The sequence below is a fragment of the Zophobas morio genome, unplaced genomic scaffold (genome assembly GCF_036711695.1).
Source record: "Zophobas morio isolate AGI-343-1 ecotype UQ-CSIRO unplaced genomic scaffold, CSIRO_AGI_Zmor_V1 ptg000157l, whole genome shotgun sequence".
Classification (NCBI taxonomy): Eukaryota; Metazoa; Arthropoda; class Insecta; order Coleoptera; family Tenebrionidae; genus Zophobas; species Zophobas morio.
The window spans coordinates 117,219-185,123 of record NW_026972261.1 but is presented as its reverse complement, the minus strand read 5'-3'; the positions used below and the strand labels follow the sequence as shown (position 1 = coordinate 185,123).

Below are 67,905 nucleotides of genomic sequence, written 5' to 3'. Positions count from 1 at the left end.
TGCATAAGGATATTAGAAAGCAAAAGTTAAGGGAAGGGGAACCAAAAAGAATGCAAATGAATTGGTCGGGGATAATTTTTAGGTTGCTTAAGCTTTCTATCCTTAGTAATTAAAAAGTCAAAAAGTCAGCACATAGTATGACTTGCATAAGCTCCCTTAACCATTTGTTCAATTCCTACTATTGTTTCTAGCTGCAGAGCGTTTTATTGTTTGCATATAAAACTTACTTAATTTAGCGTCTTTGTTAACAAAAATGGTGATACCCACTAACAGAGGACGTTTCTTAAATATAGTGTATTTCCTCTAGGTAATTTCCGAGATTTGTTTATAAAATGGGTTTGAGTAGAAAACTATCAATATGTGATGTGGACGTAAGGTCGAAACGCGTTCTAATACGGTTGTTATTCTAAATTTTTTGTCAAGATCAACTTGATAATTGTTAGTTAGTGTGGATTTCAACGTTCCCCAAGACAAAAGCACTGGCGAAATAACTAATCCACAAAGAATAGTTGCTGCACTACCGACCATTAAATATTGTATTGATAAAAATGCGCGTTCTATAGGTAACAGTTTTTAGAATTATCACTAGTGTAGAGCATAAAACTAAACAATAGTTCTCATGAGCCATCTTGGGCGCCCTGATGGACAGGTTCAGACTCGATATTCTTTAAAAATCGTTGCAGAAAAGTTAAGGGAACTGCTAAAGAAAGAAGTTATATTCCTTTCTGATTGCGTTGGTCCGGAAGTTGAAAAGGTCTACAACTTTGTGGTTGTACCAGCTGGTTTACATATAACAAACCATATCCTTCCCTATTCGAAAAGATCTGTGCTAATCCCAAAGAAGGGGCAATTATTTTATTAGAAAACTTAAGGTTTCATTGTGAAGAAGAAGGAAAGGGAAAATGTAAAGACGAAGCTTGAATCCTATGTAAACCACCGACAATTTTTTTTATAGCTTCTAATGGCTCCACCGTCCGCGCCTCCTCAGAAAAAATAAAAGCCTTCCGAGACTCCCTTACTAAACTTGGCGATATCTATGTCAATGATGCGTTCGGTATAAATTTTTAAACCTGTTTGTCAAAAAAATAACACCTTCTAAGAATAAAATATTATAATTTTTTTCTTAAGGTACTGCGCACAGGGCGCACAGTTCGATGGTGGGAATTAACCTCCCCCTTCGCTGTGCAGGTTTACTGATGAAACGAGAACTGGACTACTTTGCTATGGTTCTGGAGTCTCCCAAACGGCCGTTTTTAGCTATTCTTGGAGGGTGTTTACTTGTAGATCAACTTTAGATTAGTTTTTACCTTAAGGACTACCTTGTTGTTGGCAGGGCAAAGGTCTCTGACAAGATTCAGCTTGTAAAAACAATGCTTGACAAAGTCGATAAACTAATTATTGGAGGTGGGATGGCCTATACTTTTAAAAAAACCTTATATGGCATTTCGGTGGAGCTCTACACTCTTTTAAAATTTTCGTGACTCTCCCTATTGTTCTATAACTTGAGTAGATTGGCGGCTCGTTGTTTGACGAAGACGGCTCTAAAATAGTTGCTGATATTGCGGAAAAGGCAAAAAGCAAAAACGTTGAGCTGATTTTTCCTTGTGACTACGTGACAGCCGACTCCTATTCTCAAGAAGCTACGGTTGGACCCCGTTTAATTTAGTGCCGAGAAAAAAAATGACTACTTTATAATTTGCAGGTCGGATACGCCACTGACGAGGAGGGCATCCCTGGAAAGTGGATGGGGCTAGATTGCGGACCTCGATCCAGCGAACGGTTCACCGCGGCTGTCTTAGAAGCTAAGCAGATCCTGTGGAATGGTCTCAGTTGGCCTGTTTATATTTTCTGAAGGTCTCAGATGAAGTACTTGCAGGCCCCCTTGGCGTTTTTGAATTTAAAAGGTTTGAGAGCGGAACAAAGAGATTGATGCATGACATTGTTAGAGCCACAGAAAATGGATGCATCACCATAGTAGGTAAACACGCCTAGTCACGTAAACAACACCTGCAGCACCTTCACTTGTGATTTGAACGCACAGGTGGCGGCGATACGGCCACGTGCTGTCTGAAGTACAAAACAGAAGATAAGGTATCGCACGTGTCCACAGGTGGTGGGGCGAGCCTGGAGCTTCTCGAGGGGAAGACTCTTCCAGGCGTAGCCGCACTCTCCAGCAAATAAATAAAAAAAAAAGTTTTTGAATTCTCCTTTTGTGCATGAATATTACAGAAGAGGGGGGGAATGGGGGGGGCTCTGCATGTTTTTTATGTATAAGCTGATTAATGCAAGATGTGCGAGCTGTCGACAATGCTGAAGGGGTTTTCGCATGCATGCGGATCGTCCACGTGTTGCTCCCGGCCTTGATGCTGGTGCCTGTGGAGCTGGTGGAACTGTTGCCGCTGTTGCTGCTGCTGCTGGTGAAGTTGCTGGTGAAACTGTTGCTGTTGTTGGAGAAACTGGCATTGTCTCTCCACCGCTTTATAAATTTCTATTATCTAAAAAAAATAAATTATTGTTTAAAATTTATGAATCAAGACTTCCACCTCGAAGACACTAAGCTCAATGACACACTCCTGGCGCCGGTTTCCGAGGTTTGTCTCTAGAATACAAGAGATTCGGAAAGTTTGCGTTAGAGAATTAGCTCCAAGATCGGGAGAGCCGGGCGCAAGCAAACTAAAGTCCAACCGCGAGGAAGAATCTAATAATTTTATAAAAATTCTATTACAAACAATAATTAAAATTTAAACTTTAAGACGTTAGTTTTTGTGTTAGATTAGTAATTCAGTTATTAAAATTAACAAAACCTCCAAGCCGACGTAGAGAATTAACGCCGAACGAAGTGGGCATAAAAGTAGAATTCAAGAGACTAAAAGGGTTAATTTGGAAATCAGAAAGTAATATTATTAGACGGATTTTAAAATCTGCAGCCGTATCCCGACTTAAACGGCAAAAAGAGTTGTAGTTTTTAAAAATACTCTGTTTATAAACATCATTTATAGAATTAACAAAAATAAATGATTTTGAAATTAAGCAACGCCTTCTACCTGGAAGGAAGATCTCATGTTTTCCCGAGTGAGAAGTGTAGTTTTTTCGATTTTGGTTCTCGATGAACTAAAATATTTCAACGAACCTAAATAAAAGTTAATAAAGTAACATAAACAGAAGTTATAACGTAAACAGGATAACTTGCAATAACTTCTGGTGTTATATCAAATTCAGTATTTAGTTTCCTTTCGGAAACGATGTTGAAGATGCATTCTAAGACTTAAAAGTAATTGAAATCATATATTTAAAGCACTGGTAAGCATACCAATGAGATACTCCCATGTAAGCCTGTTTCTTTCTATGCTAAAGTTAAATATAGCAATTTGTTTTCGTACGCTTTGTTTAAGCTCGAGTTGAAAGTTCACAATATCGGGTAAAGAACTGTGAGATGTATTCAATTATAACTCAAATACATATATGTAAATATTTCGTAATATCTAAGCAAAAGACTTATCTGGGAAGGCGGTGGGCGATAGGTAGCGAAGGATTAAACATATTTAACGTCTCACTTTTAAAGATTTATTAATTTAAAAAAAAAATTATTTTTCTACCATAAACTGTATTAAAATACACAAAGCTGCCTTTATATTTTAAAACTTATACTTTTAAATATCTCCGCCAAAAGCAGATATACCAACAGGGCTATTCTAAAAAAATCAAAATGGAAAGAAGAAGCAGAAAACCACTTTACACCGAACAACTTTCTATGATGCGTCCCTTGAAACTTTCAGTTCCCACGCGTTTAGCCCTTTCATTTTTATATACCGGTGCGAGTTGTGAGGAATATTTGCTTAATATATGAGCTATTTATATTAAGTATGAAGTTTTCTGAAGAGAAATACACTTTTTTGAACGAATGTGACTTCCACAAATAATTTATAAAGTCTGTTTATCCTTTGCTTAGATGACTTTCTTGTACTTTATTATAACCTCCCTAAGGCTGAATTTAAAAGTTAGAAAGAAAGTTAGTATTGAATATATAATCAAGAGTGGTTACAAAATTTTATAGCGAGAAATTTATTAATTTTACAGTAAATATCTGTACGCGAATCTATATTGGAGTTTCCAGACCATGTGTTTAGAAAGAGTAACGATGAAAGGAAGATTTGGTCTTGTTTACCTAATGTTTTAGTTTTTGTAGTATTTTTAAGTTAAGCTTACTTGATATCTCGGGTATTACAAATTACCTCTTAATTTGCTTGTGTTAACTTAATAATTTGTGATACTAACGAACTAGCATTGATTAAACGCCTTATCTTAATGGTATGTATTTTTTAGCTGAGCTAAGTATTGCTATTCATAAATTTTAACGTAGTCCTTCTTTCCCCTTGTCTTAACATTGCGTTAGTAGTACATTAAGTATGATATATAAGCATTCTAAATAGTGGCTTGTAAGTTATTTTTTTTCATAATACCTTACGCTTTATAATCTCTATAAGGAGGCTTGTTTATTGTAAAGTTGCTGTTCTAAAGGCTTTTGCGCGTAAATGTTACAACCAATTCGCACAAGGATATAAAAAAAGCTATAGTGGACAATTCTTTCTATTGGTGTTTAAATCCAAAATTTCTTTAAAAAACTAGAGTTAATAAATACTAAGCTAAACTCTGATTCCAATTAACAGATTTCACCAAAACAGCTAAATAAGTTTAAAAATTTTGCTCTAATTAATAAATTTTAAAAAGGGCTATTAACAGCGGTACCAAAATGTTTTATAAAAATGTTAGTAATAAAAGGGTTCGATGTCTTTAATATCAAAATTGCTGCTATAATATAAAAATTGCAAAACCAATTTAAGTCTAGTGCACTTCTGTCCATAATTTTTAAGAACCTGACTGTGTTCTTAAGGATTTGAACACCAAAGAGTCTATTAACCAGCAACCAGCATACTTGGCAAACGATAGACATAACTCATAATAAAAAAATACAAATTAAAAGGAAAGGTAAAGAAATCACAACAGAGGTAGTTTGTTTTCTAAAAATTTCCTACCTATCTTTCCAAAACCGGAAAAAGAAGCACAAAACACAGCCCACCATGTGGAAAATTAAAAGCATGCCTTTTAGAAACATGTGAATTAGCTTCGCACTATTAAAGTATAAAGGAATAAGGGAATGAACTCTATTCTGTTTTCGCTTAGGGAGTTACTCTTAGTATATACTCTGTTCGGCTCTTTATCTTGTTACATATATTAGTGATTTTATTAGTTTTTATTACCTTTTTTTCCCTTATGTGAAATAATTTATCGACTTTATCAATTTTCGGATTTTAAATAATGTTTTGCGCGTTAATAAATTTCTTCTTAAAACTTACTCTGTAGCTCGCGATGTTTAGAAATACTGAAGGGTAATATATATATATTATATATATTTTAATGCTCAACGATGATGTTAACTTTTGGTCCGTGTTTATGACAAACATGATTATCAAAACTTACCATTACTGAATTCTTTTCTATATAAAATAATTTAACTACTAGTTTTTCTTCTTTTATTTATTTTTCTATTTAGGTAAGGCAGTTGAACAAAACTCGGAGTTTTCTCGCTATTGATATTTCGTGATTAGAAACGTTGTTACCTGACGTAGGTTTGTATAACAACGATCGAACATTCTCTCAGTATAATAATTAATAAAACTTTTAAGAATTTAATTATGTTCGTAAGTTTAAGCGTCTTTATAAGTACTAAAATATTAGATTTTTATTATAACTTTAGAGCTCTTGCTGAAATTTATACTCGCCTTTCCATCTTTTTTATGTTTAAAATTAAATTTAAAATAATTTTTATCAAAGTCCCCTTATAATTTTAAACGGCCTTTTTATTAGTGCAGAAAAAAAAATTTACAGCCTCTAGATAGCCCGAGTCATGTAAGGGCGGTTGTCCATTTATATTAGACAGGTCTTTTTACAAAGTGAGGAGCTTCTTCAGGCCCGATTGTATAATATTATTCTCCATTAAGGGAGGCTCTTCCTGTTTTGCATTATTAATTGATTCTTCATTATAACTTTCGTTGTCTGAATTTGGAGAGAATATGCACGATAAAGAATCTTGTTGGCGCCAGGCAGAAATAACAGCCTACGCAAGCCGTGCTGCACCGTTAGTTCCTTTAGCATAATCGCGGTGTTATAGAACTTCACTTTTCCATAAGTGTAGCCGATCTCTTGTATTTCGTCGTAGGAGGAGAATTGCAGGGTAGAAAACTTCTTAACGGGAGGCGCGAGGTACTGGCAGTAGCCGCCCTCGAGAATCTCTTCCATCTGCCGGACGCAGGAGACATAGGACAGACGGCTTAATATTTCCGGCAAATCTGGGATCTGCCACTTTTTATAAAACCGAAGTGTTGCGCAGGGATAATGTTACACACGTTGAGGGCGGCAGCAAAAGGGTTCCATTTGTTCCAAAGAACCCACCAGCCGGACAGATACTCGCCATAGCGGGAAGTCGTGTGCTGGTTGGTCTCTGCTGAGACGTCAATGGCGATGATGATCTGCGCGCCAAAGTCTCGCATCACATCCGCTAAGGGAACAGATGTATTGGCGGGTAAAACAAACACGTGGTTACTAGGGCCACCTGGCAGGTTGTTGGTGTAGCCGCCGTCCACGAGTAGGTGGCCGTCGACAGGGTCGCAGAGTGGAGGGAGGTATCCAGTCAGAGTCATGGACGCCCGAATATACTTCCACTGCTCATTGCAACTACTGAGAAAAAAGTATAAGGAAGCCAATCAACACTAAACCGCTACGCCGTCTCGGTGCATTCGCATCTTCGAGGTCGTGAGATCCGTCGTGATGCAGAAATAAGGAATCCACAAGTCCTCTAGGCAAGTGTCTCCAAACAAGGCGTTCAACGAATCGTTGAAAGCCTTTCCTGGCTCGCAGGAGCACCAGTAATCAGAGAGTTGACGGGTGCCCCCGTTACATAGCACCTGAGAAAAGGGAAGTGTGCGGATAGGTCAAGTCCAGGAGCTTCCGCCAATGGCAGGACATTTTTACCGACCATTCCTGCAAGTTATGTTGAGATACACCAATAGCAGGCGCACGGGAGAAAACACCTTAGCGCGCCGTGACACCTCGTCCACGTGTAATTCCTCAGCATACAAAGCGGAGATTAACGACCCTATGCTAGTTCCACCGACCATGTCAATTGGTATGCCTGCCGGAAGACGACGCCGTTAGCCCGTATAGACGTGGAGGGGCCAACGCCCCAACCTTGTTCCTCGAATGCGCGAATAATGCCTATGTGCCCAATTCCTCGGGCCCCGCCGCCTCCCAGTACCAATCCAATACTCGCATTTGCCAACCGCCTAGCGAGACGGGCAAAGTCGCTGACGATGGGCGGAGGCTTCAAAGAGGAGCAGTTTGAAAGACCCTGAAGGAAGTCAGGGGTACACCTAAGCTGTACACCACTTGAGAAGGAGTCAGCTAAAAAGAAATGGATAGGCGGACGTGGTGATGAGACGTGCACCATTGGCGGAGGTTAAGCCACTTGACGGTGTTACGGGGTCGGCGAGCAAAGTCGTGAAGGAGAACCAGTTCCTTTTGGGCGCGGTTGGTGATGGTTTCCAGGTAACGCTCGACTCTGCCCAATTTCGGGTCGGACGCGCCCAGCCCGACTATCAGAATACAGTCTGCCTGTGGAATAAGTCGGAAGGTAAGTCAGCTGGGTGGGAAGAGATAGAGCCAATACCTGGCGGATGCAAAGCTTGGTCCAATCAGTGACCAGTTTGTCGCACTCATACAATACAAAGCGATTATTTTCTTCTAAGTGGCTTAGCCAGTTAGCCAAATGGTACTCAATAGCCATCGAAAAGATCTACGCACGTCATTGGTTGTAAAGGCCAAAGTCACTGGCGAAACGAGCAAAAAAAGGACCTTGTCTCCAAATCGTTTATAGATCAACTCCTGTGTGAGGTGACGAAATGATCCTCCATGCAGAAAACTTTACAGTCTAAAAAAAAGAAAGGGGGGAAGACAAGGTACCCATTCTCGAAAGGGCGGCTGCAAGGCACCGGCAGAACTGGTTCAGAGGCACAGTGTCGCTGATCGCCACCACTGCAATAGTGGAGAGATTTCGGTGTGCAATGGAGGTTTTGTCCGGAGAGAAGTGAGACGACTATGCCAAAAGCGAAACTTAGAGAAAAAATACTAAAAATAATAATAATAAAAAAGGAAGGGGGAGGGAGCTGCAGACCTGAATACTGTGCAAGAAGCGCATGCTTAGCCGCCTACTGAAGTTGTGGGCCGTTTCAGGATACTCTTTTCGGAGAGACTCGAAAAGACAAGCCTGCAAGGCGCCACTAAGAGTCATACGTTAAGAAAGCAACGGGCAGCCACTCACGTGCAGCTTGACGATCTCCGAATCACGCACCGCATGCACGCTCGTGACCCGATTCGAAGAGGTCAGGAGCTCGAGTTCGCCCACGCTCTCCCCCCGGCCAAACTCGTTGAGGAACTCCGTGTGGCTCCCGCGCTGGATAACCGAGCGGAGGCGGCCATTCAGAACGATGTAGACCGCCTCGCACGCGGTTCCCTGCCGGAAGAGCAGATGGCCTGCCGTCACGTGCACTTCACGGATACCGAAAGCATACCGGCGGACTACCGGCGAGCAGCTAAGCATGAGGTCGTAGGCGAGCGGAAGGACAGCCTGCGAGGTAGATTCGGGTCGGTGAGATTTAGTATGTCTATGCATATCGAAACGAACGTGCGGATGGAGCTTCAAAAGCTTTTCAAAGGAAGTATATGAAAGCTTGGCGACGTGGGCACCCTCTTTACTGCTTTCCAGAATAAACATGTTTTTTTCTCCAGAAAGTAAAGACATGTGCCCTTTTAATCAAGATTATTAATAAGCAGAAGTACAGCAAACAAGTATAGCAATAAACAAACCAAAAGTATTTCCCTGCGAAATTGAGTAGAGGAGATCTTTTCCTTTGTTTTTCAAGCTGGGCAAATAGAGCTTCAACTTGCCACTCAGCACATACAGGAAGTGGAGCTCGGAGGGATACTGCCCAGCAAGTGCCACTAATTTCAAAAAGATTAAAAGTTAAGAATTGATTTTATTAAAAGAAAAAGACCGGCTGATTTTGATTTCAGGCGTTCTATAATTAAATGATCCTTCCAAAAGTCAATGTCGTTTACGTCAAGCAGTTGCGCTAAAGCCGTGGCAGCTTTATTTAGAGCGGAGTGGTCGTTCAAGGCGGCATCCCTGGAAGGGCTGGAGACCTCGCTCTGATGATCGACGGGCGATCCCAACGATCGCGCAGTGACGGCAAAGTCTGCGTCAGGGCAAAGTTGTTGGTGCTGAAAAAGTTCTTTAAACTCTCGTAGTGTTGATTGTATTCGCTCAGCTCAAAAAATTGTAATTAATTAAATTCTAAAAAAGAAAAGAATTAAGAAAATTAAGAAATACCATAGCCAGATGCGGGCGGAACAAATAAATCCTGAGCGAGTCCGAAATATTTATAGAGAACAGGCAAGATCACGCGGTGGAGGCGATTCACATTTGAACGCAGCAGTTCTTGTAGTAGAAAAGGAAACTTCCTGAAACATGGAAGCGCCCGCTATTAGAGTGCACTATTATAAAACTCGCCGAATATTTATAAAAAGTTATACTTTGATAGGAAGTTTAATAAGCAGAGAAGGCTCTAAAGCAACGGCCTCCAAACCATCAAATCTTAACTCCTCGCCACAAAGGACGTCGATAATGCTCAGCAAGCTTTCTATACTTTCTCCAGCACTGACTTTAAACATAGGAACTAGTGGTTCTTTTTCCTCGTTAATGTAAATCTTATGCAATTTTTTAGAAATAATTGGTAAATAAGTTTTATAGGAAAGACCATTAAGGAACCCTTGGAAATCGAATAAACAGAATCATCAAGATCTCCAGAACGAAATAAGTATTCCCCTTTATCCAGAGAAATAGTTTCAACAAATTTGCAAAGTTCCAAAAAAACAAGCTCGTCAAAATGGCCGAAAATTCGGCAAGTCTTTAAACAAGAAAAGATGTCATAAAGCGGACCTTTACCAGCTGTCGCAAAATTATTTTAAATAAAATTATAATATTTTATAGTCTATAACATTTCTCTTCATCTTGAACGTTTAAAGGTGGTAGTTTTCTCTCTATAAGGAGAGGAGCGGTTTCAGAGCGGTCCGGAACTTTTTTTCTTAGGATGCTCTGGAGTTATAAACATACCCCGGCGAGTACGCAAGTATATGGGGGGTTCAAGAAAAAGAATAACCATACCTTCGCAATGGCTAGCAACCGTTCTCTTTTTCTAACTCTTCTTCGCAGAGGAAAACCTTCTCCACTATGGGTAGTCGTAAGACGGAGAGAATGAGGCAACTTATCAACATTTCTTTTACAAACGGAACAGAAAAAGTTATTATTTAAAATGAAATAAAAAATAAGCTTTTAAAAAAGTCACTTGGCAACTTTGTCCAAAGTTTTGCCTGATAACGAAGAATTTAAATCCAAATTAAGCTCATCCTTAGACTGTCTCTGTATTTCCTTTTGGTAATATCGATTCTTATAAAAACCGATCAATGAAAAGAAAGCCCAAGATAGTAGAAAAGCTGCAAAGATCCATAAATACACTTCTACAAATATATTAGTGTAAATCAAATATTAAACATAGCTTCATATAGGAAAGTAGTTACTCAAATGTGTTAAAGCAGTTAATAAATTTAAAAAGTGTTCATAAAACTTTCTCAGAAGATTTGGCCAGATTTGCTTAAAATATAAAAAGCTCTCTTGCAAGGTAACTAAGTAATAATACTCTTCAAGCATTTAAAAGGAAAAATAAGTAAATAAATATTAACAGACGTGGACGTATTACTATAACTGATACTAAAGTAAAAACACCCAATAATGTGACTAATTCGCGCATACCAATCCTAACAATTTCATAGCAAACGTCGTTTTAATTTTAATAAGGGCGGAACACTTTTTATATTATACCCGTTTTTCTTTTTCTGAATGACTAAGTGCATTACATGTAAACAATTTGTATCACTACATTGTTTATAATATATTTAAAGTCTTCCACTTTAATTAAAAAATCTAAAAGTTCACTCTAAGTTTTTTTAAGCCTAAAAAAAAATTATTTTAGTTTTTACTTTGCACAATTCTATACGTTGGTTTAATGATGGGAATATAAAAGTTGGTTTTTTGCAATCTTAAAGTTGTGTAATTCATAAACACAAATGACAAAGTCCTTCATAGTATAAAAAAGTATCATTTTTTTAGTGAGCAATATTAATAAATTTGTGGTAATTAAGGCTTCCTAAAAATGTAAGAAGTTAAAATACAGTGAATTTGTTTTAATATCTGCCCTGCGGTCACTTTGGCAGTTGACTTTAGAGGATTAACCTAAGTATAAATCTTTTTTAAACATTTAAACTATGCCACTAGGTACGGTTATATATATTCCTAGTGCCAGCACAAAACAGGTCTTATCTGTACTGTTTCCTCAAAAAAAACTTGACATATGCAAGTTTTTTACGAAAATAAAGTGAAGAATGCGAAAACATTGCTTCAGCCGCTTCACTACAAGCTACAAAAGGTGTGGTAGTTTGTTTTAGTTACTTATCAGGCTTAACACTTGAAGTTCCAGCGAACGACTATTTAAACACGACCATTTATACTTGTAAGGAGTATTTAAACGCTGCTTTCCTCTCCTACCACAAATTTATGGCATTCATTTTCTATCGATTTATCTTTCATACAAAACAACTAGCAATTAATAAAAAAAAATATTGTCGTAGCGGATAATTTTATCCTATTAATAGTTAGGCACTTACGTGCTCGCCAAGTAAATAATTTTAAAACTAAACAAACCTTGAAACGTATAAACTGGACAAATATAGTTTATTTACTATGATAAAATAAATATCTTAACTAAGTTCCAAAATATAAAAGTAAAGGTTATCCTGTGCTGTAGACAATATTTATGACGCTCGAGAATAGTCTACGACCTGATTGTATTTTTGCATAAGCTGTTTTATCAAAAAGATTTTTAAAATACAGGGGACGCTGTCATACAACCGGGAATAACAATATCGAGCAACCAAACTTTTTTTAAAAACTATAAATATAAAAAGTGTACTTAATTAAATTTTAACTGAGTTTCTCTTGGTAACATAATTGATATAAAAAAAATTATAAGGTTATATGTATTACACCACTTTTCAAAAGTCTCGCCTCATAATTTTTTTCAGTTGATAAAATACAAAGATTTAGGCGTAGGACACTTTTGGTAAGGCAATAAATATTATGCCTAAAAAACTTAAAGTCTACGAATCTTCCCCGCTCCAATAAATTACGGTAAAACGGAAATAATTCGAATCTGGCTGGCTCTGATTCAAGTTGTCTAATAAGGAGCAATGCTAGTGTATAGACTGTTACTTAAACATAATGTTTATATTTCTAACATATTAAATGTACTGGCTTTATCACATATAAATTCAAAAAAAAAAATAATAGATAACTACAAGCTCTAAAAAATATATAATGAGATTATTTTATTTTATTTTTATTAATAACCAAAATTTTCAAGTTTGTTAGATATTTTGTTATTAATAACAGATCTAGAAGCTAATAAACTTTTCCTGTTAGCAAGTTTTTTTTTATAAAACCTAAGACTGTTTCTCTTTCTTTTAATTTCAAATGCTTCAACGGTATCAGCATATTTCCACCCAACTTCCTTAGCTAACAAACCCAGTTGAGTAACTTTTCGGCCAGGTGTATGCCGTAGCACCCGAAGGGCGTCAGGAACAACCATACGCTTTTTTCTACTGTACTCTGGAGGAATTCCTTCGTAGACACGAAGGCGAGCCAGCGCTGAAGCTCCTCTGGCAGTTTTGTGAGGAAGCATTCCACGACAGACGCGAAAAAACATACGAGAAGGAGATCTAGAATAATATAATAATTTTATCCACTCCCCCCAATAAAAAAAAATATGCTTACTGGTAAAAGATTAAATTTACCTGTGATGAAAGGGGCCTCTAGAAGGTTTAGTATTCGTTCGCTTATTCAAATACCGAAGAAAAGCTTGCTTGGTGCGTAACAAAGAACCGGTAACCACTATTCCCTCACACCTAGTAACAACTACTCTCTGTCCCTGTAAGAGCTCCTTCGCAACGATTGACGCAAGACGCCCCAAAATATGATCTCTTGCATCTATAATAACCACCTTAAGGCGTACATTAAAAATTAAAAACGTACAAAAACAATTTTAAAGTAAAATAACGGTGAACGGGTAAAAACTAAACCTCCTCAAAAACCATGCCGAGCGGAGAAACAGAAGCACGATGAGCTAGTGTAAACAGAACGTATATAGCTCTATCAGTGAAAGCCACGTGCTTACTTTTATGTAATTAAAGCAAAATACATAAAAAAGAAACCTTAGTAACGGACTATATTTTTTAGTATATACAGAGCTCTATGTTAAAAAAATACTTTTTTAACTTATTAGCTATATGTCTTCTAATGTTTATTTACATTTTAAAATTAATTTTACTGTAAATACTTCGCTTGTTTACAAGTGATTTTATTGTTTTGTCAATTACTTTTCTTATTTATACAGAATTAAAGTCTATTCTTTTTTGTATCCTTTTTTTCTTTCATATAAATATTAAGTTACTTAACCTTTAATAGTCTTTCCTTTACCGGAGAGGCTCAATATGACCTTATTGCTATTTTATAGGCGTTCAATAATGTACCTATATTGGAGTTAAGCCATCAAAGCAAAACTAAACACGCATAAAGAAAAATGTTTAGAACACATAATTTTTAAGGCGAAAGAGCCAAATGAAATTAAAAAGAAAACAAATTACCCATATCTGCTTTGAATTTTTAATAAATTATGGATCTTTGAAGTATTTATACTTGAAGAATGTGTGGAAATGTTACAAGAACAGTAAGATGCTAAGTATAATAAAAACCACTTTTTAGGTCATGTTACCAATAATTTTTTAGTAACATTGATCTAAATCACTAACAGCAGCACTAGTAATATTATGACAACGTCGGTTCCAGTAACTATAACTTTAATATTAAAAGTATTACAAGCCCCAACCTCGTATTATAATAATAGCGTTTATTTTTACAACTTCAACATAACAATTTTAAATTTGGAGGAGGTAGGGCTAATATATATAATTATAACTTTAAGAATAACCAAGTCTTTTTTTTTTCAAAATAGTTTTGGTAAAACAAATGAATTGGAACCTCCTTACTGTCATGTTATAGAATATCTTTATTACAAGGTGCTAGTGATATAGCACTAGGAGTCGAGATGTAATCTTTATGTAAGACTGTTTACAAAAAACTTTTTTTTTAATAGAATTCGAAAAACTTTGCATATCAAGTTTATTTTAAAAAACAAATTCTTCAAGTTTTTATAGAGATGCTTACTCCGAGTATAAATTTGAGCTACCAAAACAGGAGTTATACTATTTGAGCAATGCTAAGTTTTTTAGTTAGCAGGGTTTATTCCTGTTTCCCCTAAGTTGGGACTACTTTTTTTAAATTTATTTCAGGATTCAACTCAGTTCTTTTTCCTCAACCTCAAGTAAACTGTATCTTTGAAATAGTTGTTTCCACTTAAAAAATAAGTACAGGGAAGTTTTGTTATAGGAAAGCTAATAGCTGAGGTTATTTAAAAGAGTATTTTTCCTCCATTACCTATATAATCATAGGAACAACACGGCTCAGACGTCCATATCCCGATTATTGCAGTTTTAAGACTAACAGGTTGAATCCATAAAGCCATCCCACCGGGACCGAGAGTTTTCAACGTAGCTCAGCGGTTAAGGGCATTGAAACGCATACTCTAGGTTCGCGTTTAGATTCCAGTCGGCGCCAACTCGCACATATCTGGTGGTCTAGCGATTACGTGTACAACTTCCCTGCAAACAAACAAAAATTCTGATTAAAATTTGAGATCTGAGTTAAATACGCGGTCATCAAAGACCGATGAAGAGAGTCGCGTGGGTAGGGATGGAACCTACGGTCTTGAGTATGCGGGTCAATGCTCTTAACCGCTGATTTACGACGACAACTCTCGACTCCGGTATGATGGTTTTACATGTTAACCTTTTAAGAACAGCTTTATTATAAAGAAATTCGACACATGGAAAGTTATAGTTAATGCTGCGAAGAATAAACCCTTTTTTCTGATAAAATAGAGAGAATAAAAAGTCCCTTACCTGTCATACTAGCTCTTACTTTAACCACCTATCTAAAATAAATGACTCCCTACTAACATCTTTTTACTAATTCCTTACTAAGAAAGTGAAGGTTTAGAAGCGTTTTCTACTCTGCGCAAAAAAAAAATAACGCCCTGCTTACATCCAGTATTAGCTAACGCGGAACGCCATCCATAACCTAATATGAATCCTACCTAACAACTTGTTTTGTATGCTTAGGTTCGTCTACAGTAGCAACTTTAAACTGGTCTGGTAAACTTGAGTCTGTTATAAACTTCATTATACTATTAAAAGCAAATTGTTCATAGAATTCAGCACACATTTTACCTAACTTTGATCGAGAGGTACAACTTAGATCCTAACCTTTTTTTTTTAAACTCTACGGAAACCTTTAATTATAATAATAATTATAGCAATAAAAAATTGTATTACTAGTATCAATAATCAAATTAATTAATGTAACATGATATTACTTACATTAGTAACAGTGATACAAAAAAATAAGCAACTAGTAATCGTTCTAGACCCGGGAGGGCCTTTACAGAATAGTTTAATTACGAAAAATTTTTACCCTCGGTAAAATAATTTTTTAATTTTAGAATAGTATTTAGAGGTCACATATTTTTTTTTATTAATGATATTTCTTGGTACTTGACCGGTTAGTTAAGAAAAACAGAATTTACGAATTCTCAACAGGGTGATAGCATATATATTAGCTTTAACTTGTGTTTAAGCAATTTCATACATATATATATCAACAACAATTCTACCCCTAACCCATATTACATATATAGAGCTCATTGTGCGATCGGCGAAAGCGTGCCTCGGCCCAGATTTCGTAACTGACCTCATCTGCTACTACTCAATTGGTGTTCACATTAAGCCGTTTCATAGATGTTCTTAGCATTGCGCCGAGAAATGGTAGCAGTGGCTATACCCGAGATCCTACAAGGTGTTTTTTCGAACAAACCACGGTGGGGCCGTTAAAAGATGTAGCAGCTTGTTTTGTTTAAATTTACATGAGGTAAAAAGGATATTACCGGCAGGGCCCAGGCGCAGTCGGCTGATGCGTATGTCCTAAATGACTGGATAGAAAAAAAACACATGCAAACGGTGCATTATGCTCAACGAGAGTTTTGCTTTTAGCACTAATTAAAGAGTAAAGATTTGAACCGCGATATAGTTTACGTGCGGCTGCCATGAGAGCTTCTTGTGGGCCCCAAGGTGGTTGGCCTGAGGACACCAAGGATTACCTTATTTTCAAAAGGTAGCAGCGGCAGAGGTGTAGTGCACTTCTTCGTCATATAGGCTGCTCTTTTCTGCTTAATAGTAATTTCTCAACGACGATACCACTTGACAAGCGTCATTAGTACAGCAGATGCTGACACAGAAAGGCAGGTGACATTGGAAAGAAGTAAATCGCCGGACCATTTGCTATCCTCTTGTGGGGTTAGTCATGAATTTTAAACCGAAGATATAGCTAACAAGAAACCTCATTTAATTTCCTGTCTTGTCTCTAGCTTTTGAAAGGGATGCATAATTTTTAAGCTAATGAGCGACTATGTTTAAGGGCTACAAAGGCCTATTACATAATATATAATCAAGCCTTTGCTTACAATTTAATTTTTTTAAAAAGAATTTTTTGGACATACTTTCCACTCTTTCCTCCTTCTGCGCTAACTTATTTTTTTGCTGCTTCTAGTTAACTTTTTTCAAAAACTGGCTCATCAATAAGCTATTTTTCAATTCTTTCCTAAACAAAAGTTTTATTTCTGGCTGTTCTTTAATAAGTTACCTGCTTAGTGAAATAATTGACGGTAATTATTCAAAAGATGGTGGAATGTCATCCCTTCTGCTTCACTCACCTTTTACAATTTGTTGTCAATAAACTGCAGATCTACAATCTTTATGTTCTTATGTTGAAAAAGAGATTTTTTTTAAATTTTTTTATGAATTTATTACTTCTTAATTTATACTTCCTTTTGTAATATCCTTGATATTTAAATTTAACTCAAGTTGATTTTTGAAAGGGGTTTAAAAAGGGTTCTAAAATATATATAATTATTATTTTGTATCTTTAAAATACGTCTTATGTCGGACTTTACTAAAAAGCTTTTTTAGGTTTTTTCATTATTAGTTCATAAGTTATAACATCCAGACAACTATTAAAAGTTTAAGTTTACGACTTTAGTACCGTTATAGCTTCGTTTCCTTTTAACTTGTGTATGGGGGCTCGCTTATTTTAGTGATAAATTTTTGTTTTAGGTTGGTTTCTTAATGCCCCCAAGCAAACTTTCTTATTAAACTAACTAAGTTTTACTTCACCATTAAGCAAGCACGATCTATAATGTACTCTTTTAAATGCGTTAAAACTCCACACCTTAACCCCACCACGGTAACACTGGGTCGTGGATGACCCTAGCCCAGTTTGTTAATTTATGCTGTACGCCAGCTAATAAAAATGCCTAGTTTTTAGGTTTTTTGTTAAAGGCAAAACGTTAGAGGCCTCAGAAATTAACAGTTTTTTTTCTCTGATTATTAACTAAAAATGGGAAAAAGTGTTTATTTTAAGCAGTTGCGTTTTCCTAACTTCAATTCTTTCAATGTTAATAAATGTTGTAAAAGTAGCGGAAAAAAAAGGAATGGTAGAATTTTTTACTGATTTTTAGTTATTTGTCTATTACGTTATCCTTTATTAATTCTCTAGACTTGTCACCGAAGTGAGCTCGGTCATACTTGCCGGGAAGTACCTCATCCCGACCAAATCTTAGGAGGCAAATCTCCACTAGCGGGGTTAGTACTGCGGTGGGTGACCCAAGGTTTCTCGCACTTTACACCTCGTCGTGCGTTTGTCATAATTGTTTGGTTATGGACCCCACTCTATAGGTGTAAACTTGATTGTGATTGTTGTAGATTCTAGTCAGCAGGGATTAGAACATAACATAAAAAAATTTGCTCGTCTAAAGTCTGATCATCCTACTACTTATAAGAAAAGTGAAGTATTACAAGATTTGTTAAATGCTCTCCCCAAAAAGTTTTCTAAGCTGAGAAAAAGTGGGGGGGAGGGGTAATCACTCTATTAGGGTAAACTAGTATCATTAACACGTGGTGTGAAGACGGTAGTATCAACAAATGTGACACCTGAGATAATATACCACGTGGTATGAGCACGCGATTTGTTAGAATTAACTCCAACAGTTCCCTTACACTGCACCCTGGGGACTTAGCCTAAGAAAGATAGGCCTCCACAGTAATCGGATAGTAATTATCATAGAACAATTTATTACTTACCTTTTATAACAGTGAAAATTAATGATTGTGTCCTAATGTTGGTGTATCACTAATATGTTCTTGTAGCAAACTTGTGGGAGGACCCGGTCTGATATAACTCCCCTATTTCTTAGTCCTTTCGTACAGTACCCTCCCGAAAGATATATAGGCATACATTTACGCCCGAATCAAGAGTTTGCGATCTACGCTCGACTTACCAGGCACCGCAGACGTCATTTTTAAGTTAGTCCTTCTTTGAGATTTACCTATTGCCCTCATGTTTTCATTTCAAAGCCGTTTGTCTAATGTAATTATAAATTTTTTTATAGATGGAGTCCGTTTGTTAAAATGCACAGCATTAGTTTCCTAAAGTATTAATAGAGGTTTGGAAAGCTTATCACACGTGATCATTATGTTCTATGCTTCTAAAGCATATTTATATGGGTATAAAAGGAAGTTACATCTAAATAACTTTATTGGCAATGTTAAAAAATGTTTTGATGAAGAATTAAATGCGACCAAATCAGTAATCTGTTTAAAGGCTATATATCTATCCCCCTTGCCTTTTTAAGAGAATACTTAAGAAAGTATAGCATTGTGAAATGGTCGTAGAGTCCTAACCCTACTTTTCAGACCACCTTTCGCATGTTACTCTAAGAGTTTAAGTTAAAATTATCTATGAAAGACGCGGTGATGAGAGCGTTGGTTTGTAGCAACCCTCTTATCAGAAGAGGACGGTAAGCCTAAGCTGGTTATTTCAGTATTTGAAGGCTATATTATAGCTGCAATGTAACAAAGGAAGTGAGTCTGCCTAACCCCTGGGTCCTTATCGCTTGAAATTTCAGATAAAATCTAATTCCGAACTATTGAAATTACTTAAAGTTGTATTTAAAAGTTTAATATTTTTAAAGCCTCTTCTAACGGATTACCTTTTTTGCGTAAAAGAATTACTAAAGCTTTTATTTCACCACCTTGGACCACAAAGTTGCCCAGTTTGCTGCGTAAATAATCAAGTAGCAACTTAATTTATAATAATTAAAGCCGGAAGAATTGTTGGTTCCAAGCACTAATGACTTCTGCAGGAAGAAGAAAGTGATCGTGGCGGAAGGTATACCGCAGACGCCAGGTTGGTACAAATGATAAGGTGTTTATCGTCCGTCCCATGATAGACTTATCTTTAATGAGCTTTCCTCTAAGAGAGAATGTCTCTTCTGTATACAACTGTAAGTTATCTTGAATTTAAAATTTATAACAGAGTCGAGATCCAAAATAATAACTTTTAGCTCGTTAGATAACTAGATTATCAATCATGCAAAGTATCCTTACGCTATTTAGCACCTAACGGTAGTCTAAAGGTTTGCAAGTCTAGTTCTGCAAAGGGCAAAAAAAAACTTAACTGACATTTTCTATATTACTAATAATTTTTAATCTTAATTTAAGCTTTTAAGTGAAACTTAAAAGGCGGCTTTATTAATAAGTTTGAAATTGTGCTCGTGCTTATAACATATCCAAAAGTATAACTATGACAAATAAATAAAAAGAGTAAAATACTTCATGCTTAGATCTATCAGTCACATATCCTTCGAGAATACTTATAAAGGTTTTAGAATCGATGCGGCTCGGGGGAAGGGGATCAGCGGCGTGCTGGCTTGATTTGCTAACATCAGGTTTGCTAATATCACCTTCGGAGGTACCCGGAATTCTCGTATATTCATCTAAAGCAAAGCCTTTTAAATGTTCATTGTGAGATAAAAAAATTGTTCTGTTTTCAAACACAATTCCGTAGTAATGAAAAAAAAAGTAACTTATTCTTGTGCACTCATTAAGTTGTGCTTCAAAGTGCACGGAGAGAAGTTTTGTATGAATGTTTACCTCAACTTTACGATCCTCATCTTTAGTCACTTCGAAAGTACCTAAAGGAAAATCAGATCTGGATTGGTTATACACAGCACAACTTTTATCAACCGCTAAAATTTGGCAATTTTTGTCCTTATAAACACACGCGTACATATGATCTTTAACTTGAGTATCCACCGAAACACCGGTGTACTCATCACTTTTATCAACCGCTAAAGTTTGGCAATTTTCGTCCTCATAAACACACGCGTTCATATGATCTTTAACTTGAGTATCCACCGAAACACCGGTGTATTCATCCAAGACAAAATTATCAATATTTTCATGATACTTTAAAAAACTTTCTTTGTTTTTAAAAACTAAAACGTAAAGTTTAAAGAGGCCAAAAAAGACACTCTCATAGGCACGAGAACAACTTTCAAGAGGCACAGTGTTCTTATATATTGAGAAATACCAACCTTTGCAATCTTTATAATCATAATAAAGTTCAACAATGACGTCTTTTTCGGTGATATTTTCAATTTGAAAATATCCCAACGGCGAAACGGAGCAAGGGTTATTATAAACTGCACAACCCTTACCATTTTTAAAATGTTGGCAGTTTTCATCTTCATAAAAGCAAACGTACATCTCGTCAACGTTGGCTTTGCAAAGAACAAGACACAATAATACTAAACTCTTTGGAAAGGACCGCATCCTTATTAAAAAGAAACCTAAAAAAAAAATTAGTTCAATATAAAAACCTGTAAAGCAGAAGGAACATATTGTAATATAATAAGGTTGTAAATTATATAGGCAATCTGCAGATTCTAAATAACTTTCTAATCCAATTTTCTGGCTTAGCAAAAAATAAAAATTAGAACAATAAATAAAATCGGAGTATCTAGAAATAAATTTTACTAAGAACATTAATTTATTGAGTCGATCACTATTAAATTAGCTAATCCCAAGTACAATATAAAGTTAACTTTTAAAATTTAAAAAATATTAGAAAAAAAATAGAATCCCTTAAATACTTAAATTCTAGTATTTTAATTAATAATAGCAGTTAGCATTATTAAGCTAATCTCGAGTATTATACAATTTTTAACGTATAATACTCCTTTATTAACTATAAAATCTAAAACAAAAATTTATACCCGTGAAACGGCACACAGCATAAAATTTAGTTAACGGTTTAAACAATGAAATACGAAGTTATTAATTAAAGAATAAATGAACATCACTTTAACCTCTGATGAGATCTTCCCACGCAAAAAATCTTTATAATCTTAATTTCACTGTATCCTTGCCACACTCAAAAGTTTATATCTTGAAGGATTGATAAGTAACTCAAAGTAGCTTAAATTGCAAGGGAAGAAGTAGGTAAGAAGCTGCCACTCAGGGAGCAGATTGCTCCTGTCATAATATATTGTTAGTGGTTGAAAGCCTAATTCTTACATAAGCAAATATATTTTGATAAATTAAAAATTATACACAAAAGACTTAAATTAATCCTAAGGGATGTAAGAATTGTACTAATTTTCCAAAGTGGAAGTTTTTAGTCCAATTTTTAGGTCTTAAAACTACTTGGTTTTTTTATTATTTTTTTTAAAAAAAAAATTCTTTTTAGGTAGATTAAGCGGAAAGGCCAAGTAAATTAAATGGTGTCTATACGTTATAAAACAATATAATTAATAACAATGTATCATTAAAACGTTCAAGTTTCTAAAAGCGTGAACACTATAAAAATCTAATTTGAAAAAGTGTAATAAATACCTTAGTAATTACGCATAAAAGGCTTGTTAAGATTAAAACTTTTGACTGCGTATATATATCCTATGCTAGCTAACAGAATTTTTTTTGGCACTCTCATGATTCGTCCTTAATAAAATCACTTATAGAAAGAAAACTGAATTCTTTGTACTGTTTAAGGAAGGAAGTCTCAAAAGTATGAGGTATACTTCAAAGTTTGAGTAAAGAATTATAATCAGAAAGATCTGATATAATCTTAGTAAACGAAACGGTTGCTAGTCTCAGTGATAGACTTGCAATTAAAAGGGACGTGCTGTTAATACATATATTTGAGCGGGTTGCCGAGTGACACACTTTCAAACAAGTAATTAGCAGTTTGTTATATTATGAATTATAAAGAAAGCACAACAGTATTTACTTCAAAAAAAAAGAAAATATAAAAAATTGTATTTTTACATAATAAAAATATTATTAAAGTCTATAATAGGAGTCTATCAAAAATTTTTAAAATAAAGAAACTTAGGAAAGGGGTATTATAAAAGCAAGGATCCCTTTGGTGACCAGTTTCGGTCTGTATTTATACCTTTACAAAAGGTTGAAATAAGTTTCCATATTTGTACAATTTAATTGAAACAGATAAATATTACTTTGTTTAGTTTGTATCAATTAATAAGGTATATGTCAAATTAACTTTTGGTTGAAATTTATTTTCTTTTTTCCTGTATTTTTATTGGTTGTTTCCCGGGTTTCTGATTGTCTTAATCACTGTTCAATTTCCTGTGAACATTTAGAGGTTAGTATGTGTGTGTTTTATGGTTGTGTACTTTATACTTAATGTATTATACAGTATGTTTTTTTTGTAAGCTACTTTTTTATTTGTGTTTTCCGTATATTGTGTTTTAAATTGTGTCTTAAATGTGATGTATACTAAGTTGTGTTAGAGTCCTTTGCTTTAAGCCTTTTACCCTAACAATCAAATAAGTGTAATTAGTGTGCATTTTCCTTTAATGGTTAAAAAAAAATTGAAGCCTTGATGTTATTAAACCTGACTAAAAAGTTACTTTGCTTGTAATTAAAGATTGGTAGCATCAATGTAATGAGATATCTACCTAATTAATTAAATCTTGTAAAATGGTCCGCCGAAATATTGATAGTAATTCGCTGTTATAAGCGAGCGTTTTTATACTGCACAGTTGTCATTCTAATAAATAATAGTGGTAATCTTCGCTCTCATATAACCATAGTTCAAAATAATAATATTAGATCTTGAACTGTCATAATTTTAACTCTACTATATGGTCATTGGATTACAATGAACTGTACAATATAAAAACTGATTATTTTAGTTAAAAATACTTAACTAAACTTGAAAGAGTCTGTTTATAACCGAAGAGCACGTCTTTTAAAAGTTTACTAACAAAATGTGTAGGCCTACTCTTTTTATTCTAGAAAAACAACCTTTAAAAGGGGCCTTTTTAAAAACTTGTCAGGAGTTAAGTTTATTAGACTGCAGCTATATTAATGAAGACCAAAACTCCATTCAAATTTATTTTAACCGGGTGCTAAAGGAAACACCGATTTCGCGAACTATCAGCAAAGTGATAGAGTATAAATTAGGTTCAGTCCGTAAAAGAAAACAGAGAAATTGTGTTCAAGCAATCTCAAACATATACATATCTCAATAATTCAATCCCTAACCGATATATTTAGACCCATTGTGCCGTCTCAGATATCGTGATTGGCCTCATCTGCCAGTACTCGATAGTTGAGCACAGTAAGCCGTTTTATAGGTGTTCTTAGCATTGTCTCGAAAAATAGTAGCTGGGGCTCTATCCGGAGATCATGATGTAAGGCGTGTTTCGAACACACCACGGGGCGATCGTTAAAAAATATAGCAGTTTGTTTTGTCTTACACTTAATTGAAGTGAAAAGGATATTACCGGAGTGGTAGGCGCAGACAGCAGAGCGTAATACTTTAGTGGCCGGATACAAAATACATACAAATGGTGCTTGTTGCTCAACGAGAGTTTTGCTTTTAGCACTAAGTAAAGAGTAAAAGATTTAATTAATTCTCTTGGAAACGCGAAGGTATATATTGTCTTCATATGTCGGCGACTTTAGTGATTTTGAAGTTTACTTCTTTGTGAGGAAAAGAGGTTTGCTCTTTTCCACATTACAGTAATTTACAACGCCGACACCTGTCAGGCGTTATTAGATAGTACTTCAACTACTGTTTCAATAAGGCGATAACCTGGACGACCATATCTGTCCCCTATAAGGCAATCCGCATATGAGGGCACCCAGTCTGATGAGCATTGCCTACACTAGCATGAAAATTGCCCTCCTTAAGATAGAATTTAAAAGTCTTTAAAAAGAACAGAATGAAGAGCTATGGTGTGTGTAATGTGAAATGAGCCCTTGTTCCAGGTTTAATAAAATGTTTCTTGAAACTCGATGGATTGCGACGTAAATGCAGTAATATATGTCTCGGGTCATGATACCCTCTACGACTCAAAAGGTCTTACTTTGATCGTTAGTTAATGCAGGTAGCCCAAGGTTAATTGTAATGATTAAATCACCTTAAAAGTTGTATTTAGGGCGCCTTCCAGAGTTTAGCTCTGTTGTGAAGGTTATATTGTACTTAGGAAAGCTCTGAGGCCCGTTCGAGTGTCCTGTTGAAAACATGCTTTTAAAAATTGTAAAACCTAAGGCTGGATAAAGTCGATAAGGAGGTGAAATCTTCCCTGTAACCCTTTAACCAAACATGTTGGTTACTAACATGCCTTGTTCTTGATGCCTTCGTGTTCATTGACTAGAATGGCTTCGGTGAATGTTTGACTTTATAGCTTAAATAAAGTAACACACAAAGAGATAACAACTCATTCACTTTATTTCTAAGTTTCGCTTTGAGTACTATCATTGCCTTCTGAAGCAATTTTAAATCTAATCTGCCTAGTAATAACTATAGAACCCTTGCAATTAATAAACGAATTATTCTGGGTAGTATATAGCTAAGTTCAGTAGAAAGCTACCTTTTGTCCGAGCAAGTAAGGTACACTGAAAGCCAAGAAGGAAAGATGTATAGTATAATTAATGACAGATATCCTTATTGCTAAATCCATAGCTACCATGAAAGTCAAAAAAAGTAGCATAAATTTGCAAAACTTGTGATTCTTGTTGTACTAGAACATCCGCATTCGGGTGGTCTCTTACCGTACGGATCTGAATGGGATTTCTAGAATAGGGCTATTTACTAGTACTATATATAAGTCGACCATGCCGGGTCATATGATATAAAAACGACACCGTTTGCATCTATAAAACCAAGCTTATGATTTATATTTTTGTAAATGGGTCTACGTTTATTTCGTTGATGTGTGATGGTTCTCTCTTTGCGCCTGTAAATGATCTTTAAGTCAATTGGTTCTGTGGGCTAATCTTTGTTTAACATATATATATATTCATATCACCTATTTAATCTTAATTAAATAATACTCATTATTCTGAGTGATTATTTGGACACATAAGGTTAACTGTAGCGTTCATTATAGTAAATGACTTAAGGAACAAGTTTATTGTTACATTGAAAAGAAAAGAGGTCACCAAAATATTGTGCCAATTCTTCAGATAACCTTTCATTTTGTTATAGAAATACTTTCTAAGGTCTCCCTTTAATCTTTATTGTAGGTATTAAGAAACTTAATTCGCTGTAACATCTTTTCCCATAAAAGTTATGCATAATATTGCTCGTCCACCCACAGTTAACAATTACGCCCTCTTTCTACGCCTTACTTTCTTCGTTATTTCGTTACGTAAATTTTTTTTTTTTAAAAAAGTAGTATTGGTTTCTATGGCAAAAAATACTTCCTTAGCTTAATTACATTACCCACTTATTTTATTGACTGGTATATGGTGTATAAAACTAAAAACACTATACTTAGTTATCCTTTACTAGTGCCTTCAAAAAACGGGTAATAATTTTAGGATTCCTTATTCAGTAACGGTGCTCTTCTTACTATTATTTATAGTAAATAGTTTAATAATGAAATAATCGCCTCACTACCGCAACTGTAGTTTAATACTATTTGAATCTTTTGCCACATGTTGCAATATATGTTTTCGAAGTCTGTTATATATTGAATTATGATCAGAGTTTACCATTAGTCTTAGAATTGTCTAAATAATTTTGGTATTCGACTAGCTTCATCAAATTTTATTGCTATTGAAGGTTGAATAAACTCCATTTATTCTACCACTCGCTCACATTTTAATTTTTAAACCTCAGTTTTAATTTAGCGCCAGGCTTCCTACTTCTATAAACAGCTGCTTATACTATATGATAACTTCATATTAGGACTGTGGTATTTATGTATTCTCGGTAAGATACCTCGTTTCTCTTTTATGATACTAAGGTTATCTATACTATTATTGTTAACCAAAATCTTTGGAACTGAAGTCCGTCGTTATAAGTTTTTATTTTATACATACTAAGGCTAAATTAAAAATTAGGAAGGAAAAATAATTATTAATTGCCCTTGCTTTGCTAATAGTTTATTAAGGCAATATAAATATTTTTTTTTTATTAAATTTAAGTTTAAACCACATTTTTATTTGCTAAAAAATATTATTTGGACTATGTATATTTCGGATTCAAGTCATTATCTCAGATGTATAGGAGTGTTTACAGTTTTACTGAGCAGTATAAGCAACGATAAATTTACAAGGTTTGTAGAGTAAAAAAGACTTTATTCGGTAACGGAAAAAAAGAGGAGTGATCAGTTTGTTATCTTGTAGTGTTAGGGTATTTATACCTTCGGGGAAGTAATACAAACTGTAGGAAAAAATGAAAAACGTGCGACGACACGAGAGACACAGTACGAAGCACGTGAAATAGGCACGTGCTAAGGTCATGTGGTTTAATAACACCTGGTAACACACCTTAAGCCCTAGGGAATATAACTTTTAGTTCACATGCGATTAAACTTTAAAGTTTTTGGAGCAGCTTGTGAATTTTTTTTTTACGATTTATTATAAAAATGGTGGCGGCGTGTGACCCAAAATTATTTTAATGAAAAGGTTGTGTAAAGGAAACTTTAATATTAGATATAGTAACTTTAATATAAGTTTAAGAAGCTGACATAATTGTGTTTATGGTTAATAAAGAAAACTGAAGCAATTAAATTACATCCTATATTAAAAGTAAAAAAGAAAAAGGTCATTTACTTACTAAAAAAAAAATATATTTCAATTCATACTCTAACATAGCACATACTAACCCTACACCAAAAACCAACTTTATTTATAAAGGCAACATACTTAAGCTTTTTTCTAATTCACTCACTCTCTTGTACCAACTTGTTGCACAGCAAGTCTTACTAGCTCCTCTAAACATTTTTGCAAATGAACTGTTAATTAAATTTAAATATCTCTCAGTAAAATATTTTGAGCTAGGTAAGAAATTAAATATTACGAGAAAATAAACAATAGCCGATGGAAAGGTAACTAACACCAAGAAAATTTTCTCACCTTACCAAAGATATTATAAAATTAAAAAAAAAGTTTTAACTGTTAAATCATTGTGAGCATGAATTAAATTAATTATTTAATTTTATTGCAACAGTCTCGAAAAATGGAAACAATAGGTTATAATATTATCAATTGGTAGGCATGTTGTTACAGGATTATAAATTAAATTTTAGAAAGGTTATAAAGGGCTACTATTAAAAGAACGAAACTTATAATAAAAATATAAATAGAATTTTAAGGAGTTAATATATGCAATAAAAAAAAAACAGATGTTTCTAATAATGTGGATGGAAAATGAGCTAGCGAATTTAATAAGAAACTAAATTGGTTTAAGGTAGAGATAACAGAAATCAAAAGGCCCGCAGCCATATAATATAAAATGAAAAACTATAATTAAGCCATACATGAAGCAAAGCAAAAGGACCCTCGTTAGGATTCCTTTGTGCGAATGTCCATATGGGTACATTCCGATTATAAATGAGTTTAAATTAGTGTATTTGAATAAGCTGGTCACTTTAATTATTAATAATAAGTAGCAAACAGTTTATATGTTTTTTATAATACTACGGGAGGTGAAAAATTAACGTTTAGGTAAAAAGAAAAGGTCCAAAATTGGTACAGAAATATGACTAATAACAAATCATGCGTAATAACTTGTATAAAAGTTATAATTTCACTTAGAATTTCGTTTAATATACTCTTTTTGTCCTTTTTTGTTTTATCTAGAGGATGATGACATGATGTAATCTTAAAGGTTGGTTTATATATTATTATTATTGTTTAAAAATTAGATAGCTGCTAGGACCCTAAAATATCTGACGAGCAGTGCATTTCATAATAGATTTCGGAGGCAGTTAAAATCATACTTTCTGGATTATTTAAAGTTTTGAAAGAAGAGGACACTAATTAGTTAAGAATAAGTTTAGTATTTAGATCCAAAAAAAGCAAGGTACCAACTTTATTTCCAGGACGAATAGAACGACGAAATGCTTTATATGGAACGTTTTTAGTAATTACCATTTATAAATGCCTCCACTCTCGTTTTGAACTAATTTTTTTGTTAGATACCTTGCATATTTCTGCAATAGCTTTATAGTTTTTACGTTCTAAACTTAAAGTGCCATAGTTCCTTGAAGGCTATATATTACAAAGTTTTTATTAAATATGTAATGCGATAAAGGAAAAGGAATTTAAAAAAAATACGTGTGCAAATAAAGCTTTACAAATAACTTTTCTCTCCCTGGTTAGCTTCAATTTGTCGTGATAGTTTTTTGTTCCATGATGATGGATTTTTATAATATATTAAGAAAAAAAGTATGCAAAAATTGTTCCTACTATTCTGTAATAGTTGTTATTTTGTCTTGTATTTAAAAATTTTTTAATTATTAGAGCCTCCTACTTTACAGCCCCTAATTTTGTAGTAGCTTTATAATTTGCCACAATATCAGTAATAGGCTAAAAAAAATTGAGTAAAAAGTGTTTGCCAGCGTTTCTGATTAGACATTCGTTTGCGCTCCCGCTAGTAAAAGGATTGTTGTGTTCTTAAACCTTTCTTTGGTTGGTAGAAAAATTTTTAATAAAAACTGGTAATACTAAAAATAATACAAACAAAGCAAACAAAAAAAAGCCCTATTCTAGGTCTTTTCAGAAAACTTGGTGAGTAACTCTTTTTCCGCATAATTTTTTTTTTAGATGCAACTTTCACAGGCCATTAGGAGGGAGTCGCGCACTTATATTTAAGTGTACTAGTAAGTAACACTATCAATAACAGTACTATTACAATACAACTCTATTTGAGTCATACATAAAAGCACTATTATACACATACAGTTCGTATCCAAATTCGTTATTTAGCCACACTCATCAGTACAACAGCACTCTAGCTTGCGTTCGATTTTCCTACTTGCATTGAAATAGCCCTTTTCATACTAACTTAACCAATCTAACACAGGATCACTGTAGTTTATTGCCAAAAGTTAGAGAGGATCTGCCTTATTTACGAGCTATTATAAAAATATAATAATATAGGTTAGTCTAAAGACTAAAATAAACACTAATCTTTATTTCTTCAGAGGCGATCCTTTCCTAGTTCGAGCAACTCGCGTGTATACACACTTAAGAGTCAATGTTTATTAACTTAAACTGCTATTAGCTATTTTACATAGTTAAATAAGCTTCAATTTATAGGTTTAAAATATAAGGCGAGCCAATAAAAATTTAGGAATGGAAATTACGTAATCAGGTTATGTTATAGCCAATTCAATTGTTAATTACTATATTAAAAATATATACACGAGCAAGAAGTTCGTACAAAACTCTGAAAAACTTTATAATAAAAAGGCCTAAGAATGTAGCGCGGAAGTAGTTAAATAAAAGAGTTAAGTTTCTACCTTTTCTTCTTCTTTAAAAAAAAAAGTATAGGCGAGATATTTTGAATAGAACTAGGCTAAGTGAGGATTCAGGAGTACCAACAACGATAAATCCATTAGCTCGTGTGTTCGATCCCACGTTTTTGGGCAAATGTATTTTTAGCGTTTGAACATTTCTTAAGGCTTACTTGTTATTATGAGTCAGTCTTTTCTTATTACTTCGAAATTTATAAATTGCTGGCTTAGGAATTATACATTTTTCCCAAGAAGTACTTGCCTCTATATTAATTTACTGTACAAGTAGAAAAAGTAATTTTTATAAACTCTTTCCTGCATCTTTACTTAGCAAAGCCAATCGAAAGTAGCAAATACCTTGTAACCACAGACGCTCAACTTAAAACCGTTATTCAGTCTTGTAGAAAAGCAAAGTCTATAGCAGCTGTAAATTTTATTTTAATTTTTTATAATAATTCTCTGAAGTTAATTTACTTTTGTTTTTGAAAAGGATACCGAATTTATTTGGGATAGTATTTATAATTCTGATTTGCAATTGTTACAAGTAAGTTTTAAGCAAGAAAAACGGCCACTATTAGCTATACCTTAATATATAGCTGTTAGCTTGCTTTCTGGATTGTTTATTTACTTTATTACAAAGATCGCTGCCGATAAAAAATACTTTGCTGTTGACGTTCAATGCTTTGAGAAAAATAATCTTAAAAATTTATTGAAATCTTTTGGGGAAAAAAAAGCAATAATGCACTCTTCTTATAACGATAAGCTTCTTATTCAAAAATATGGTTAGTTGAAAGCTTTTATGCTTCTAAAGAAGTCTTACTTTAAGCTTTTTATTTTGTTTTTTCACTTTTAGTTGGCTTTTCGCCTAAAATTTTGGACACCCAAGTAGCTGCTGGCTTTTGTGGTTATACTTTCTACGTTTCTCTTGCTCAGCTTGTTGAAGATGTTAGTGGGCTTTTTTTTTTTAATTTTCAGTTCTTGGATCCTCACTTACTATACGTGTACAAGTGTATTTCTCTGAAATTGCCTAAAACACTAACACTTTCCGATTGGTCTCGACGACCTTTAACTCCTGAACAAATTGAATACGCCATTGATGACGTTCGGCATCTAAAAGTGTGTTTTTCTTCTGATTTATTTCTGCTCTGAAATTTTTATGTTTTATCACTGCTCGAGCGTTTTTAAAAATATATTTATCCTAATTAGGCCGTCTGGGATGTCCTTAGGCAGAAATTAATTTCTATGGGGAGATTGGATTGGTTTGAGGAGGAAATGAGTCGTCTTAACAGTGAGTTTTCTATTTTCTTTATATATTTGGGGTATAGTGTCTCACTTTTTACTTGCAGACCTTGATCACTACGATGAGTCTCTTGACGAGTGCTGGATCTCAATTAAAGAGGCGCAGAACCTCGTATTAGTTTATAGTTGGCTTGATTTGCAATTCCTTTAATATTGTTGCAGGAGCCGAAGTACGTGACACGTGTTAAGGCGCTGGCACAGTGGCGGGAAAGCACAGCCCGCGTAACCAGCACGCATCCCTCGCGGATCATGAAGGACAGCACTTTAGTTGCGCTCTGCTTGCAGGTTGTTAACGCGCTCCGCTTTAGCGTCAGTGCACACGACTCTCGACACTTCCAGGAGATAAGGAGCCCGCCGGACATCTTGGCTGTGCAGGGCCTTTCAGCGCCCACTATTGCAAAGCACAGTGAGGCTATTACCAACGTGCTAAGCGCCGCTCAAAACACTCCCACCGCCGATTATGTCCAATTCCCTGAACACCGCAAGCAAAAAAGTTTGCTGCTTACCTTGAGCTGTGAAATGTTTTTTTTTAAATTTAATTTTTTTTTTTGTGTAGAGGAAAACATTCGGCTCGTGTCTTTACTCTCTCTGGCGGTTCTTTACTTGTCTGGTTTCGTCTGCTCTTGCTGTACTGTACTCTCTACTGCTGGTTATAGTTACCGTCTTTTCTAGACAAGCATGGCATCAACCGCGATCTTCTCGTGGATCAGCAAGAGCTCAACTTAATAGCGAATCTTGCTGAAGAAGAGCTGTGTGAGTCTGTAGTTTGTTGGTATTGGTTCTTCTGTCAATCCCTTTTTATAGGTTGCCAGAAGCTGAGGGTATTTGACTCGTGGCGCAAGGAACTTGTAGGCGACACGCTGCTGTCCATAAAAAGAGGGAAGGCGGTGTCTTTTGTATGTTATCCACGTGATTTCGTTCGTCTTTTTTGAGAAAGAAATACTCGTTCCTGCAGAGCTGGAACGTGAGCAAGAAAGTACTGGAAGGGAGCACGTCATAGGATGCAACCAGCCCGGCGGTGGGGGTGGGGGGGGGGGTCATCACCCTTTATTACTGTTTCTTTTTTTTAGTACGCAGCCAATAAACAAGAGCGTTGCTCAAGCGTAGTTCCGTTTGAACGAAGTTTTTCCGACCCCTGGATTCATCATGTTCAACGGGTCGAGCTCTCTCCAGCGCTGCTGGGTCTCGGGGGGCGCCTCGTATTCCACGCCTGCCGTCGTATTGCTTATTTAAAGAAGTTTTACTGGCTGGTGTGCGGCCTACCGTGCCCATGCTCTGCTGGCAGTCGGATCCCGTTGGCCTTGAGCGCTTCTTTGATCATACTTGTGAGGCCCTCGACGTCGGTTGGAAGAAGGCCGCTCTTACTTTGGAAAGAAGGCGGGAAGGACAGGTCCTCGTGGGCGACGTTGCAAGCGAAGTGCATATACCGCAATCTCCTCGTGGGTTCTGGAAAGTTCTGGCGGGCAACTGGCGCGTGAGTCATGCGTCTTCAGCTATAACTGAACTACCTTCTCTCTATCGAAGGGGAGGACCGGCACGCTAAAGTCATTTTTTCGCAGGGCGTAGTCCACGGAGATCCCGCGGTAACCTTAGCCAGCGCCCATTGGTAGGTGTGGGTCGGGCGGCAAGGGGAGCAGGTTCATACCTTTTCCTTCGTTGTAAGTCTTGAAGGCGGCGGCCACGGCAAACCGGAAGGTCATCACTGATTGGACTTCTTTCTCATTAGCGCATTTAAACACCTTAACGGCGGGCGACGATACTAGTGCAGGGCTACGTTAATGCGCTGCGGATAGTACTTCGATGCTTTCCCCCTTCTTCCTTTCGTTTTCGAGAAACGACAAAAGTTTTTCTTCGGAACGTTCGAGCTCTCCGTTTCCGAACTCGCCCATTTCAAGTAGCACGTGGTGCTCATAGTTTTTGCCTGTTCAGAAAATAAAGTGGAAGCCGGCTTGCCCCAAGGAAGGAGCATCGACCAATAAGATAGCATTTTTTAGGCAAGGGCCGGGGAACGAGGAAGTTCAGGTAGAAGAGGACTTTGTCGGAGACCCCCTCCGCACAGGCGGGGAGCGCTTCGAGCTTAGCCTTGAGGTCCCACAGGAAGCCTATCGGTTAGAGCAAGACAGCGTTACCGCCACGGCCCCCTTCAAAGAGAAGCGAAGTCGAAAGTCACCGAGTCGCTTGATGCCTAATACGGTGATGACTTGGACGAGAATCCGGCCAGCTTGGTCGGTGACCTTGCAACGGCGATGAGTGTACGGTTTATTAATAGACCGCGGAAATTCATACATCGAAAGCGTCTTTGTTTAGATACTCGCAAGATATTGGCAGGTTTTGGACGGACGACACGACAACCGTTCTTTTTAATTCGCTGGCCTTTTTTTATAAAGCGGATGAGCATAAAAAATTATGAAAAAGAAATGCCTCAAACCTGTGCGAAACTGGAACATCCAATCCAATAGACGCTCTTTTTTTCGGGTAAAGGGAAGGCATCGTGAATGGTGGCTGCGTGTAATTCATTTATGGCGGAGATTTGTGTAAAGGGGGAGGATATTCATATATATAACGATCTCGACCCAATATCATAACTTTTCCCTCGCTTCGTACGCACTCGCTGCTACCACTTGTGTCGCCATTAAACCGGGCCACCTCGTCACTGAGCTCGCACACTTGTAGGGAGAAAGCGTCGATGGGGAGTGTTAGAAAATTTCGAGGGTTAGGCACGGCGTCGCTAGAGAGTCGTACCTTTGTATTTGTACTGCGAGTCGTGTGCTTTTAGAGAAGTTTGGAAGTCTCTTGTTTCTAGTGACGTGGAGGATTCGAGAAGGGCGACGACGTTTTCCCAGGAATCCTCACTGGTGTACGAAGACGAGCATTTGGAAAGCAGCCGTGCAACTCACTATTGCCGCTCACCTTTTCAAGCCGAGGCGGTTTACCACTTGGACTTTCCCGCGCTCGTCTATTCTACAGTACAGCGCCCTCTCGGTGTAGGCTGGCCCTGGGAAAAAAAGGAAAATGCGTTTTGAGATCTTGAAAGAAATAAAGATTTTTGAATTGTTATAAACCTTTTCTTACGTGCGTCCCTCCAGAACCGAAAGCTACTCCACCAGCAACAGTCGGATTTAAAAAAATAGAGCCCAGCACAGAATGAGGCTCGCGTTTAAAAGGTTTTAAAAATAATTCCAAATCGTAAATTCCTTTTTGTAATTACTTAATTTAGAGTTCAGCTTAATATAAACAACATATTGCGGTTGAAAATAACCTGCACCCGCGTAGCACAGAACTTGATTTACATTTTTATTTGTTTCCTTTATAGGAATAATCTTGTTTAACCGGGTCAACGATATAATTGCAAATTCTCTATCTATTTATCAAAAAGTAGTGTGCCTAGCTAAGATATAAACCGGAAACTATATATTTATTGCTAGCACCACTAGCATGAGTTGATATAATTACTTTTTTTTGAATTAAGAAAAGTAGTGTATAAAAAAAAGTTAGTAAGAAGATTTGTCCAACATTAAACGCGTTAGAGAATTAGACCAAACCTGCTTTAGTTCTAGGTACGGATCCCCCTGTCAAGCCCGTGTTTTTACCTTGAGGTATTACGGCTATGTCGTACTTAACGCAGGCTTTAAGCACTTCAACTGCTTCCTTAATGCTTCCGGGTTTAATGACAGCCACAGCTTAAAAAAATCTTTATTAAGATAGCAACTTGTGTATTATTATTGTTTATTTAAGAAAGAACATAGAAAAAGCATATATTAATGATGGCTTATAGTAGTATTCTAATAAAATTCAGAACTAAATAACAAGAGGTTTAAACCTAAGCCGTGGCCCAAACGGATACCTCTAACGTAAGGCTCTTGTGCTGAGCGTGTAATAGACTTTATAACATTGCGGGATGGGTTGTCAACTATTTTTTCAATCTCATCTATGAATAACTGTGCGTTCTCTGAATGTTTAAAAGAGTCGAAACTTTTAATATTTTCTTCATTTAATGCAAGTTTACTGTAGCCAAAAGAGAAAGCAAGCACCCCGCTTAATAGGAAGGCGGGTTTGTATAAATAACTATAGATTGAAGCTCGGAAAAAGTTTGGATGTATAATCTTTATCTTTCTATTAATAAGTAAAATGCTTGGTTGAGACCTTAACCCTATGACGCTTGCACTGAGCCGAAACATAGAGGGCATAAGAAGCTGGTGAAGAAGTTAAAATTTATTTACACCTCTTTACTTTTTGATCTTCTATCTCTGGCTGGTTGTCAGGGCCACATCGACCGTAATTGGTTAATACGAAAAAAAATGTTTATCTTAAAATGGATTCCTATTCTTCTTCGGGATCTGGACTGGATAACTAACATTTAGGTAAACCCGACAAAATAGTAAACAAAAATTTATTAGCACAATATAAAAACTCGCACACGAAACTGAAGTGTCTACGTCCTTCGTTCTACAATTTTTGTTGCACGGTTTAAAACATTAAAAACACTTGACGCCTTTTTTATGCTAACCGCCTGTCTCTTTACTTGCCTCTCATGAATTGAGTGTGTATGTAGAATATGTGAATATATTATTGTAGTAAATAATTTTTTAAGATTGATTAAAATATTTATTTATAGTTAAATTAATATGAATTAGACTTAGTCAACTGAAAAAGTTAAAAAATGGATAATACCTTTTAACCCGTACCAAAAGTGTTTAAAGTAAACACTGGCTAATCCTTACATGTTATGCAAATTACTGGTTAAAAGTTTAAACAATAATCTGGGTTAAAAAAACTTTTTCATATAATGGGTCCCACATATTTTAAAGATGTTCGTATGTAAACAATTTTTAAAAGTTGAGCAGAAAAAAAGAATTTATGTTTGCGGCCTGAAAGATTTTTAGTCTTCTGACTTTTGCAACTGCATGGTTAATAATAAAACTAATATTTTAAACTTCAATAATTTTTGGTTAGTAAAAATTTTCCTGTTTACTTTTACTATTGACTATTATTTATATATAAATGGATTCATTTAAAATTAATATTAACTGCATACTTGGCATTCTTATTAAAAAAAGGTTGCCGTAATTAATAAGCATTTTGGTCAATTGTTGGAAAAATTTCAGTTTTAAAAAAAGGAATATTAAATAATAAATAAGACTTTAAGAGAGTTCTCAACAATATAATCAATGTTAAGTAAATTAAGAGAAGTTTAATACTAAGTATTAGCCCGTTATTGAAAAGATAAGCTACAGAATTATACTGTAAGGTAGTTTATTGATTGCTTAAACCTAAAAATAAAATCATTTGATGCGTTTGAACTCTTCGCACATAGCTTGCGCATAATACTATTAGTTATGACGGCCTTTGTCCGTGTTAACACAATTTTATCTATTAGTTAAACGTCCTCTTTGTCTTTATTAAAATTATGCGTATAAATCATTTATATTTGTTTTAATTATATTCCACTTTTTTATAATACACTATACAAATTAATTATTATCCAAATAGAAACGAAAAAAATTCTTGAGAAGTTGAAATAAAAAAAACCAAACAATATAAGAAATTAACTGGAAAAGTACAATTTAATTAGTAAATGCAAACTAACTTTAGCCTAATTAAATTTATAGAACTATTGGTTTCAAAAAATAATATAATTATAAAGTCATACGCATATCCATTATAGACTTGAGATAAAACGAACTTAGTTGTATTCGTGGCGAGCACCACCTTAACTTGTAAACTATGTAAACCAGGTACTCCTTTATAACTAACTTTAAACTACTTTAGTTATATTCAAAGTTTCTATTATTTTTCTATAATTTTCCTTTTAAAACCAATAAAAGAGTTAAAGTTAAAGAATTCCATTTAAGACAACTGAGAAACATACCAACCAAGTCTTATATTGTAAACAATGTAGTTTTCAAATAGATTATTTCCTTCAATAAAATTTATTTATCTAATATAAGTTTACGAAATCCAGTAAAAGATAATCGAGAAAAACCTACTCCACGCCTCATAATATAAACAGTGTAAATCTACTTCGAATTAGAATAAATTATTTTTTTCTATAAAATTTAATTTTCTTCTGATAAAAATATTTTAAGAAATTCTCACCACGCCTCTACTATAAAAATTAAGTCTACTTTAAAAAATATATATACAAAAGTTTTTTAGTAATAAATGATTCATTTATATTTTTATCAGAGGCCCTAAAAGAAGCTATCAAGAGAGTTGCCACGATAAAATCCACTCCGAAGCCACACTCACCGCGGGATTCTTCACAATCAGCGTCTAAAAAAGGATCGCAAGTAAACAAAAATGAAAAGCAGAGCGACGTTCAATAGTAGAACTTCTCTCTGGAGGTTTTGCTTAAAAGAAAGGCTCAAAAGTTGGTCCTCTTCAAAGTGGAGAAGAACTTTCGCAACCTTTTTTTGGACTCCGATTATAATAACCTGCGACAAAAAAGGTAATATGGCCCCCTTTTTAAAAAAAGGAAAAAATATTTTTACCTCCTCAATGCGGTTATCAAAAGTTGAAGCCGAGAAGTGTCCTAAGCGGGACTCTAAGCGCTGATCTTAACAAAATTATTATTTCATTATTATAATATTATAATTATATATTTTTATTATTTTTATATTATTATTGTTATTATTATTATTTCCACCAAATGCACTGTAGCGCACAAGGCAATAAGCGGATTTAGCCTTGAAGTCGAAAGTCGAGCCATCATCTGTATATAGAACCCCCATACTCCTCCCCTAAAAAAAAAAATCAATAATAATAATGACTCGATATGTAAAGTTGGTGCCTTCGAGTCAAGCACCACGCGGAGGGTGTAAAAGTTGTTTATGATTTGCGAAGATCTCCGAGAGCGCTTCTGGATTGTGAGAACTGTGCCTCCTGCGGAGATGGCAGAGGCTTGTCACTAGCTTTTGGAGTTGGCTTTATAAAAAACTTGCCCCGCTGGTAGACCGGAATAAAACTTAAATCCACATGCTCTAAGAAGGTGCCTGGAGACCTCTTTTCATTGGTAATGAGGTGATACCAGTTCTAATTAATGTGAGCTAAATGATTCGACCAAAAGGCGGAAACATTGAAGTTAACCTCCTCCCCCGGAAAAGTAATAAACATTTCTGTCACGTGCTCTCTAAGGACGGGCGCCACCTAACTTGAATAAGAAGCGCAAAAAAAACCAATGAAAAAAGCTAATTGGTCACATAAAGGGCGGAGCCAAGCATAAAAGCGTCTTCTACGGTATAAAGACTCTCGTCTTCAAACTCATACCAGAGAGGCCTGAACGATAATAATAATAATAATAATACTAATACTAATACTAATAATAATAATAATAATAATAATAATAATAATAATAATAATAATAATAATAATAATAATAATAATAATAATAATAATAATAATAGTAACCTCATTATAGCCGTGCCGTTCAAGTGGCTTTCATGGAAGAGCGTGTACATATATGCTAAGATGTTATAGCGGTGTCTTAAAGCAGCTCTACCACGAAAGGACACGTGATCAACGACCAAGCAAATGTAAGCACATAGGCAATAAGCACCTAATCCTGTCCAAATAAGGCTCCTCGAAAAGCCAAGGCTCCCTTCTCTATAAAATTGATGAGGGCAGTATAAAGAAGGCGGAAAGGGCACGGGAGAACCTTCGTGTCCACGTGGGAATGCGCTCGAAAAAAGGGATAGAAGGCGCCAAGCTGATACCACCGCACCATCAATTCCGGACTGGGATCGCCAAAGAACCCACCAACGTCCGCTATTGGTCAAGAAAAAAGCTCTAACAACACGTGCACCCGAAAGCAAGTAGCTTGCGCGCTCTTTACCTCCGCAGAAAGGCAGACCAGCAATGTTTAGAGACAGAAGCATCGGAACAGACACCGCTAGATGCTCCCACGTGGCAGCATTGTCGCCAGTCCAGACGGCTCCGTAGCGCTGAGAGCCTACAGTGCAGTGCACATGAGACAAGCGAGGTTATACGAAGAGAAGTGAGGCGACCAGCAAAGAATGCGCGGGAAAGAACAAACGGACGCTCCGTGTAGCCGCTGCGCCTCATTAGCCCCTCTGCAGTTGCACGGTGCTGCCGTTTACAGTGTTAAGTCTATGAAGAGACGGACGGAAGCCGAGAGGAAGCACTGACCAATTGAAGTCCGTATATATTATGCACATCGCGATGCTCAAAGCCGCCAAAGTGGAGGTTGTCCTTCGGCATGGTCGTCTCTTTAGAGGCATACAGGAGGGTTAGCGGGGGCGCTTATAAGCGAAAGGGCCGCCGAACCGGGTCCGTTGAAAACAGATGGCTCGTTCATGTCGTTCCATATGTGGAGGTCGTTGGTGGAGTCTAACCAAGAGAAAGGGAAAATACAGTGCCGTGCAGGCTGGAAGCGGAACTAAAAAAAAGTTAACAGGGATACTTCTCAAAGACAAACTGGTTCGCCCAAAAGTTTCTCATGTCCGGATTGATAAAATCTGGCCACATGGAACTGCCTGAACACAAAGCGGGTAAGCCAATGCCAATGAGAGAGAAAATGCGAGCTACCGGGCCAGCAATGACCTTCATAAGGTCGCCCCTCTTTATCCTTCACATAAAAATCTGGTGCATAACGCAAACCATCAATTAAAACAGCCTTCCGCGTACAGCACAAGGCATAAGCGACCTTTTTCCAGGAGAGCCTGGTGCAATTGGTAGTCCGGGTCTTTCTTGATATGAGGGTCCACTATGGTCACCTCATGCTACAATAAGGACATTCGGGGCGTCCATATAAGGAAAACCTACCAGTTTCCGATGAGTCTGGTGCAATTTTTGAAGAATAATATCAGGTTGCTCAAACTTTTTTGGATCCCAAGTAAAATATCTTTAGCAGAAGTTTATTTGTTCATTATTATTAGTAGTAATTATCAATCCTATTCAAATATTATTTCAATTATTATTATAATAGAAGCATACTTTTTCTGGTCCGTATGCTCGATATCCAGCCAGAGTACGTCGACGGGAAGATTGTGCTTATCAAAATTATCTAGCACCGAAACGACATCGGCAACGTCATTGTAATTCCAGCGGCACTGGTGGTACCCCAACGCCCAGCGGGGTGGAAGACAAGTGGTACCTACAACGGCCTCAATCATTGCACAGCTGGCAACACAAACATCATGTGCCAGTCTTACCAGTCATGCGGCTGTACTGATAGGAAACGTCTTTTGGTTTTGGACCATAAAACACGAAGAAGTCCACGAGGCCGCTTTCGCTGATCCACTGCGTGTGTTTTCTTGGCAGCTTTTCCTTTTCCTTTCATTATTAATAATAATATTATCAATATCATTATTATTATTACTGTGCCGCTCTCGAGATCCACCCAAGTTTCCGCCGAGTTCAACCACAGAAGTCCAGTAGTGAAATCCACGCTATGAGCGAGTAGGAAAGGCACGTGCCCGTACAGGGCCGCCGGGCTGTGCACTTCGTACTCAAAAACGTCTAAATTGTAGAGTCGGTAGGGCGTCTCCTCGCTTTAAAGAAATAAGATTTTTATAAGTATTAAAATTACTTTTGATTTAAAAAATTAAATTAAGAAATTAGTTTTAAAAAGGAATTTATATAATAAAAATAATATAATAAATAAAAAGAACCAATTCTTAAATATTATTTAATTAGTAATCCATATAATTAAAATAAATTTTCACAAAAATTTATAAAATTAAATAAATCCTATCGATTTTAATAAAAAAATTATAAATTTATTGACTTTATAAAAAGGTTTAGAGTATATATAATAATAACAATAATGAAACAACGAAAACGCATAAAGAACTTTAACAAGTGACTCAAATAATAATACATTATTTTGTAATTTTTAGTATTAATTAAAAAGTTAAAAATAAATAAAAAATAAATTTTAGATTTTCCTTATAAAATATTTATAAATAAAATGAAGTTTTTTTTAATAAAAGTATATTAAAATAAATATCTTTAATAAAGGATCAAATAATAAATCAAAAAATTTAAAAAATTTAATTATAAATTTAAAATAAAATTTAGTTAAAATTATAAATTTTTAATTTCCTTTAAAATTATTAATAATCGAAATTAGATTCTTAATAAATCAAGTTTTTTAAATAAAAAATATATTATAATAAGAATCTTTAACAATGACTCATTTAATAATCCATATACTTAAAAGTAAGTTTAGGAAAAACAAATAAAATTAACGTGATGTTATAAATTTAACTTTCCTTTAAAAATATTAACAAAAAAAATTAATATTCTTATTGGATTGAGTTTTATTAAAGAAAGTAATATTATAATCATTAACAAATTATAAGTTTAAAGAGAATTAAAGAAAAGTTAATAAAATAAAATAAAAATTTAAAAGTAAATTCGTATTCAATATTAAAATTCAGTTTCAAAAAAATTTTCAATACTTTCTATGATTGCAATTTACTATTAACTAATAAATTTGATTTTTTTTGATCATAATTACTATATAAATTTTATTTCAAAAGAAAAAAGAAAAAATCATTTTTAAATGGAGACAAAATTTTATAAGAAATTTAAATACAATTGAAGAGTATGCAAAAAATATTTAAAACTTTAATACTAAAAAGATTTATTATAAAAGATTTAAATTTTATAGAAAAAAAAAGGAATTTATAATAATAATTTCTAATATATATTCACGTGTCTCTAAGCAATAAAGCATCGGCGTGTTCGGGAATCCCGTACAAATAAAAAGTGTTGAAAGTAAAATCCAAAGAAACTGCAGTGTTTCCTGTAAATTTGTTTATATAAAAAGATAAAATTTGAATAAATAATTTTATGACGATAATAATTTTATAAAGTAATCCAATTCTACAAAAATTGAATTAATTTAATTTTAAATTAATAAAAATTATTTTAATTTAGCCTTCAATATATAAATTAAAAATTTAATAAAACAAATAAATATATAAGATGCTATAAAATTTAAATTTGATAGCAAAAGAAAATTGTACGCTACTTTTTAAATTTTTCTTAAGCATTCAAAAGTAAAAATTACTTATGAAAAAAAAAATTTTAGGATGCAAATTTTTTCCTTAAAAAAACATTTTTTTCCTGGTTTATATAAATAAAATGTATTTTTGTAATTAATTAAAGAAAACTTAATTCAAATATTTAAATTTTTTTAAAAAAAATTGTATATACTATAAAAAAGGAAATAAAATTAATTTCAGCCAGTAAAAAAAAACTTGAGATAGTCTCTATGAAAAACTTAAAAAACGTTGATGTAACATTTTATAAAAAAAGAGAGATTAATTTTTGTAGAAAGGAACCACGCGGCTTGGAATCAGTAAAACCGTTAAAAGTTTCCTCAACGGAACTCTCCGTCTCATTTCTTAACAAATTTTATAAAATTAACTTTATATGGTATTATAAAAATCCACTTCTTACTTTGCAGCTTCGAATTTAAGTAAATTTCTTTCGTTTGCTATCATAAATTGCTTTTAAATTTTTAAAAAAATTAATTAAAAAAGAAAATCAGCAAAAGCCGTAAAATTACAAACCTTCCCATCCTTCCAAAATTCAAGCTTGAGCGGTTTACAAAATATAATAACTTTGTTTTTATTATTATTTGCTTGAAAAACTTCAACCCTAAATAGAAAATAAATTTAAAAAAACGAGGAACAAAATAAAAAACACAAAAATTTAACTGATTATCAGTTACGTAAAAATTTAATTTTTCGAGTTTTGTATCTAAAATAACATCAGGCACCTAAAATAGTTTAAGCATATATAACCAAAATTTTTATAACAAATGTTTAAAAAAAAAAATTAATTTTTTTAAAAAGATCCTAAACCTCATATCTCTCAAAAGATGGAAACTTTTGAAATATTTTAAATCTCATAATATTGTCTGAAGGTAACGAAAGATTAAGCTGCAGACTAGATATATTGTAATAATAATATTATTATTAAAAATTTCAAATTATTTTACGTGGCCAAAGGATGAAGAGATTCAATATCTGCAGTTAAAATGGTTTGATTCTGATTTAAAATTAACGTAGAAAGATTTAAAAAATAATCCATATATTGAAATCCACTTCTCGCTCTATTGCGTCTTTCATGAAATATATATTATTAACTTTTATCCTTGTATTTAATTATTTATATATCATTTATCTAAATTAATAAGTCCCAAAGTATAAGTAAACCGTTCATTATACGTGAAACAGAAGTACTCAAAATAAATAAATTTAAGTATATATGTAAAAGACTTACTTTATATTTTTTATATATAAATAAGATATATAAAAATTCTTTATATTTAAAAATTTGAGAATATTATAATGAAAATAACTTGCAAAACGTAGATTGGTCACAAGTTTTAAATTTAGAGTGATCCATTGCTTCCAAGTTGAAAATAATATAAGAACAAAAATATAATATTATCGGTAAGAACGTCATCCTGTATCTAAACATTTACTACAGTATTTATGAATTTTCAAAAGGAAAAACCTCAAATTTTCCACAAAATAAAGAACGTTGGAGAGCATGTGAAGAACATGAATCACAATTCCATAAATGGAAATTTATATTATGGAAACCTTCTTGTCGGGCTATTAAATAATTCAAATATGGCATTCCACTAATCTCTTGAAATATATATATTCAAGGTTTTTCTTGTGTTTTTTTAGAGTTTATCAAAAATGCAATACTTAATTTAATCTCGAAGCTCGTTAAAGCGGAAAATTGATAGAATTATATCCATAAATGGTATTTTAACTTGGTTTACATTGGAAAAAGCAAATAGACAGAGGTTATTAGGAAGCGAAAGGCGGGGGCCAATTTTTATAATTAGCCGAGCAAAGTAGACTGTGCAGTGTTTAAGAGGCGGTAGATAGACTTTCACGGCGTGCGTGGAAAAAGAAATCTCATAAAGATCTCTGCTTATGTATTTTTAGATTACAAACTCTTTGCATTATGCAGAAACCACCACTTCAACATATACACATGTTTTAAAATTTAAAATTAAACTATTTTGCATTGTTTACTCATATATATAAATATACTTTCTCTTATCCATTTGGTTTTTTTTTTCTCATTATTTTATAGAATTTTCTGTTACGTTTTCACTTCTAATATTTTAAGTGGCTAATAGCTAATTTGTTAGCAACTAGACACGCAAACAAGATTACTATCGAACTTGTAAGTAAAGAAAACTGTTCGCAGACTATTTTAAAAATGAAAGAGAGAACAATGTGCTTTACAAAGTCTTCACCATAAATCAATTTTTACTCTAATAAATTCTAACCGGGAAGCAATTTATTGCTGCCATACTTTTGAGCACGGTGCACCTCACTTTTTTGTCAAGTACAAAGAAGAGCAAAGTTAGGTATACGATACCAAAATGTCTCGTATATCTCCTGCTAAGGCGTTAACTGGGATGAGGACCAAATATCGAGTACAATATACAAAAAATCTGCCCATTATAACATCAGCACATTAACAATCAGCGGAAACGCAGTTGATTACGATGGAACATGCTATGTCGTGGCATAGACACTTAAACCGTTATGAGCAATCAGCGAGTACAGACCCATCGCCCCCCTATCAGCGGTCAGCAAAGTGGGTGAGACCAGTACTTAACAACAGCGGCTACTCCTTTTAACTGCATGGAACTACTCGCTCTTTTAACTTTAGTATGTTATCGTCAATGTTAAAAAAAGCAATTGATCAAGTTTGGCATAAAGTTTTGCTGCGCAAAGTACCCTCGTTAACCATTCCTGGTGGCCTTTAAGAAGTGCTGAAGTCCTTTCGAAATGGCCATGTCTTCAGCGCGCGCGTGGGAGGTGCACGGTCGCCTCTGCAATTTCTGGCAGCAGGAGTTCACCTAAGGATCACTTCTCTCGCACCTTTTATTTGAATTTCTTTACGCGACGTGCCCTTACCGTCAAATCCACGCACACGAATCGCCCTCTATGCCGATGATACGATCTTTTACTCATTGTCGAAGTCTTCCGCCTTGATATGGCAGCATCTACAGCGCTATCTTAATGCCCTTGCTCGTTATAAATGCGATGACGAGCAAAGCGCTTATATTTTAAAGAAACACGCCCCCTTATAGGCGCCCTTAACTTTTGATGGCGTTAAGATCTCCCGATGTTCTCAAGGAAAATACTTTGGAATTATTATTGACAACAAAATTTATTAACGGTCGCATGTAGGCTAGGTAGTGGCGAAGGTTAAGACAGGAGGAGGGCGAGCAAGCTTTCTCTGCGCAACAAACAATTGTATATATCTTTCATTCAGCCAATAATGACATACGAGTCTGCTACTTGGGCCTATGCTTACGCTGCAACAGCGTCAGTACTTTAAGTGCGACAGAACAAATTGTTTGTTTAGGTAAAAGAAGCTCTTCACCAACTGGGTCATTAGACTCGTCTCCCAACGCTATAAGCACACTCATCGCCTGCTCGTGAGTGAACTCACCTACGAGCCATTGGGCGGGGACCTCATCGCCTCCCAGGTGGCTGTGTAAGCGCTAGTTTGTTTTTTTTTTATTTTAAGAAAAAAGTGATAGCTTATCGATTGAAAGCCATTTTTATATATGTTTACAACCACTTCTGATTGGGAGCTTGAGTAGTTAGCCCCTAGACTCTATCGAGCACCAAGAAATTTCATTTATAAATAAATAATTTAGCGTCATGCATAATTAGCCTCTACAAAAAGGCTGTTATTCCTTTATTAAATTATTGAGTGCCCAAAGAGGTATAGCGAAGAATTAAAAAGTTTATTCTGGTTAACTTCTATTTTAAATAATTATGTAATAATTATGCTTGAGATACCGCTCATTTATATTCTTTGTCATTGCCTCGAAAAAACTGTTCGTTCTTCTAATAGGAAAAACCTCAAACTCTATAGAGGGCAGAAAAGTACTTACACTATGACTCATTTTCGGGCATAAGAGTTTAAATGTTAACGTGAACCTAAATGTATTTAGTGTTTAAAGTTTGTAAATCCGTTTAAATTATTTAGTAAAACTAGTTAAGTTAGTATTAACTTAGTTGTCCTCCAGACTACTAAGCTATATGATAACTTCAGCTATAACGCCTCTAAACGTTTAGTCTTTGTTTTAGCCTTCTAAACTAAAACTATAACCTTTATAAAATCTCTGGAACCTCTAGACTAAGGTAAAACTAAAACACTAAATACGCGGTACAAACCGAAAAAAAAAGAATGGAAGAAAGAGCAGAAAAATATGGGCTAGTTATCCGTGTGTTTTATTAAATATATATATATATATACCATACATATTGTAGCAATAGATTATAAAAGGTATTTAATAAACAATATCTCCTTACCCTCAATATAATTCAAATTTTAAATCCGTGCTGTAAGGTGATTAAATTCTAAACATTTAGAGCTCTCTACATTTTTTTTTCACTTCAGAAATTAGTAAATTCGCCAGCTTTATGAATATTTTAGTTTATTTTTTGAGGTAGCCATGGAACGTCTTCTTCCCTTTTAGTAATTTAAAATTAAGTTCAAAAAGGTTGCATGAAAGTCAAATTCTAATATAAAAAAATGTACTTGAAATTAATTTTTTGAACTAGTTTATGCTATTGAGCTTATCTTCTACGACAAAGCGTGCCTAAGCAGGACGTACCTGGGCAGGGGCCATTTGTAGATGTTATTAAATTCCACAAGCGCAGACTGTACGGTGTACAAATAACATACCTCATAGACGCTTTTAGGAGTCGGTCTAGCGGACTTGCAACTTGCCTACGAGTAAGATTTATATAAGCGCTTAAGTATAAGCTTAACACTAATTATATTTTTCAAGGCCAAAAGTGGCCTCTCCCTTATCTTTATTGGTATGCGGAGCGCTGAGAAGAACTACTTCGGCAACCCTTGCGAAAGATCTTGGCTTTTCATTGGTCGACTTGGACTTTTTCAAAGAAGAGAATAAACGGCCAGACCATCCATGAAGTTCAGGCGTGGAACTCCTTTTTTTATATATATCCACTTATATGCTACAACTCGATAGTGCATCGTCGAACGTGCTTGGTCCTCCTTCCAGAACTTGGAGCTTTATTGGTTTAAAAATATAATGTCCGAACAGCGCTACCAATTTGGTCCTGTGATAGTTACTGAGGAAGGCCTTGTGGAAAGCAGTGCGCTTCTGCTATATATGTTGATATGGAAGCGTATACCTTGTGGGTTCAATATGTCACAGAAAGCGCGTTGTCCTTGCTGAAGTCGCACAACTTTGTCGTCGAGCTTCGGGGCGTTTTAGAGGATCTCGCACCTTCTTCAGGTTTCTCCATCATGTGTTGCTATCATGCAGTGTTATTCCAGTCGACTGCCCGCCATTAAAACTTTATCTTGTAATCACTTCAAAGTTGGTAACAGTGTAACCACGTAGCAGTGCACTAAAACTTGCTTCAACTAATTACTTCGTAGTAACCTTTTGCCATTCGGAAACCCAACGTCTTTTAAGGACTTTCTCAAGCGCAACTTTGCTTATGCGATAGACGTCGATGGCGGCCGGGTTTGGGGGAAGACCTGCGCGCCGTTTAGGCCAAGAGGAAGGGTAGGCCGCACGTGTTAGCACCAAGTCTATGTTATTTTTTGGTTGGTCAGTATGGTACTCGAGCTACTGCACGTTTCTCTTTTCCATCCGAGGAGAAGAAGAGGGGGACGAGGCAAGAAGCGAGCTCTTCTCATTTTGCCGCAGGCTTATTAATGATAACGTGAGATCGCCTAAACCTGCAACCACAAGGCAAAGTGGTCGTTATTCTCAGTTCCTTTTTCCATGAATATAATTTCACAGCTTCTTTGTGTGCTGTACTTCTTCGAACCCGAATGTTTCAGAGGAAAAGCTTAGAGAAATCTGCGTGGGAGCCGGGACTTACTGGAGGACCCCACAGTATTCATAGAACTTTTAATTGTTATTATAACTGCAACATCCGTACAGTCATACGGTATACCTTAAGCACAATGCCAGAAAATAAAAAGGGGGCGGCTAGTTTATAAAAAAGAAGACTCTGGTGATTTTGCACGCCCAAGTAACTGTTCTCTCGTTTGTAAAGGAAGACTTTATTTGTCAGCAAGTAGCTCACATTCGGCGTTACTGTGGGACCCCCATCATTTTCACGGTGCGCAATCGAGGTCAAGGTTTACTATTCGTCGTTCAGTTATGTTTCTCGTTTTGTATAGGCAGTATATTTTCTGGAAGCGGAGAAAAGTGGCTCGCTCTTCTTCTTCTGGGTGTTGAACTCTGCTGCGACTACATTGATGCGGAGGTAACGCTCTCCGACACCTCCATTGCCCAAATATCACGGAAAAGGAGGCCTCGCCTATAATCCGTTTCTTATCATCCGCCAGGTGAAGTCAAGTGATTTGAGTCGAAGGGGTTGTTTTCATTGGTTCTATTTTCTTCACCAGTATTCAGAGAGACATTTGGTTGGAGCGCACTTCAAACTAAATTCTGTTTATATCATGGGAAGTAACAAGTGGATGTCTTCAAAGTGGTTGCTCAGCCGAGAGCGTGGAAAACGGGGACTTTTTACAATCTACTCTTCTCTTTTCTTCAATTCTTTGATTAACCAACTTTTCCAAGTGCGCCAACTTTCGACGCTGTGTCGACAAAGCGTGCCTGTTACCTTAATTGCTGGCGGAGAAAGGGGTCCCTTCGCGCAACCTCAACACCTTTATAAATCCCGTCACCCATCCGTCGCTCTCAGTGTGTCATTTGGCTGTGCATAGAACAGGCGCCATCTTATAAGTAGTGCTCTTTTTATGTCCAGTTTTCCACCTTTCCGGGTCAACTAACGGTCAAACAGATTAGCACAATTCGAGCCTCCATTGGGCTACTCAGTAGGTTTCCTGTCTGTGTTAGTTTTCATCGACACACTCACCAAGGATTAATACAATTCGCAAATCAGGAAATAGTACTGCCACTACAGTATACCAGTAGCTTCGTCTCTCTCGTTTCCGGTACACCACTTCATCTTACAAGAGTTCGGGGGTACTAATAATAAGGATTAGGAACGAGTTGCCAACCGTTTTCTTTTCAGGGCTGCTGCATTCGTGCACCATCCACGGAATGGAAAGTTGGCGTACATGCTCCTCTAATAGTGGGGTTTTTCCTGGTCTCCTCCGACCACCATATTAAAGGCGGTTGCTGAAGAGCTTAAGTACAAGCCGACTATCACCTGGAGTTGCTCCATTACCATCCCATTAAGGAAAAAGCTGTGCAAATAATGGACAAACTGACACCCAAAGCGTCCTAAATTGGTTCTATTAAAACGATTATTAGGGAGGGAAGAGCCAATATAATGAGACAACACTGATAGCTAGAGCGCTTTCTTCTTCATTGTGCACTTTAGCGCCCTGTTACTCTCGAAGTCTGACTGGGAATCATTCGTGGCCTGAAATGCGCCTCTAAAAAAAAAGCAAACTGAAGATACCCAGCAACAAAAATACAGCACTTGTTGTAGGGGGCGATGATGGAACAGCAAAACCCGCCGCAGTTTATGCGCTAAAGCTGCTAAAATTTACAACTATTAATACCTATAATTGTACCTTCTTGCATTCAACCACTGGCTTGGATTATAATATTCTCTCTCGCGTAGAGGAACGAAAGCCACTGTGCATTCCCTTGCCAGACTTTTTAACGTGTTCGCCGGTGACTGTCTCTACGAAGTCGAGTCAATGACTTTTGACGTTAACTTTTTTATCTTTCTATATCAAGCCAAATAGTTGTAATAATAAAGTTCCAGGTGGTTGTATCCACGACCACGTGGAAGTAAACACCGGAAAAAATAATCTTGCGCAAATCAGTTTTTTTCCAGGTGTTCTACTAAGCAACAAATCTGGAATTCTTGCGAAAACTGTTAGTGGGAGGATGTAAACGTATTAATCTAATTCTCTTCTCCGCATTCTTCTGTAACTCACTTTTCTTACTCATCGAAAAGTTATTGGCGGGAATAATTGCTCATCTATCAGGGGTTTGAGTAGAGCAAGAGATGGACGGACACACGAGTTTTGCCGGAGAGAACCATTAGATCTAAGCTATACGAGCTTTGTGGGAGTCTATGCATTAGAAGCTTTATTAATTAATGTTACTAGTTCACAGATTTATTATTATTATTCTTGTGTGTTGCCGCAAGGGCGTTTGCAGGACAGCCGAGGAGCTTGCGCTGCTGTTTCATAACCAAAACGGCCCCCAGTGAGCTTTTTGGGGGCTTCATTATCTGCTTATGGGAGGCCACCATCACTGGAACTTAACTTTGAGCGCTTCTATGACTGTAGTAGGCGGCCAGATTGGCGGCTTCTTGGAGGGTTTCCTCGAGGAGGGCTTTTCCCTCGGCGATTACCGGCTTAACTAGCACGTGCGCCCCTGTATTAAGTAATAAAAGAGATTCCGAGTAGTTAATAAAAGCAAAGCGGCAAAGTCTATATTCAAAAAGTAAAAACTATTTGGTTTCTAAAGAATGTTTGCTTCCTATACAGTAAATTATGTGAACAACCTTAAGTTCCCACCACGTGTAGCCATAAATTTTCGTTTCCGCTAGTTAGTTCGAAAGTAAACCTCTTCATTTCCTTTAGCATACCTTTTTCAAAAATTATTTCCTCAAAAGTACCGCAAAAGTGCTTTTACGTACTTTCCAACACGTATTTGGTTTCCGTTAGGAAGATTATATACAAAATGTAATTTAGCATTTGTAGCAGACATTTTGTTTGCAACAGATTTTTTAGCTTTTGAAACGAGTCGAAGAATCCAAAAACCTTAACTTTGCCTAGCATAAGTCAGTCTTCGGTGCTAGCACGTATAACCTCACAAAATTTCAAAATGGGCTCAAATGATAAAGAACTAAGATATTCTTAAACAAGTTTTAAACCTTGTTTTAGATGACCTAGTCCAACTTTACCTTGTTCTTCGAGCTTTCTAAGTTCTACTTAACCTCTACGCATTCTAGTAGCTTCATGGTAAAGGCCTTTGGCCTGAGTGTATAGAAGTTTGATTTATGTAAGTTTTAGTTAATTCAATTACTAATGCTTTTATCTAGAAACCTCATACAGAGGAGAATTAATTTTTTTTGTCTAACTTAAACTTCAACCGTTATTTTGTTAGAATCTAGGCACCTTCTACATTATAAGCAAAACAGGATATTTTTATATTTGTTAAACCTGCCTCATTTAAACAGTTGTCATCAACTAACTTTACAGAAAAGGGATGTGGCGTAGCGCGGTTATACTTGGGGATTATAAACAAAATTGAATTGAAGAGTTGAGCTTTGTAAAATATATCATTTTCTTTAGTCAGCCTTTTTCGCTGAATACAAAAAACATCCTTTCCTTTTTTCCCAATTCCGAAAAAAGCGCCTGTTTTATGACTTCTGGGCTAAGGTTTTGACTGTTAGCATCGTCATTTTCTTTATAGTTAACGGTTCCCCATTACTTTCAAAAGGATGCCACCAAGTTATACCTAATTTTGTTTTTTTTTTTCTGTAAAAAGGGTCGGGTAATAAGAAGTTCAATATTGAAACCCATGAACAAGTAACAGTGAGGAAGCCGATGTAGCTCTCACTTGATAAAGTTGGGCTGGTGACTTAATAGTTGGTATATCCACTAATTTAAAAGCCTCTTATTTTAACCATATCATTGTGATGTTAGTTTATTGCTGTCTGAATTTTTTCCCCTTGATGATTTTATTCTGTGTTTTTCTGTAGTGGTATCTTACTGTTATGTCAGCCAATTTTCAATTAAAAAAATTTCTAAGTATACATATACACAATTTTATTTACAGATCTTCTTTTGGTTACTAAACATACTATTTCTACAAGTTAGCAGAGGTTTATACTAGCAAAGATATAATAAAAAATAAATAGAAGTTTTGCTCTTATCAAGTGGCTATCTTTTGGGTCAGCAACTTTCTTTGTTGCCTGCAAGAATAATCTTAAATTTTTTCAACTACGATCTCCATTAAGCAATAAAAAATACTTCATTCGCAAAAAAATAGGCAAATTATGTTTTTTAACTATTTAATTATTTTTATATCCAGCGAGGTTTCGATATTATAATTTTCAATCCTGTGCTCATAACAAGTTAATGACATCCAACTGTGGATATGTTCTCTTTTCAGTTGATCCCGGCAATAACTGCTGTAAATTCGGCTCCGGTTTTAAAATATACTATAAAATATTGCATAACTTGTGTGCTAAGGTCCAGGGTACTGATTCGTTCTTTTCCAAAAGGATAAGTTGTTCTTATTACCAGTTTTGCTTTTAAATAACTTATAATCCGAAAGAAAAAATTGTGGTGCACTCTGATTCAGTATTACAAATTTATTTAAATCCAACTAGTAACCACTTCCTTTATAAACACAATAAGTCAAAATGGCAAGAGCTCATTTAGTTCACTTAAACACTAAATTATTTATTACTAAAAATACAAGTATTACTTTTAGCACTAAATAATAAGATTATAATAGTTTTAAGAGCTAATAAGTACTAAACTTTTCACTTGCTTTACATATTTTGTTTGTTTCTAACAAGCGACGACTTATAAGCTTTAGCTATAACACTAGAGCATGAAATAACGATTCCTTCACGGCTCTTATGACTCTTGTAAGTTTGTAGTGTGCTGCGTAGATTGTGGTGTATGCGTTTAAAGAAATTTACCGAAATTAAAAAAATTTAAAATATTCTTTGTTAATATATAGTAATTGCACTTGAACTTGTACCAGTAATACTACAATATATCTTTACAGAAAGTGCGATGATTTCTGTAAAGTCGGAAAAAATTACCTACTAATTCAAATAACCAATATAATATATGCACAATAGAAGGTGTCCTTTAAACTATTCCTTCAATTAAAAAATTATTTCTTAAACTAATTATAATCTTCAACGACTTAAAAGTTTCACTTATAATCACCTATGTAAGTCAGTATGTATTCTTTAAAACCTACTCAAAAGGCAAAGTCAATCGTATAGGAGAATATAATATTTATCTACATTCTAACCAAACTAAATTCTTCCAGTGAGCTTTCCCCATCACGATCGATAGTATCTGCCTAAAGCGAAAGTTAGTGAAAGTTACTTCATTAAATTTATTTATAATAAATAAAAAAATAAAAGAGAGAGAATTGATACACATTGTTATCGATGAGCAAATAATTCATATAAAATATATAGTAGCTATATAATAACTCTTCAATCATTTTATCAACTATTTTCCACAACTGCTTACCGTCTATATAACTGCTAGTCATTAACTTTACTAATTCATAAAGCTTAAAAAGATCGTAATTATGTATATTTAGTAATAAGGGGGAAAAATACCCCTTCTCTATCAAGGCAGGCCTTCTTATAACTGCGTGGAATAAGTTCTAGTTTAGTAAATTTTTTTATTTGAAAACTTTCCTAAACCTAGCGCCTGTTTGAATGCGTCTATGAAAAATATATATAGTATCGTCGCACAAGTACGCCATACAGCAACCGCAGCAGTTTGTATCTGAGCACTTGAAGTGCTGCCAGCTTTCAATATTCCTAAAAGTTTTTTTTTAAAATGAATCATTTGTAATATTTATATGGAGACAACCTAGAATGGTAATTACAGTGCACTGCAACTAATGTTATACAATAAGTTCCACCTGCTACGTTCTCACGTAGAATTGTTTTTAACTATAAAACATGCCTTAACATGGTTACTATTCCCAACTACTTCGTATCACGTTTTACGCGCTTAAGCTATGGGCTAAATTGACTTTAAGCGATGTGGTTATCAACGTACAAGTATTTCAACTATTATGCTTTTTTTAATAAGTTTTCAGTCGCATACTTATTGTCGCAAAGAAAAGGATGCCCAGCATGGATGTGGTTGATTATTTCTATGGCTCTCAATTTAAAATCTCCTAACCACTTTAAGCTCTTCGTTACAATTAATCTAATCTTGCTTACTTTAATGTGCATTTAGTGCATTTAAAGCTTGTTTTAATAAACATTAACACTTAAATGCTCCTCCCTTCTGGGCGAGGAGCCCATAATCGGGGAGACCCGGCTAACAGGAGTGCTAACCGGTTTCTCCAGGAGACCTTGAATTCTGTGCTAAAGGCTGCCTCTCCCGGTGGTTGTCTTTGGCGGTTTTTCTCCACACTAGACCAAGTGGTAGGAGTCCGGACCCGATATTTCCAGTTTTCCCAATCCTTCGGGACAGCCAATATATCTCTATAAAGAGCGTACACTGTGGGCACTCGTATCGCCCGCTACTCACTTTTGAAGCCCTTAAGGAAAACGATGAGATGCAGTCTATAATCGACAAAGAAAACACCAGGAAAAGAGTGGACCCTGATAAAATTTCAAATATAATGCTTTAAAAACTTATTATAACCGCAATTAATTACCTTGCAGGGCTCATTTAACCCGATATTTATCCATGAAGCAAGGTGACTTTGTTTTTATATTAAAAACGTATCATTAAAGCAACTAAGCTAATGATTATTGCCCTATGTCTATTTTTCTGCTTAGGAAAAGTGGCAGGGACTGTGAATCTTTTAAGGTTGCAAAAATTGGTTGAGGATCCCAGCTCATCATTTAAGTTTTCGAAAGAGCCACTCTACCACCTCCTGAAACTACAACTAATGCTCTTAATAACCAGAAATTAACTGTTATGGTTTTTTTAGAGATATAAAAGGCTTTCGGCAAGGTATGGCATTAGGGCCTTATACATAAAATGATCAAATGTGCATTATTCGCGTACTTTATACGAATTATAATCCTACTTCAGCAGTAGATCCTTCATAGTCCCTCTAAAAACAGAACTGTAAATTTCCCCACTTATTAACGCTATACTCGTTATACATGCCTGACCTACCCTCCCCTAGCGTTCAAACTTGCTTGGCGTAGTATGCTGATGACATTGATTAGGTATATGCAACCCTATCTTAACTTATTTGAAGCTTGTTTAACAAAGTAGAAAGTAACTGTTAATCCTTTAAAGTGTCACACCTTGCTTATCTCAAAAAAAAGAAAAGGGGCTACAAGACATTACTTTTTCATACTCCCCTCGCCCAGATACCTCGAGGTATTTATGGATAACAAACCTAATTGGTAGGCCCACACTGAATGTACGAAACAGGCTTTACACTATCGTGCAAAATTGTTTCAATGTTTTTCTTTTTTTCCTTTAATATAGAACAACTTTTCATTAACGTAATGGATTACTTTGAATTTATACTCAGTAAACTTCTATGTTCTAGCTACATTGTGTTAATATTTGATCTAAAGTTGTTTGATATTCTAAAAGATATGAGCTTGAGGAGTTGAAAGATTATAGAAACAATTTTGCACGTAGAGAAAATAATAAACGAGGTTTTAATAGTTAGTATTATTCCCTTTTTGCCAGAATCACTGGTCGTTATCCTCTGGCATACTTGCATTGATTCGGTGTTATATAATTTCCATTCTGATTGTGCACGTGTTCAAAGCTTGTCGAATTTAGCAGGCTAATTCGTTTGAATCCCAATTTTCTCTTTAAGAATTCCCTTACATGCTCTTTGGGATTGAGATCAGGAGATTGCGGAGATCAGTCTAGCACGTGGAACGACTTAACCGTGTTCATGTTCGCGCCGATAGTGCAGTATGATATGGTGCATTAGCGTGCTGAAAAACCATTTCACCATGAACCAAGGCCATACCCATCTCATACTCTGGGTAGGTCATTCTTAATAATGTTTAAATATGTGCTTGCGGTGATGCCCTCTATTACTTTTTCCACATATTGAGTCCCCTTAGAGGTTATACAGGGCCAACCTTAAACGACCCCCCACCTTTCTTTATACGTTTGCACCACCTGGTGATCAGGTATTCGATAACCGCCGAATCACGTCCAACACCATCAAATACCATCTGCACCGTTTCGATTGATCTTGTTCTCGTTCGAAAAATTTATTTTTTCTTAGTCAGAAATGGGCCAACTTTCGTACTTCTTTGCAAACTCAAATCTTCGTTGCTGGTGGTGGTCTGTAAAGGTGGGTTTAATTACCTTTTTTTTTTGCATGGAGACCAGAAGAATGCAAGCTCTCGATACGGTCGTTCTTGAAACTGATCTATCTAATGTTTTTTCTATGATTTAATTGCACCAAATGTCACTTTTCGTACAAGTCGAGAAATATCCCGGTTTTTCAAGCTCTTTGGACGCCCAGTTTCACTACAAGGACAGTTTGGGTCATATTCGATTGAAAGTTTACGCATTATAAAATTAAGGTATCTAAATTAGCTATTTTTTTATAATCACTCAAACGCTTAAAAAAAACCTTCTATGATAGAGTGATCATGAAAATTTCGTATAAAGATTGAAACAATTTTGCACGGAGTAGAGTCACGTGCAAAATCGTTTAAATGAAAACTTAAACTTTAAAAAGCGATAAGGACTTAACTAAGAGAGCAATTCCTCTAATACAAACTACATTAAATAGGTCTCAACCTAAACTTATATATATAAAAGGGATCAATATAACCAATTATTAATTAAAGCGTTGTAGAATTTTTACTAAAACATGGAAGCAATTTTGAACTATGGTGTATAACCGCTTTTATGCAAGAATAGTCTTTTAACCTTGGTAGCAATCAGTTATTTACAAAACTATTTCCAGGCTAGGGATGAGTTATGCATCAGTAGCTTGGGCCTATTTCTCAAATTTCCAACATAGATTTAACCGCAAATTATGCAAACTGACTTTTTAAGAATGTTTTCGGGGGCTCCTTGGTTTAACTCTCCTGTTTACTTCGTGTATGCGAACTGGAATTATTTTTTAATTACCAGGCGATTAGCTGAGGACTGCAATAAAACGTTTGAATGTCTTTAATAAATTACTGGTTGATTCGCTAGATAATAATCTCTCTCACTTTCCCAAATATAGATGACCAAAACATCTTACTATGGTCGATGACAACTTTAAATGCAATATTTTTACTAAAAAGTAATACAATAATTTTGGTAATGGTAAGTAACAAATAGTAATAACATTAGTAAGAACATTAATTACCAATAAAGTTACGGTAATTTTTAATATAATATTATTCAATAATATATGGGATATAATATCCTAAAGCTATTGTGATAGTAATTATGACATTAATAATTGTTATTAATGAGTGATGTAGTTTTACTAAGAAATTAAATTATTATTAGGGTATCCATAATGACAGTGAAGACTTATTCAAGTGAATTTAATAAATTGAACAAAAGAACTGCTCTATAAGATAGCTGGATGCCTTTTGAATGCAGCAATTTAGCTTCCTTCTAAGTGAGGAACTCATGGTCGGGGAGCCCTGACTAGAAGTGGTGCTGGCCGGTGTCTAGTGCCTAATGTTGCCTCTTCCGGTGGTGGTTTTTAGCTGTTTTCCATCACACTAGACCAGAAGGTGGTGTCTCTGGGTCGGATATTTTCCGCTTTTTCAGTCTTTCGGGAAAGTCACTCTAGCTCTCTAAAGAGCGTATACTTGTGGGTACTCGTGCTCCAACCCCTGTAGAAGAGGGGAATATAGATTAAGCGGCTTAAGGTCTAAAGAAGGCCGACCCGTAGTATGCCAGTGCCAAAAAGAAAGAAAAAAACTTATCATCGTCCAGGAAGGGATCCCTCCGCACCCTCTCACTTGCGGGAAGGTAGATTGAGTATGTAAGTTATTGTACACACTGCGACTGTAGCGTGCCAGTGCAATTATAAATAAAGGACTTGCATTAACTTTTATTAAAGTAAATACTTATTAATAATTTAGTTATGTTCCATGTCTTTGTTTAAGTACATTTCAACAAAAAAGAGTAAATACATAATGGAATATTAGAAAGTAAAAATGTCTTAAAATTTTTTCTTTGCCAGTGTACCTTAATTTTTTTTCACTACAGCTTCAGTTAAACTTCCACTTTTATCTTCAATAAAGAGATTAAAGCCTACAGTGCAATCTTTTCTGTGAGTTATCGATATCTAATAACATTCCATATGTCTAAAGTTGACTAATGATTTAGGAACTTTGGTGATCTTAAAAATAATAAGGAAAACACTTCAAGGCAGCACTAGAAAGAGAGTTAATATAAATCTATATACCTTCATTTGTTTTTAAATTTATTAGTTTCCTCTTAACTTTAGATATTTCAATTAGTTTTTTAATTTCATTTAAATCCACGTTCCACTGACGATAAAAAGAATTTTTTATAAAAAATATATATTTTTTACGTTACATGAAATTTTTTAATGCAGTGGAACTATGAAGACCAACTGCATCAAGTTTTACTATAGGTTTACTGAATATTTTTATTAACTTTCTATTTTATCTTTTTAACTTTTTTTGATATTTAACATTGGATATTTAACGGAAAAGTTTTACTTATATACTAGGTTATACGTATATATACACGTTTTATTTTTATGAGCGAATCGCGTTTTTCAACGTCAATTACCCTTTTTTTACTTTATAATTGTAATTTTTTTAATAATAAGACACAAAATAAAAATTACCTGTATATACAAGTCTGATAATAGTTTAATTTTTACTTTTTTAAATAAATTTAAAAAAAATTTGTACATGAGTAATTGACTTACCTCAGAAAAAATTAAATTGTAAGCGTTGTTCATTTAACCTTATTATCCATTGTTATTTACTTATACAACTTTAAAGCTTCTGTTTATAACATTTTTTTAAATCAGTAATATTTTAAAATTATTCTCAACGAAATTTTCTTACTAGGTAATTAAATATGAAATATTTTTTTTATTTTTAAAGATCACCTTGAAGATGAATAAAACCCAGCACAACTTTTATCTTACCGAGGAAAACTCACGCTATCAATATATATTTAAAGAAAAGATCACTGCAGTCCTGAATCTATTAGTTGCTTTGTTAAATTTATTTGAAAAAGGAGTTCTCGTGATCCGCGAAGTTTACGAAATTTCTCTTGCTTCAACTTGCTTTAGTAGTAAAAGTATTGTTATGCAAAAATATACTTGTGTTGCCCATTTCATATATAAAGAACTCGTAATAACTTAAAATCCTTTAATTTTTTTTTAAATTTTTTATTTAATTATAGTTTAAGGTTAATATATTTATATTTTAAATAGAGCATATGTAATTTGTGTAACAGTTTTAGTTAACCGAGATTGAATTTTAAAAATTTTTAACCCTTTATTTAGAATCTACATTTTTTCGTGTAGTTTATTTATATAAGTTAATAAATTAGCTACAAATTAATTATTTTAGCTTTTGTTAGACTTTTTTACAGGATATTTTCAATTTATTTAGGAATATTTTGTTAATTTTTTAAAGACAATTGGCTTAATAAATTTAAAAACTATTTTAGTTGTCAATCGCATTATCATTTTTTAGAAATGGTTAAGTTAGTTTTTTAATAGTTAATTTATTAATTTAATAATATTTTTTTAATATTAATGTATAATGTATAAATTTGAGAATGAAAGAATTAATTTAAGAATTTTTTTAAAAAGATATACTTTTAATTTACTTTTTAGTCCGCTATTTATTGTTATCATTATTTAAAAGTTTTATATCACTAATGCACAATTTAAGAGTTGATACTATTTATGAAATATTCTTTTTCTTTTTTTTTGGTTCATAATTTTTTATAATCTTTTTTTGTAGGTTATTTCTAAGGAGAGCAAATATAAACTAAAAGCTTTTGTTTATTTTTATAAAATCATTTTTTGCTGATTCTTAAATAAATTTATTTTTTTTTTAAATAAATTTTAATTTTTAGTTTAAAGAGTTAATTTACTTTTATATATTAATTACAAAATAACTCCTTTTTATTAGTAAATTTGCTAATAAGAATTATTTTTTTAGGAAATAGGCTTACTAAATTATATAACTTTTTATGGTTTTATAATAAATCTAGTTAATTTATTTACTAATATATTAAATTACATTTATCTGTACTCGATAGACTTCTGCTGATTCAGGTGATGCCGACGCACAATTTCAAATAGCTTATTTACTATATCGTGGTATTTATTAAGTTTTATATTATTTATTTAAAGATTTACTTTTAACTTTTTAATTAAAAATTTAATAATTAATTACTTTTTAAAATTTAATTAATTTATAGATATTTAGTGTTTCTTAGAATATTAAGTTTCATATTAAATTACGGTGTTTTTTAACATATTATGTAATTTACTTAATTATTTTAGAAAAATTAAAATTAATTTACCTTTTGCTATTGCGTTATAAATATATTTCCATAACTAATATTAATATTGAAGCCACTATTAAGAATAAATAAAAAAGAACAGCTTATGATTGATTTATTTATATATCTTAAGGAGCCTGTTGATTATATGACCCAATCACAATGTGCAGTTAAAAAAAGGAGTAGATCCCACATAACTGAGGGTATGCTCTTTGCATTTCTATTAATTTTAACTGGTAGATTTAATCTATTGAGATTATTTTAAAGTTGTATATCTATACATTCATTTTAATTCAATAAAAACAAGATTCGATCTTTTTAATATGGCTTCTTTTCAATCTCTAGGGCTGTAAAGAAGTCTCAGCTTTATTATCTAAAGAGCAATTCTAATATATTGTTTTGGTCTCTAGGGGCGAACAATGTGTTGTTAGTAACTATCTACAGGACAGTTTATTAGGAGCTTAACTTCTAGAGGGCGTGTGTATTTTTAAAGGAGTCTAAAAGCTTGAAAGGAAATTTTAAACAGTGCTCTTATAAGTGTATTCTTTGACCAAAAAATTAAGGTAAAAGAATAAATTTAATACTTTCAAGGACTTTTTAACTGTTCGCTCTTTTAAATTTATAAATATTTTAAAGTAAACTAAAATTTTTACTAAATACTCTTTTGGAATTTTTTAAATGTTTAAATTTTTATAGTATTATATTAAGTTCGAAAGATGGTTTAATAATAAAATAAAATAACATTACCTTAAAGCCGGATGGGCTTTAGCCTATACTGAGTTTTTTTTAATTTTTTATAAAATACTTTAGAACTTAATTACTTTTTACTATTATACAATACAGTATTAAAGATCTTAAATTTTTTTAACATATTTTTAATTTTTAAATAAAGATTTTTATTTTTCACGATGCCATTATGTTATTATTAACATGCATTTATACACTACGAAAACTCGCGGGCAATTTATATTCAAGTGAATAAATTTTCTACACTTTTGCATGAAAAGTCTTTAGATTTCGGCTAACTGCAATTTTTTTTAGCAAGTCAATTTTTTTTTAATATACTTGGATTGAATCTTATTGGAAAAATAAAATATTTAAGAAACTACTGACTTCAGCAGTACAGCCCCTTTTATAAAGTAAGTACAACTTTTAATAAAATCCTCTTATCCTATTATGTATATAAAGTGAAACGTTAAAAAGCTCACGGAATTGCGTTGCATTTCTCCCGTAAAACATCTTTTTCTCTTTTTTTAAAATCTTATTATAAAGGAAAAAATTAAAACAAGTTTATTTTATTTTCACTTTTGCTGTAAGTTTGTATAATCATTTTCAAATTCTTTTATAAACGAATATAAACTATTTTATTAGTAGTTGGTTAAAATGAGTTGTGGCACTGGAAATTTCACGATTAAAAATTAATGCTTTAGTGATATTATCTGAAGTTTTTTTTAATTTTTATTAAATTTATTTTATAGGATGCACATCAATAACTTTTTATTTATAATTATTGGGATTCTCTCAAAGCTATTATTCTACTGTTTACTATATTTTTTTAAAACAGTAATATTTTTTTTAGTTTCTTCAATTTTTTTATTTTTCTTTAATTTTTAATAATTAAAAATTTTATTTTTTACTTAAAAATTTTGACAATTTGTTCTTGGTATATATTTTTTGGCTTATTAATTTGTAACCTTTTTTTTAAAATTTAAAAACTTCTATTGCTCTCTTTATAATATTTTCTACTATTTTTTACAGTTCTGTTATCCATTATCCCATATTTATGCAGGTATCGGTTTTAAAGAAGATATAGAAAATAGTGATCTAATTTATAAAGAAATGGCTCAAAAAGGACACCTTTATGCACAAGTTATTAATTATATTACTATAATTATAGGTTTCAATAAAACAATTGTTATTATTATTAATTTTTCATAAAACTATAAGCGCAAAAAATATTTTGGGATTTTTTTAAATCTTTTTAATATAAATCCTTATTACATTTATCTAATGCATATTTTCTTATGATTATTTTAACTGCAGTATACACGATTCATTGCTTTTTTTAAATTTATAAGCCTATTAGTGACTATAAGCTCTAGTTTAATAAATAAATATTTACTAAGCTGCAAATAAAACTTTAAACTGTTTAGAAGTAGCTAGTATATTAGAAGGGCACAGTTATTCTCGAAGGACTTATCGTGACCCCGAGGGTTTTTTTGTATACGACGTGTTTAGCCATTTACTTGGGCATGTAGTAACTCCATTAAAAAAAATATATGGAAACCTTCCTATTCCTAAAGGCTAGTTTTTATTATATATATATATATATAAGAGAGCATATTTAATAACCGATAATTTTGAGAACTTTTTTTTGCTAAACTTACCACTTCTTTCGAGCCTGGAAAACAGCCAAATAGTTCATCGTTGCCTTTTTTTATGATATACCATTAAACCACTACAGCTTCAGTTTGGGGCCAAGAGCACGAAAGGAGAAGGAATCAAGTAGGACGCCGCTGTGGCGCTTCGCTCCTTGAAGTAGCGGCTGTAATCAATGCTTCAGGCGAGCAACCTCATTGGTGTATTACTTTTATAATAAATAGTATAATAAAATAACGTTTTTTATTGGTTAAAGGCGAAATTTATAGTAAAGGTATTTCCCCCTTTCATAGAAGTTAATGAAAAAGGTGCTCTACTATTTTAAAAAAGCAGCAGCGGACGGTAATATTAAAAATAAAGTTTTTTTTTCCATCGTAATAGGCAATCCCTTTGGTTTTCATGATCTAGAGATTCACTAGAGAAGGAAAAGTAATTATTTAATTCGTAACTCGAGTTATTGACTGTGCGTGCGCCTGAAGAGTAATTTTAATAACAAGTAAATATATGTAGTGATGGTCCGGTTGCATAATAATACAAATAAAATTCTACAAGTAAAGCTTGTTATATTACATTAAATAAAATGCACCACTGATAGTAAAAAGTAGTGGCAGTTATCAAATTTTGTACAGTTTCAGTACTTTTTACTATAAATAATTTTATTAGGCTTAATAATTTTTTAAACTCTTTTTGGCTTCAGGGCACACTGAAAGGTATGCGAAAGTCGGCCTACATGGGAAACCCCCCATCAATGTTTCACGTTTATCCTTGTATTTACTACTTCATTCACAATAATAATGTTCATGGAATTTATGGTTTTATTAATTTAAAAAAAATTATAATTAAATACTTCTATTGTCTACAGCCCTTTTCATTACTTAAATTCTAACTTCAAAGCAATTTGTACAGAATAATAAGGCTTGCGCTGCGGTTACAAACCGCAATGCAATTATAAAAAGCGAATGAATGGATAAACTGTCTTGAAAAAATAGTCAAAATAAATAATGACATGCCTTCAAAGAAAGTTTACATAAAATAATATAATAGAAATTGTACTGCGCTACATACTGGAAAGCTACATATCTTATCGCAGTTAAGAACCCAGCTTTTTAATTGTGTCACTTTTTACGCAGTCATAACTTAAGTTTTTTTTATAAATAAAATGCTAGCGAATAATGGCTCACTGGAAACACAGTATTTTTTTTCTTTATTACCTTAATAGATTTTATTAAGCAACACATATTATGTTTATATGATGGGACAATTGTCTACAAAAGAGCACAGCTTATTGTATTTAACCCTCGCTCTCTTTATATACTAAATAATATTAGGCATAAAATTAGATTCTCAATAACTCATTTTTTTTAGACCAAAATATTTAAGGTATTTTTTATACATTAAACAGGATTAAAAGTTCAACAGTTTAAATATTTACCTCATTATTACAATATTAACTTTTAGGTTAATAGGATACTCTGGAGTTTTTATAGACTTTCATAGCTTTATTTTAAGCACACTAAGATTTTTTTTTATATTTTTATAAAATATTAAAGTAAAGTAAGCAGTATTCTTTTGGTTATACTAATATAAAACTATTAAGGGCTTTCTTTCTTGTCTTCCTTTTAAAATCGGCTTCGCTATTATAAAAAACCACTACAAAATTTTAGTGGACTAGGAGTGAATCAACGTTCTTACAGATCACTAACCAGCATTTAAAATATTATTTTCTATCAGATGATAAAGAGAATATTTTTCAAATTAACCTAATACATAATAATATTATCATGTTATATGCTTTTTTAATCATAGCAATATTTTAAATACCGACTAAGATGACATTTAGTTGCGACTAAGATTTAACATGACTACCTTTTTTATTTTTTTAAAATGAACAGTATAAAAAAGTAATATTAACAAAAAAAGCAATTAGAGTCACAGGTTAAGATTTACTTAACGTGGGTTTGTTTATACTCTAAGAGACTCCTCAAAATTTTAACTCACTTGATACGCATAATTAGTTACTTTTCCAATAAATTTGTCGTTAAATGTGCACTGGATGTTTCTTAGGTAGTTGATTGGTTTACGCACGAATCTTTATTCCTGTAGAAATTTAGGGGGTTCATGCCTTGCCTAGGATGGTTTATGTGGTTTATACCCAATTATAATATTTACTCTAGTATTCTATATTTTTTGTTTCTAAATTTGTTTTTTATTTTCATATTTTTGAGTCTTTCGTATTTTGTGTTATAAACTGTGGGTTTTGAATACTTTGTTATTGTGTAAGACTTTCCACGACATTTATTTTGAACTCACTCTTTTTCTTTCTGGTCGACGTAGCCGTGTTACTCCCCTATATTTACTACTTTCCTATAATAAAAAGTTATATATTCCAAATATAAACTTAAAAACTGTTATACTCGTGCATACTCTCTCGCCAAATTATCATTTATTACATATTAAACAAAAAGTAAATAAAAATTACTTTATTAATACCCAAAACTTAAAAACTTAAAGTAAAACCGTTCTAGCAATTTTTGTTGCGGGTAAAAGAAAATAGTATACTTTTAAATATACCCACAACCCGTATGCCCCGTGAACGCCCTCAGCTATTATTCGGGGATCCAAAGTCGTTTTCTCTATGGAAGTATATATTTACAATAAAGCTGTATATAAATCTCAAGTTAAAATAATAAAATGCCCATTTTATACTGTGGCTACCATAAAGTTCTAAAACAGCACCGTTCTAATTCTAATTAGTCAGCATTAAAATTTACTATAAACTATTATTAAAATTACTAAATGCTAAAGACATGTTTACTGCTAAATAATAATGTTACTTAAACTTCTAAATTAAATTTTGTAGGTATGGTTCGTTATACAAAACGTTTAATTATATTTGTTTTCGTTATAAGCTTATTAATTAAAAATTATATATTTACGAAACTAACTTTTTATATAAATCAACTTTTACTATTAAATCAGTTACACCAAAAGTTTTTACTTGATACAACGGAATCCCTTAATCCTTAAGCCAAATGACAATGCATTCTAGAGGTCAAAGGCAAATACAAAGCAAAACTTATAAAAGAAATAATACAGGGTATAAATCGAAAACAGAGTCTATAAATACGACGCCTTCTACAATCCACTGTTTAAATTTTTCAATAGTATATATCTTAAAATATTTCTTATTTCTACATACACTTAATTTAGTACCTTAAATATACTAGTTTACTATGTCCAAAACAGAAAAGACGCAGAAGAGCTTTCACCCCTTCGTTTTTGCCCTGGGTGCGTAACCCTCCTCCTGTAGTTATAAATTTAGCTTGATAATAGTTATAATATTACAGGCCTGATCACCCATTAAAAAGACTAGCGAGGGAACTATGTAATTTCGCCAAGGAAACCTTTATAAGTGAACTTTTTTTTATTAGGTAGAGCTTTAAACTCTGAGATTTCCCGTAAAATTTAAAATACTAAACTTTTAATCTTTTTTTATACGTGGGCTGGAATACTGTCTGGTTTATAAAAAAATAATAATTTTTATTTAAGTATTGTTAAGAGTAAGTTAATATGTTAACAATGAAAAATTTGAGAACCTGCTTGGAAGAACTTCCCCCTTCAAATACTCTTGTTTTTGTACTTGATGAATCAATTTTTTTTTCTGTTCCCCCTTTTCTTTATTACGCTTATCAACGTTTTTCAAAGGTATTGACTTTTCAGGTTAGTTTCTCTGTTACGTTACAATGGCGTAATTTTTGCTAATATATTTATAATTTAGCTAGGAGTCGAAGTTTCTAGAAGTCTTTTTGTTTCTATTACTTCTGCTGTTTTAATTTTACTCGTTGGAAGAAATTTAGAGCTTCTTAATAAAGAAATTAAACCTTTCTTTTCTTTATGCAATTTTTGTGAGATTTATTGTTTTTGCGCTTTAAGTGAAAAATTCCCTCGCTCCAATGAAGGTTCATAATGTTTAGTAGTATACTTTTCTATATGAGAAGAATTAAAAGAATTTTTAGTACCTTACACTTTTATAAATATATTTTTTTATTTGTAATTTTTATTACTCCCACTGTTTGTAATTGTTTAATATGTTTATTACACAACTTTAGCATAAACATCTTAGATACTAAATATTTATAGTTTTGCTATTGAAATTGTATATTTTCTTTTATACTTTTTTTTATGAATCTCACTTTATAATATTGGCTTCTAAGTTATTTTAAAAAAATCTTTAAACTTATTTACTACTTTATGAGTAAAAAGTTTTTAGTTATTAATAAGTTTTACTTTAAAAGATTTTGAAGATTGCATTCATTCTTATGAGAAAGATTGGAAGGTATTTTTTTATAACCTTTTTATTAAGGAGGGCTACTTTATATAGCATAGACATTTTTATATTTTATTGTGAGTTTTATATTTGAAAGTATTCTAATCTATAAGAAAAAATAACAATTATAATATGCAAAATTTTGGAGGAAAGAAGGTTTGAGCTGTCGAAGTATCTGTTTATTTTTTTTAAGTTAAATTATTCATTCACAGTGAGGCATTGTGCTATAATATAAAATAAACGACACAATCACTCAAAGCGAGACAGGATTTCTATTATTAAGCTTTTGTTATATTATATTAAAATATTTAAAAAGCTCAAGTAAGCGGGCGTTATTAATTTAACGTGTGAACTTATAATAAACTTAAAGAAAAACTTGCTTTATAAGTAATCCAAAAAAAAAACGAATAGTCAATATCTGTCAGTAAACTCCGGAAGGGCTCATATTTATCACGAATTAGCGCGAACTTAAAGTCTTCACTAAATTTCGTGGGTGCCCAAAACCACCAATTTTGAGTTTGCCGTTTGCCACTATAAAGTCTAATAACAGAACTATATAAGCAGCTGGATTGACCAGCTTGGGGAGATTTTATAAAAAAAAGGCTTCTTTTATTTTTTATAGGAATTCATTTTACAAAAAAAAATTTTTTAAATTTGAATTTCTTTATTTTATTGTTGTCTATAACTAATTACAGAAGACGT

At 33.8% G+C, this 67,905-nt stretch overlaps 8 protein-coding genes and 3 long non-coding RNA genes across 14 annotated transcripts in view; 4 read left to right on the top strand and 7 right to left on the bottom strand.

Annotated features, from left to right (window-relative positions):
* The first annotated feature begins 316 nt into the window (after positions 1-316).
* LOC135145523 (phosphoglycerate kinase 1-like) lies at positions 317-2,191 on the top strand. Its single transcript, XM_064077643.1, has 11 exons — positions 317-397; positions 448-563; positions 615-754; positions 823-904; positions 956-1,054; positions 1,129-1,270; positions 1,334-1,448; positions 1,511-1,645; positions 1,703-1,823; positions 1,877-1,978; positions 2,042-2,191. The coding sequence occupies exons 1-11, from the start codon at positions 333-335 to the stop codon at positions 2,179-2,181; spliced, it is 1,257 nt and encodes a 418-aa protein (XP_063933713.1). The 5' UTR covers positions 317-332; the 3' UTR covers positions 2,182-2,191.
* A 67-nt stretch (positions 2,192-2,258) lies between these two features.
* Positions 2,259-3,607, bottom strand: LOC135145555 (uncharacterized). Its single transcript, XM_064077672.1, has 7 exons — positions 3,500-3,607; positions 3,311-3,435; positions 3,187-3,258; positions 3,045-3,130; positions 2,805-2,976; positions 2,544-2,698; positions 2,259-2,495 (listed from the first exon to the last, which is right to left on the bottom strand). The coding sequence occupies exons 1-7, from the start codon at positions 3,538-3,540 to the stop codon at positions 2,280-2,282; spliced, it is 867 nt and encodes a 288-aa protein (XP_063933742.1). The 5' UTR covers positions 3,541-3,607; the 3' UTR covers positions 2,259-2,279.
* A 2,251-nt stretch (positions 3,608-5,858) lies between these two features.
* LOC135145526 (patatin-like phospholipase domain-containing protein 6) lies at positions 5,859-10,565 on the bottom strand. The gene is made up of 23 exons (XM_064077644.1): positions 10,458-10,565; positions 10,277-10,388; positions 10,111-10,207; positions 9,870-10,060; positions 9,646-9,819; positions 9,443-9,593; positions 9,108-9,380; positions 8,920-9,054; positions 8,738-8,859; positions 8,375-8,680; positions 8,228-8,320; positions 8,017-8,149; positions 7,909-7,961; positions 7,724-7,849; positions 7,483-7,668; positions 7,246-7,432; positions 7,089-7,189; positions 6,963-7,038; positions 6,774-6,904; positions 6,611-6,719; positions 6,405-6,556; positions 6,178-6,354; positions 5,859-6,115 (listed from the first exon to the last, which is right to left on the bottom strand). The coding sequence occupies exons 4-23, from the start codon at positions 9,870-9,872 to the stop codon at positions 5,945-5,947; spliced, it is 2,859 nt and encodes a 952-aa protein (XP_063933714.1). The 5' UTR covers positions 9,873-10,060; positions 10,111-10,207; positions 10,277-10,388; positions 10,458-10,565; the 3' UTR covers positions 5,859-5,944.
* A 2,057-nt stretch (positions 10,566-12,622) lies between these two features.
* Positions 12,623-13,326, bottom strand: LOC135145554 (uncharacterized). Its single transcript, XR_010283484.1, has 3 exons — positions 13,303-13,326; positions 13,018-13,223; positions 12,623-12,942 (listed from the first exon to the last, which is right to left on the bottom strand). It is a non-coding gene; the product is annotated as an uncharacterized LOC135145554 (long non-coding RNA).
* A 16,878-nt stretch (positions 13,327-30,204) lies between these two features.
* On the top strand, positions 30,205-32,328 carry LOC135145551 (ribonuclease D-like). 3 transcript variants are annotated; one of them, XM_064077669.1, is made up of 14 exons: positions 30,205-30,265; positions 30,343-30,437; positions 30,502-30,555; positions 30,652-30,793; positions 30,865-30,956; positions 31,020-31,127; positions 31,218-31,299; positions 31,358-31,422; positions 31,473-31,595; positions 31,650-31,803; positions 31,867-31,904; positions 31,967-32,063; positions 32,115-32,206; positions 32,266-32,328. In XM_064077669.1, the coding sequence occupies exons 4-14, from the start codon at positions 30,751-30,753 to the stop codon at positions 32,308-32,310; spliced, it is 939 nt and encodes a 312-aa protein (XP_063933739.1). In that variant the 5' UTR covers positions 30,205-30,265; positions 30,343-30,437; positions 30,502-30,555; positions 30,652-30,750; the 3' UTR covers positions 32,311-32,328. The 3 variants fall into 3 exon arrangements, with proteins under 3 accessions (XP_063933739.1, XP_063933738.1, XP_063933740.1); XM_064077668.1 differs by having other exon boundaries at positions 31,867-31,920; positions 31,983-32,063; XM_064077670.1 differs by lacking the exon at positions 32,266-32,328 and having other exon boundaries at positions 31,867-31,920; positions 31,983-32,061; positions 32,115-32,200.
* Positions 32,329-32,389: 61 nt separating this feature from the next.
* Positions 32,390-33,199, bottom strand: LOC135145530 (quinone-dependent D-lactate dehydrogenase-like). Of its 2 annotated transcripts, XM_064077647.1 has the most exons (6): positions 33,107-33,199; positions 32,956-33,049; positions 32,819-32,898; positions 32,676-32,766; positions 32,574-32,621; positions 32,390-32,520 (listed from the first exon to the last, which is right to left on the bottom strand). In XM_064077647.1, exons 1-6 carry the CDS (start codon positions 33,197-33,199, stop codon positions 32,408-32,410), a joined length of 519 nt encoding a protein of 172 aa, XP_063933717.1. In that variant the 3' UTR covers positions 32,390-32,407. The 2 variants fall into 2 exon arrangements, with proteins under 2 accessions (XP_063933717.1, XP_063933716.1); XM_064077646.1 differs by having other exon boundaries at positions 32,574-32,766.
* Positions 33,200-33,218: 19 nt separating this feature from the next.
* LOC135145539 (quinone-dependent D-lactate dehydrogenase-like) lies at positions 33,219-35,488 on the bottom strand. Its single transcript, XM_064077657.1, has 11 exons — positions 35,131-35,488; positions 34,853-34,990; positions 34,570-34,671; positions 34,373-34,504; positions 34,221-34,305; positions 34,053-34,162; positions 33,884-33,976; positions 33,739-33,812; positions 33,597-33,683; positions 33,481-33,544; positions 33,219-33,412 (listed from the first exon to the last, which is right to left on the bottom strand). Exons 1-11 carry the CDS (start codon positions 35,486-35,488, stop codon positions 33,219-33,221), a joined length of 1,437 nt encoding a protein of 478 aa, XP_063933727.1.
* A 2,012-nt stretch (positions 35,489-37,500) lies between these two features.
* LOC135145531 (neutral alpha-glucosidase AB-like) lies at positions 37,501-43,051 on the bottom strand. The gene is made up of 27 exons (XM_064077648.1): positions 42,998-43,051; positions 42,851-42,938; positions 42,738-42,787; positions 42,620-42,681; positions 41,988-42,078; positions 40,648-40,819; positions 40,481-40,601; positions 40,263-40,422; positions 40,092-40,170; positions 39,973-40,042; positions 39,855-39,908; positions 39,722-39,802; positions 39,594-39,656; positions 39,456-39,535; positions 39,314-39,395; positions 39,142-39,258; positions 38,965-39,074; positions 38,866-38,912; positions 38,718-38,804; positions 38,510-38,585; positions 38,397-38,456; positions 38,252-38,342; positions 38,101-38,192; positions 37,957-38,050; positions 37,802-37,866; positions 37,643-37,744; positions 37,501-37,583 (listed from the first exon to the last, which is right to left on the bottom strand). The coding sequence occupies exons 3-27, from the start codon at positions 42,779-42,781 to the stop codon at positions 37,515-37,517; spliced, it is 2,169 nt and encodes a 722-aa protein (XP_063933718.1). The 5' UTR covers positions 42,782-42,787; positions 42,851-42,938; positions 42,998-43,051; the 3' UTR covers positions 37,501-37,514.
* Positions 43,052-46,684: 3,633 nt separating this feature from the next.
* LOC135145520 (uncharacterized) lies at positions 46,685-47,105 on the bottom strand. Its single transcript, XR_010283475.1, has 3 exons — positions 47,025-47,105; positions 46,878-46,953; positions 46,685-46,808 (listed from the first exon to the last, which is right to left on the bottom strand). It is a non-coding gene; the product is annotated as an uncharacterized LOC135145520 (long non-coding RNA).
* A 15,187-nt stretch (positions 47,106-62,292) lies between these two features.
* LOC135145521 (uncharacterized) lies at positions 62,293-63,188 on the top strand. Its single transcript, XR_010283476.1, has 3 exons — positions 62,293-62,366; positions 62,962-63,076; positions 63,133-63,188. It is a non-coding gene; the product is annotated as an uncharacterized LOC135145521 (long non-coding RNA).
* Positions 63,189-67,174: 3,986 nt separating this feature from the next.
* Positions 67,175-67,905, top strand: part of LOC135145538 (sec1 family domain-containing protein 2-like) — a 4,517-nt gene continuing 3,786 nt past the window's right edge. Inside the window, exon 1 of the mRNA XM_064077656.1 lies at positions 67,175-67,212. The gene's annotated coding sequence lies outside the window, so the exon portion shown is untranslated. The remainder of the gene's footprint in view (positions 67,213-67,905) is intronic.

Bases quoted from the DNA above. Each gene is read 5' to 3' on its own strand.
- LOC135145523 (XM_064077643.1), top strand. From the start codon at position 333: ATGGGTTTGAGTAGAAAACTATCAATATGTGATGTGGACGTAAGGTCG. The intron at 1,055-1,128 runs GTATAAATTTTT...TTTTTTCTTAAG, and splicing joins CTATGTCAATGATGCGTTCG to GTACTGCGCACAGGGCGCAC. The intron at 1,824-1,876 runs GTCTCAGTTGGC...AAGTACTTGCAG, and splicing joins TAAGCAGATCCTGTGGAATG to GCCCCCTTGGCGTTTTTGAA.
- LOC135145526 (XM_064077644.1), bottom strand. The intron at 9,055-9,107 runs GTCTTTTTCTTT...TTTTGAAATTAG, and splicing joins CCTGAAATCAAAATCAGCCG to TGGCACTTGCTGGGCAGTAT. The intron at 6,116-6,177 runs GTGAAGTTCTAT...CGGCTTGCGTAG, and splicing joins TCGGCTACACTTATGGAAAA to GCTGTTATTTCTGCCTGGCG.
- LOC135145539 (XM_064077657.1), bottom strand. From the start codon at position 35,488: ATGTTTCGGCTCAGTGCAAGCGTCATAGGGTTAAGGTCTCAACCAAGC. The intron at 33,813-33,883 runs GTCGAGATCGTT...AATTACACGCAG, and splicing joins GGGAAAAGTTATGATATTGG to CCACCATTCACGATGCCTTC. The intron at 33,684-33,738 runs GTTTGAGGCATT...TTATAAAAAAAG, and splicing joins GATGTTCCAGTTTCGCACAG to GCCAGCGAATTAAAAAGAAC.
- LOC135145530 (XM_064077646.1), bottom strand. From the start codon at position 33,199: ATGGGCGAGTTCGGAAACGGAGAGCTCGAACGTTCCGAAGAAAAACTT. The intron at 32,899-32,955 runs GTATGAACCTGC...GCGCTGGCTAAG, and splicing joins GACTTACAACGAAGGAAAAG to GTTACCGCGGGATCTCCGTG. The intron at 32,521-32,573 runs GTAGGCCGCACA...ATACGACGGCAG, and splicing joins GCCAGCAGAGCATGGGCACG to GCGTGGAATACGAGGCGCCC.
- LOC135145551 (XM_064077669.1), top strand. From the start codon at position 30,751: ATGCACTCTTCTTATAACGATAAGCTTCTTATTCAAAAATATG. The intron at 31,300-31,357 runs GTGAGTTTTCTA...TTTTACTTGCAG, and splicing joins GGAAATGAGTCGTCTTAACA to ACCTTGATCACTACGATGAG. The intron at 32,064-32,114 runs GTGAGTCTGTAG...CCCTTTTTATAG, and splicing joins TCTTGCTGAAGAAGAGCTGT to GTTGCCAGAAGCTGAGGGTA.
- LOC135145555 (XM_064077672.1), bottom strand. From the start codon at position 3,540: ATGTTTAATCCTTCGCTACCTATCGCCCACCGCCTTCCCAG. The intron at 3,259-3,310 runs GTATGCTTACCA...TTTAAGTCTTAG, and splicing joins TACATGGGAGTATCTCATTG to AATGCATCTTCAACATCGTT. The intron at 2,699-2,804 runs GTTTTGTTAATT...TAAAATTATTAG, and splicing joins TTCTCTACGTCGGCTTGGAG to ATTCTTCCTCGCGGTTGGAC.
- LOC135145531 (XM_064077648.1), bottom strand. From the start codon at position 42,781: ATGATAGCAAACGAAAGAAATTTACTTAAATTCGAAGCTGCAAA. The intron at 40,820-41,987 runs GTGAATATATAT...ATTTCTTTAAAG, and splicing joins GCTTTATTGCTTAGAGACAC to CGAGGAGACGCCCTACCGAC. The intron at 38,051-38,100 runs GCACCAACTTTA...TTTTTTTTTTAG, and splicing joins GCGTGGTGCTTGACTCGAAG to GGGAGGAGTATGGGGGTTCT.